We start from the raw sequence: 72,089 nt of genomic DNA on the forward strand, positions 1-72,089 counted from the left end.
CATTTTTACATCATCAAAATAACAATTAAATCGTATTGTTCCGCTGCTAACTGTGAAAATGCTGTGCATATAGAAGTTTTGTTTAGTTTAGATCGAAAAGCAGGGGTAATTAGTTTTTATATAAAGTTCGCAAAAGTCTTTTCTTTCGTTGCCGTCATGGGATATGTTAAAACTAATACTGATAGAGAAACAGCCGACTAATCTGCTAGCCAAACATCCCAGTCAATGAAGACCAAAAACGTCGAATATAAAAAAGTAATTCATATATCTCAGATGTTTGTTCAGTGGTGGTGTGAAGTGCCATGGGTAACACGCTATTAATCTTCACTGGTGTGGGGTGAGTAGAGGAGTAGGGTTATGGTTGAAGTGGACTTTAGATTTTCTTCAATAACTGAAAACATGCGAAGTCTGGTGAAGTAGTATCCAAGTACTAAATGAAACAATGTTAAATATCGTACAAAAATACCATGTTAATTTTTGTGCAGGATGAGAGCGAAAGTTTACAGAAAACACTACAATCTAGCTGAGGTAGTTTTCGCAGGTCAGTTTGTGATAGTTTCCCGACTTAGTAGATCACATGGGTCCAATACATGCTTGTAAATGTGATTTCCCCTACACACTGTACAGATCCTTGTCACAATGGTATCCTATTTCTGCAATGCTTCAGAGTCTAACATTGACTTTCCTGGATACAAACCATACCAATCTCCATTCCTTTTCCATTGCGGCGATTTCCACTCTAGTGTGTACCCTGATCAGTTAGTTCATTTTCTTGTCTGTAATGCTGATACGCAACACACATTTGCTTTGTATTATTAGCTGAGAAAACCTCAGCTTTGAATTACTTTTATACTGAAGGCCCATTTCTCATGGGCGTCTTCCGATGTTGGGTATATGTACCGATTTTAAACTGTCCCCTTCAGACCACCAGGGGTTTGGTTTTGAAAACAATATTCAGTTGACAAGAAGGACTGTAGGTCATTTTTACATCTCTGTTTATTTCTTTCGCTTTTTACATAATAGCAGTCATAAGCCATGCTAAACACAAAACCTGATCAATTGGCTTTCAGTTGACAAGAAGGACTATAGGTCATTTTTACACCTCTGTTTATTTCTTTCGCTTTTTACCTAATAGCAGTCATAAGCCATGCTAAACACAAAGCCTGATCAATTGGCTGTATGGCTTCACTGTTAGTCTATACAGTTTTCTTTCCTATGAGTTAACTATACATAAGTTCCTTCTTACTGTAATTGATTCACATATCTACTTTCAAACTTGCTCTGTTAATTTCTTTCATTTGTGGCTGAAGTTTACAAGCACTTGATACAAGCAGTTCAATGATATCAACAAATAAGTCTAAACCCCAAAAAAGTCTAAACCTCAAAGAAGTCTAAATTTTTAGTTAAATGTGTATTAGGACCAAATAAGTAGACGTAGGTATTCTTCAGGGTAGCATATTAGGACAAATATTATTTATGATACACATTAATGTCTTTCAGAGTAGTGTTAGTCATCAGAAAAAAATTTTCTTTCCTGAAAACAGTAGTATTACATTCCGTCTTGAAACAAGAGAGCTCCTTGGAGAGAAAGCAAACGACACCCTCAACGCAGTTTATAGTTGGTCAATAAGAAACGGAGCGACCACGAATATGAGGAAAACTAATATCGTAGATTACACTTAGAAGAGTGAAATTTCTAGGTTTGAATGTTGATTCACAGTAAAACTGGTGTGAACACACAAAGATACTTGCAAACAGAATGTAATCAGCATGTTATGCCCCTAGTACTACCTTCAGTGCGTACAAGCCAGACTTTTAGTAAGATACTATTCATGTGTAAACTCTCTTCTTAGCTATTGCATTCTTTTCTGTGAACAAATGCATGGGATATGAACACAAATTTCAATCTGCAGAGAAAGGCCATAAGAAGATCATTCTCTTTAGCGTAAACGGGCGGCGCGTAGCGTTTATTCATGTCCTTTGACATTCGTAAGTGTTCGCTCGTGTTCCACCGGTTTTCGGTCCTGGAACGTATCGTCTAAACGAAGTTCGCTTTCAATCCGTTTCGGCGCTCACTGTGTTGTAAACAGAAGGGATAGCATTAGATTTCTTAGTCACTTGTTCTTCACACGTGGGAAGCTTCTCACTGAAGAAAATTCGTCCCGCAGGTGCTTGTGGGACACGGACGACCCGCAGTTCAAAATGCTAAACAAAAGATATGACGATCGGCAAGAAATTTGTGAAGATTAAGATAACAGCTTTTCGTACTTCATACAGTAGTGTACTACGACTAGCTTACTACAGTATTCTATAAGTGTATGGATGTACACAACTAGCCATTAAAATTGCTACACCACGAAGACGACGTGCACCAGACGCGAAATTTAACCGAGAGGAAGAAGATGCTGTGATATGCAAATGATTAGCTTTTCAGAACATTCACACAAGGTTGGCGCCGGTGGTGACACCCACAGCGTGCTGACATGAGGAAAGTTTCCAACCGATTTCTCATACACAAACAGCAGTTGACCGTTGTTGCCTGGTGAAACGTTGTTGTGATGCCTCGTGTAAGGAGGAGAAATGCGTACCGTCACGTTTCCGTCTTTGATAAAGGTCGGATTGCACCCTATCGCGATTGCGGATTATCGTATCGCACGTTGCTGCTCGCGTTGGTCGAGATCCAATGACTGTTAACTGAATATGGAATCAGTGGGTTCAGGAGGGTAATACGGAACCTAGCAGTCGAGATGACAAGCATATTATCCACAAGGCTGTAACGGATTGTGCAGCACGTCTCGATCCCTGAGTCAACAGATGGGGACGTTTGCAAGACAACAACTATCTGCACGAACGGTTCGACGACGTTTGCAGCAGCATGGACTATCAGCTCGGAGACCATGGCTGCGGTTACCCTTGGCACTGCATCACAGACTGGAGCACCTGCGATGGTGTACTCAACGACGAACCTGGGTGCACGAATGGGAAAATGTCATTTTTTCGGATGAATCCAGGTTCTGTTTACAGCATCATGATGGTCGCATCCGTGTTTGGCGGCATCGCGGTGTACGCACATTGGAAGTGTGAATTCGTCATCGCCGTACTGGCGTATCACCCGGCGTGATGGTATGGAGTGCCATTGGTTACACCTCTCGGTCACCTCTTGTTCGCATTGACGGCACTTCGAACAGTGAACGTTACATTTCATATGAGTTACGACCCGTGGCTCTACCCTTCATTCGATTCCTGCGAAACACTACATTTCAGCAGAATAATGTACGACCGCATGTTGCAAGTCCTGTACCGGACTTTCTGGATACAGAAAATGTTCGACTGCTGCCCTAGCCAGCACATTCTCCAGATCTCTCATCAATTGAAAACGTCTAGTCAATTGTGGCCGAGCAACTGGCTCGTCACAATACGCCAGTCACATCTCGTGTTGAACTGTGGTATCGTGTTGAAGCTGCATAGCCGGCCATGCGGTTCTAGGCGCTACAGTCTGGAACCGCGCGACCGCTACGGTCGCAGGTTCGAATCTTGCCTCGGGCATGGATGAGTGTGATGTCCTTAGGTTGGTCACGTTTAAGTAGTTCTAAGTTCTAGGGGACTGATGACCTAAGAAGTTAAGTCCCGTAGTGCTCAGAGCCATTTGAACCATTTTTGAAGCTGCATGGGCAGCTGTACCTGTACACGCCATCCAAGTTCTCTTTGACTCAATGCCCAGGCGTATCAAGGCCCTTATTAGGGTCAGAGGTGGTTGTTCTGGGTACTGATTTCTCAGGATCTATGCAGGAAAATTGCGTGAAAATGAAATTACATGTCAGTTATAGTATAATATATTTGTCCAATGAATACCCGTTTATCATCGGTATTTCTTCTTGGTGTAGCAATTTTAATGGCCTTTAGTGTACATGTGTAAGTGTAAGCTCTAATCTTCATCACTAAAAATTTCAAAGCAGATTTTGATAAATAATAATAGATATTTTATCGATTGTGAGAAGTCATTAGCGTAATTTCACTTAACTTTAATCGTGTTAATTGAAATTATTTTCCTTACCGTACTCTAATCCTTGAGAGTTTTGTATATAGCACTGCAAACTTCAGAATCTACGAGATATAGCGGTTACTGAAATGCGAAACAGACACGTAAAATTAGCGTAACTGTATCAGTTGTCAACCACGAAAGAATAAGTGGAAGTTATCCCTCAGCTAAGATCTCTCATATGTAGTTAGATGTCCCACTTTGCAGTAATCCCCTAAATCGTAGTAAACAGCCAGCGAAATTCGTACACCGACATACCCGTAATATTTCGGAATAGGTCTAATGAAATCAAGAGTTCTAATTCAGTGACTAGTGCGCTAACACAACGTAAATGACGCTTTTGCAAAAATTCAGATTCCAGTGTCTTTCTATTTGTTCGCCTCTTTGCTTTCGTGTTTTGCATCACCATCAGCGCAGCTACGAAACCCAACAATTCTGCCTGAATATCACTGTTCTTCATCGCGACTATTTCATTAGGTAGTGTTCTATCGGATAATATTTGTGTATATGAATTAAGCAACAAATAAAAAGGCAGCGTTCCCTTGTGATCGAACGCTCACCGATTGTCCGGAGTGTTTTCTTTCACTCATCTAGTGCAAATGCAAGTTACTAAGGGCAAGTGAAGGGGGGTGAACACCAGCGAATCCATCTTGGCAATCCTCGTCTTCGCTCCGGTGTACAGGCAACTTTACGCTGAGATGTCAAAAGTCGTGGAATACCTCCTGATATCGTGTCAGACATCCTTTTTCCTGGTGTTGTGAAGCACCTCGACGTGGCATGGACTCAACAAGTCGTTGGAGGCCATCAGAAATACTACGCCACGCTGCCTCTACAGTCGTCTATAATTGCGAAAGTGTTGGAGGGGGCAGGATTTTGTGCACAAACTCAACTCTCGCTTATGCCCCATAAATCTTCAATGGGTTTAATGTCGAGCGATCTGGGTCGTCAAATCATTCACTCGAATTGTCCACTATGTTCTTCAAACCAATCGAGAACAATTTTCGACCTCTGACATGGCGGATTGGCATGCATAAAATTTCCATCGTTGCTTGGGAACATGCAGTCCTTGAATTGCTACAAATAGTCTCCCAATAGCTGAAAATGACCACTTTCTTGAATAATGAAAATTGAAATCAACAGCTGTACAGTAATCAAGAAGTCGTTTATTCAAAACATGCTAAAAGTTTCGAAGTGAAAAGCGTCCCAATCAGGCCCCAAGCGTAATCTTCCACCAAAGTACGAATCTCAGTGGTATTTGTGATTGTGTCACGAACGTTGATGACAGATTACGTTTGGGGCCTGGCGATGGGTCTTCTTCGCGTGGAAACTGGTGCCATGTTTTGCATAAACAACCATAGAATTACATTACAGCTGTAGACTTTAGTTTTCATTATTAGAGTACTTGACGTCTGGATGCTGTCCCGCAGTCCTCAATGGATTTTCAGAGACTTAACCATTTCGACCCAGAGATTCTGTTAGACCGGGGGACCCAGTCCATTCCATGCAAACACAGCTCACACCATTATGGAGCTATCTCCAGATCGTACAGTACCTTGTTATCACCTTGAGTTCATGGCTGCGTGGAGTTTGCACCACACACAAACCCTACCATCAGCTCTTACCAACTAAATCGGGAGTCATCTGTCCACTCCATGATTTTCCAGCCGTCTACGGTCCATCCGACACGGTCACCAGCCCAGTAAAGGCGCTGGAGGCACAAGCTTCGGTCGTCTACAGCCATAGGCCATTAACTCTTAACTTCGCCGCACTGTCCTAACGGATACTTTCGTCATATGTTCCACAATATCTGCGGCTATTTCATCAGTCTTCCTTGTCTGTTAGCACTCTTCGAAAACGCCGCCGTTGTCGGTTCTTAAATGAAGACCGTCGGCCACTGAGTAATCCACGGTGAGAGTTAATGTATGAAATACGGTATTCACGACACAGTCTTGAAGTTGTGAAGCTCGATATATTGAGATCCCTAAGGATTTCCAAAATGGAATGTCCCACGCGTTTAGCTCCAGCCACCATTCCGCTTTCAGAGTCTGTTAACTCTCATCGTGCTGGCATAATCAGTCGGAAACTTTTTCACATGAATCACCTGAGTACAAATAATAGTTCCACCATAGTACTTCCATCTTATACCTTCTGTACACGATACTACAGCCATCTGTATAAGTTCATAGCGCTAACTCATGACTGTTGTCATCTCATTCCACATGTTGCTGTACCAAAAGTTATACCAATAATACTATCGCATAGCTTTATTCGTCCACTTCGTGTACTACTACTTCAGCCATTTGCTCATCAGTGTCTTTCAGTGCTACAGGTACACCAAGGAAGAGCTCCAAATCTTTATCAGTCACTAGAACCTTAACTCCACATTGCAACGTTTTGACACTCCCATAGTCAACAGACGACAACAATGTACTGCCCAAACACAAGACCAGATGTTTTACTTCTATCGACCATCCGAGTGCGAGAACCGATAGCTGGAGATAACGAAAGTTTTTAAACGTGTAGTCAAGGCTCTCTACAGTGAAGTAATTGGTTATCGAATAGAAAGGTGTTCTCTTTCGCCCTAAATAGACTTGAGTGATGAAGACTTCTTAATCTAGGACTTGAACGTAAAGTTTCACCAGTGGGTGCGAAAACTCGGCCTCTTTGTCACTAGATGCTAATGACGATGGAGATAAGTATTCCAGTATAGTTGTCATCATGACTATCGATAGCTTTGTAATGTTTATTCTGATATGAATCTTTCTATTTTCTTCTTTTGTCGTGCTATATCTTATTTTCGTGGCGAAATCCTGGCCTATTCCAGTTACAGATGAACTCATACGACCTTCTCTTTCTTACCTAAGAAGTTCTTTCTCTTATGTGGTACGGCAGGCATGTCCATTACATTTTACCGCGAGATGTCAAATAACTCGACGAAATCATCTTTCCAAATATGCCGTTTCACATTTGCTTTTTCGTGTCTATTTATCTGTGCCCAGCTTTAGATATCTGTGTACAGCTTTTGTATACAAGAACGGGCATTCTCCGCCGAAATAACAGGAATATTTTCCTTCCTCCACACTTTTAGTACTTAAGTACTGGTACATTTAGCAGCATCCGAAAGCAATTATTTCATTTCGTTGTCATGGTAAATAAAACTAAATGTACGTGTTCCATTGAACGGAGCCGAAACCTTAAAAACTCATGACCAGAAACTGTCTTCAGAAGCCAAATTACTCTTTTGAGTCCTATTTTAAATTTCAGTTATCAGGAAATGATGAAACACACGAGAAGCCAACCAGTGCTAAGCACTTCAGTATTAGAAATTTCACTAGTTTGAGAGAAAGTGATCAATATGTACAACTCCTTAATATTACCCTATCTTCTTGAACTTTAGCATATACGTCTTTTGCATCACCGATGCTCGGGCCGTAAGCAAATTCATATGAGAATAACATCTCCAAATAATGGAACATCGTAATAAGGTCACAACAGACTACCTGTCCCATCCTTGTCATACTAGGCCTGTAAGTATATAAACGTGTGTATGTGAATAACTTTACTTTTGTTGTTCTTCAACTGTAATACCAAGATAGGTCCAATATCCTTGTAAATGAGATCTACAGATGAATAAGAAAATTAGTGCAAAAAAATACGTCAGATATGTCCACTAAAACGATATCGTAATCCCTGCGTTATCAAGTACGATGCAGTGTACCAACTCAGGCTCCAATGAAGTATTTAGGCATTTATACCAGGCAGCGACTTTCAGTTAAAATGTCCTCAACGTGTATGAGTACAGGATGTGACGCATGAACGACGACATATTATGGAAGTCTAGGTATAGCGGTGAGTCATGCAGGGATAGCCAACGATGTCGCCTTGTGCGTCGAGCGAAAATGTCGTAGTTAACTTACGCCTGTGACGCAGCGCCGCTTGTGTCGAAGACACTCAGTCTTGTTGGTGTGTCGGCCGGAGTCACATCGTAGTTGCGTAGCGGAGTTTGTTGTCGTTTTCTCTTGGCGGCGGTGTTTTCTACCCGCGCCATGGTGTCTCTCGAGTCTCCTAAATCTGTTTCTCGTCGAGCTACCGTTCGCTTCAATTTTGACAAGAGTACACGTAGTGTTCAACCTGGCTCCTTTGAAATTCACGATTGGTTGGCTGATGTTATCTGTGTTACAAAAATGGTTCAAATGAGTCTGAGCACCATAGGACTTAACATCTGCGGTCATCAGTCCCCTAGAACTTAGAACTACTTAAAACTAACTAACTTAAGAACATCACACACGTCCATGCCCGAGGCAGGATTCGAACCTGCAACCGTAGCGGTCACGTGGTTCCAGACTGAAGCGCCTAGAACCGCAAGGCCACACCGGCCGGCTATCTGTATTACACCTGATCAAGTAGATACTGCTTACTTTGATTCTGATTTGTATGCATTCTTTGTGAAGTTTTATGATCCCGTTCAATTAGAACGGCTTCTCTCTCGGGTTGGTTCTAAAGTGTTGTTTACACATTGCGATGGTTCCGTCAGTCAACTCCTCCTAGAAAATGCGGCACTCGAGTATACTTTGGTTAGAATTTTTAACCTTCCTCCTGAAGTGGACGATTCATTTCTTAAAACATCGTTGCTTCCGCTTGGAGTAATACGGCATTCCGATGGGAACGCTGGTTAGCACAACATAACTTCCAGTGTTATAATGGTATCCGGACTGTGTACATGTGCGTTAAAAAGAATATTCTTTCCTACTTAACTGTTTGTGGTTACCGAATCCATGTTACGTACGCAGGGCAAGAAGGAACATGTTTTCTCTGTAATGAAAGCGGTCATCTCAGATCTGATTGTCCCCACCGTACTACTGTTCTGACGTAGCCTCATCAAAAACGTCCTCCTTTAACATTAGCAGACATGGTATCTTCGCAGTCAGCTGCCAGTCAGTCTTCAGCTTTAAGCGACGTAGGGGCAACATTACCCCCCTACTCGTCGCGAATTTCCACCGTAACCGGCGTGTCCCAGTGCGGCTTCTATCCATAAGGGGACGACGGCTCCTGCGGCGGACTGAGGACGGTGCAGATTTCGAGAGCGCCCCTCGCTAGTATCGTTCTTCTGATACGACGTTAACAGAGGGTGCACCTTCTGGCGATAATGAGTTGTCTACTGGCTATAATTGTGATTTCCGTATTACCAGAGATTATTTGGCTGCTTCTGTTGATGGTGAAATGTGTCTTGTAGCTGCGTCCCCCACTTTACCTGTAGACGCGACGGTTCCCATGAGATCAGATGTTCCCGCAGAGACGTTGCCTGCTGGACAGTCTTTTTACAGTGTTCCAGTGTAATGCCACCCCTCCTCCACGCTGAGACGGTGGAGCAACAGGATTGTACGGGTTCTCTTCCTGATGATCAGGAGATGCCATCCGACACTGGCACTGCATTACCTGTCTCTTCTGGTTCTTAAACACTGCCACGCCTACACCTCCGATGACATTTCACTCCCTGCCAATGCCGTGGCACAATTAAGAGTTTCTGCTCAAATGACAGGACATTCCAATAATTGTGAAACATAGAAACACTGGGCAGAAACTTAGACTCACATACACTGAACAACTGTAATAATAGAGCGCAGGCTTTAAAAACAGCAACATAAAATCAATTGATTGCAAGAGACACAAAAAACATCTGAGAAAATTTTCAAATAACGGCCACCATTTAACTAGGCCAAGAAAGTTTCCCATAGTAATAATAAAGTTTAAAATCTCTGAGTGCGTCGGTGAACAAACCATTACGACGACTTACTCCATATCAGATACATAATACGAGGGAGCGGGTTCCACAGCTTCACCGCTTCCCTCCAAATTTTGTTCCCTGCGAAGTCACAGAACTTTTATCTCCAAGCAGCCCATGTCGGCAAAATGCCCTACCAATTTCACACCACAACGTGTAACGGTCATCACACTCGTTCGGCAGCCGTTGACATTCGTCTCCCCCGCGAATGACACGAGATCTCGAGGGTTACCCGTCGAAGGCTAACAAACAACTCGCTTCGCTTGCGAAGTCGCAAGATAAGACACGAGAAAACAAAGATAGCTTACCGCAACAACAATCGGTCTCAACGATACATGAACAAAATAAGACTGGCGCCAGCTCGCCACGGCTCAACCTCGCCCTCCTAAGCGAGAGGACACCGCCCAGGGGTGGAACAGACCCTCCCTACTCATCCCAGCATAACCTGGCTGAGATGTACGCTTAACGGCTTGCCCGAAGTGATCTGCCTTACGTACAGGTTACCCGGGATCAAGATTTTACAAATACGGCAAGGGCTCCTATATCTCGGTTTTAATTTTCCCTTAATATCTTCGATAGTCGGAGCGGCCAAGTTACGGATAAAAGCCAGGTCCCCAATCTTGCCCGAAAATGGTCTACGGCCCTTGTTATTTGGAAGCTGCCGTCGTCGGTGGGCTGGCCGGTCATTCTATCTGGCCCTTTGCCAATTCTCACGGCGGCTGTGAGGGGTGATCGACGCTGGTAAGAGGTCGTTTACGCTCCACATGTTTGATCACGGAGAATTAATGATTTAGGTAAACATTAACGCCGCAGGTGTCATCCCGGTTGCCTCTTTTCTGGCCACATTAAACGGCTGATTGAGCTAGGGCAAGGTGATATCCCATCTAGCAGGTGGTGGTTCAAATGGCTCTGAGAACTATAGGACTTAACATCTGAGGTCATCAGTTCCCTAGAACTTAGAACTACTTAAACCTAACTAACCTAAGGACAGCACCTACATCCTTGCCCGAGGCAGGATTCGAACCTGCGACCGTAGCAGTCGCGCGGTTCCAGACTGAAACGCCCAGAACCGCTCGGCCACAACGGCCGGCCATTTAGCAGGTGACCGGGCATGGTAGATGGTTAGACCTGTTTTTAAATTCCGATTAACTCTTTCGGCAAATGACGCCTTAGGATAATAAGGCGTCGTGGTAATATGTCTAATACAGTGATTGAAGCAGAACACCTTTAACACACGAGACAGAAAGGCGGGTGCATTGGCACTTACCAATCATTTCGGCTGTCCGAATCACGATATAACCCTCGACAATTTCTGGGTGGTGATTTCCGCTGTGACCATCCGAGTAGCCATGTAAACCGGGAGAAAGCATCGACGACAACCAAGATGTGGCGGTTGCTTTTCTTTTTCCGGGGCAACGGTCCAATATAGTCGATAAAAACTTTATCGAGGAGATACTGCTCCCGCTGCGAGTGTAGAAACCCACGAGACACCCCAGAATCAGGCTTCCCGCTATTCAGGAGATCACACTGAACAACCAGTCGCCTAATGTCGCGACAAAGAGAGGGCCAAACAAAATGTTCGCCGATCCTGGCCAAGGTCTTATACAGGCCCAAATGGCCGCCAAGAACAGAATCGTGATAGTACCGGAAAACCATAGGTACTAACTCAATTGGCAAACACACCCTCCATTGTCGATCGCCTCTACCCTGCTTACACAGTACCCCTTGTTAGAGGCAATAACTTGGCACCATGACCCTTTCTCGAATCGGACCACAGCACGGGTCCAGTGCCTGCTTCTCCTTAAGCCCACCAAACAGGTTAGGAAGGTCAGACAGAATCGCCACAACACTAAGGTACTGTTCGCCTTTCTCCTGACCTTCCTGGGAGTCGGGTGTAAACACACGACTCAGAGCATCGGCAATTGCATTATCCGAGCCTTTAATCTACATCTACATGGATATTCTGCAATTCACAATTAAGTGCCTGGCGGAGGGTTCATCGAACCATTTTCATACTACTTCTCTACCCTTCCACTTTAGAATGGCGCGTGGGAAAAAGAAACACCTAAATTTTTACTTCTCTACCCTTCCACTTTCGAATGGCGCGTGGGAAAAAGAAACACCTAAATCTTTCCGTTCGTGCTCTGATTCTTCTTATTTTATTATGATGATCATTTCTCCCTCCGTAGGTGGGTATCAACAAAATATTTTCGCATTCGGAAGACAAAATTGGTGATTGAAATTTCGCAAATACAGTCCTGGAAATGGAAAAAAGAACACATTGACACAGGTGCGTCAGACCCACCATACTTGCTCCGGACACTGCAAGAGGGCAGTACAAGCAATGATCACACGCACGGCACAGCGGACACACCAGGAACCGCGGTGTTGGCCGTCGAATGGCGCTAGCTGCGCAGCATTTGTGCACCGCTGCCGTCAGTGTCAGCCAGTTTGCCGTGGCATACGGAGCTCCATCGCAGTCTTTAACACTGGTAGCATGCCGCGACAGCGTGGACGTGAACCGTATGTGCAGTTGACGGACTTTGAGCGAGGGCGTATAGTGGGCATGCGGGAGGCCGGGTGGACGTACCGCCGAATTGCTCAACACGTGGGGCGTGAGGTCTCCACAGTACATCGATGTTGTCGCCAGTGGTCGGCGAAAGGTGCACGTGCCCGTCGACCTGGGACCGGACCGCAGCGACGCACGGATGCACGCCAAGACCGTAGCATCCTACGCAGTGCCGTAGGGGACCGCACCGCCACTTCCCAGCAAATTAGGGACACTGTTGCTCCTGGGGTATCGGCGAGGACCATTCGCAACCGTCTCCATGAAGCTGGGCTACGGTCCCGCACACCGTTAGGCCGTCTTCCGCTCACGCCCCAACATCGTGCAGCCCGCCTCCAGTGGTGTCGCGACAGGCGTGAATGGAGGGACGAATGGAGACGTGTCGTCTTCATCGATGAGAGTCGCTTCTGCCTTGGTGCCAATGATGGTCGTATGCGTGTTTGGCGACGTGCAGGTGAGCGCCACAATCAGGACTGCATACGCCCGAGGCACACAGGGCCAACACCCGGCATCATGGTGTGGGGAGCGATCTCCTACACTGGCCGTACACCACTGGTGATCGTCGAGAGGACACTGAATAGTGCACGGTACATCCAAACCGTCATCGAACCCATCATTCTACCATTCCTAGACCGGCAAGGGAACTTGCTGTTCCAACAGGACAATGCACGTCCGCATGTATCCCGTGCCACCCAACGTGCTCTAGAAGGTGTACGTCAACTACCCTGGCCAGCAAGATCTCCGGATCTGTCCCCCATTGAGCATGTTTGGGACTGGATGAAGCGTCGTCTCACGCGGTCTGCACGTCCAGCACGAACGCTGGTCCAACTGAGGCGCCAGGTGGAAATGGCATGGCAAGCCGTTCCACAGGACTACATCCAGCATCTCTACGATCGTCTCCATGGGAGAATAGCAGCCTGCATTGCTGCGAAAGGTGGATATACACTGTACTAGTGCCGACATTGTGCATGCTCTGTTGCCTGTGTCTATGTGCCTGAGGTTCTGTCAGTGTGATCATGTGATGTATCTGACCCCAGGAATGTGTCACTAAAGTTTCCCCTTCCTGGCACAATGAAATCACGGTGTTCTTATTTCAATTTCCAGGAGTGTAGATCTCGCCACAAAGAAAACCGCATCTGTTTCGGTGACTGCCACCTCAACTCGCGTATCATATCAGTGACACTCACAGCCCTATTGCACGATAACACGAAACGGGCTGCCCTTCTTTGCACTTTTTCGATGTGCTCCGTCAATCGCACCTGGTAAGGATCCACACCGCTCTGCAATATTCAAGCAGAGGACGGACAAGTGTAACGTAGGCTTCTGACCTGAAAACGAAAGGCAGATATACCGTCTGCCCAACGTGCAATTCGGCCAGTCTTCCTCGGCCTAGCCAAGACCCAACTTAATGCTTGGTTGTCCGTCTAAAATACAAATTCTTTGTGCCCCAAATAGAAAAACTTTTCTGAGGCAAAAACAACGTCAAGAGCCTCTAATTCATTTACAGAGTAGTTGGATTCAGCAGCAGTCGGTCGCCATGAGGCATAAGCTAGAGGTCGCCTCTCCCCTTCATGGCGCTACCCCTGTATGACGGGCGTCGGTCTGTACCACAAACGTACTATTTAAGTCCGGCACAGCCAAGAAGGTGGGATTAGTAATTGCAGTCTTAATCTGTGCGAAGGCTCGCTGCTGATTTTCTCCCCATACGAAATCGCTATTCTTCTTCCGAAGATCATTAAGGGGGGCGGCAAGATGGGCGAAATTGGCAATGAATTTACGGAAGAAATTCGCCATGCCAATGAAGCGAGCAACATCTTTTTTATTCTGAGGAGGGGGAAAATCCCGTAAGGACGTGGTTCTCTCCTGGTCGATGCTTACGCCTTTTGCTGATACCACATGGCCTCAGAAATAAATCTGTTGTTTAGACAAGGTGATGTTAGATCATTTGACGGTGAGGTCAGCCGAACGCAACCTTAGGAAAACCTGCTCCAGGTGAACAAGGTATTCCTTAAAGGTGCGAAGGCAGATAACTACGTCATCTAAATAGTTGTAGACACAGACGAGCTTCATGTCCCCTATGCGCACATCCAACAAACGGGACAACACAGCCGCACCAGTGGCCAACCCCAAAACATAACCTGTTGAACTCAAATAAATACCAATCTGTGCAAAACAATGTCACATTCTTGGATGTCTCGGAAAGGGGCATCTGGTAATATGCCTAATTGAGATGTACGATGGTGAACTCATTAGCACCAGCAAACCAGATAAAGCAATTGTGCAAATCGGGCAAGGAAACCGACTCCACTTTTTGTTGAAGCCTCCGGGAATCAACTACCATACGAAAAATGCTACCCCTGTGTTTTGGCAATAGAAATGCAGGAGAAGCATAGGGCGAAGTTGATTGTCTAATCACCCCCTCTTGTAGCATCTTATCTACTTTAGCTCTCAAAATCTTCATCTTCGGTGAAGACAGTCTATAAGGGGCCTGAAGGACGGGCACACTATCAGTTAATTGGATGTCATGCTTAAGAATCTCTGTCTCTCCCAACTTATCCGATAAGGCCTGAGGATAGCGCTCCAAGACCTGTTTGAGAGCCTGCACTTGATGCGCCGCAAGACAACCCGTGTCGACCTGCACGTTGCACACGTAGCTCACATTCCCTGCACAACATCGCTGGCAGCAACTCAAAGGGAGACGCAAACTTAAAATAAAAGACACTCCCTGCATAATCGAATACCAACCTGGCATGCTGGATGAAATCACACCATAGCAACAAAGGACCATCAAATTCTTCACTATGAAAAATCGATGAGGCCCTGAGAATTTATCGACGTGCAACCACCCCCCGCACCTCCCCTACTAGATGTATCTCTCTCCCATCGGCGACCCGACATCTCTGAAGCGGAGATTGCGGAAACGAAAACCTGCCCAAATATCTGTATTCTATGTACCAGTCACTATCAACTAAAGATACCGAACTACCCCAATCCAACAATGCACACACTGGTTCCTGTTCTACCCTATCACAGACAAAAGGGGTCGATCAATGTGGCCCAGGGGTTCTAGGCATTTAACTCGGGAACCAAACCACACGGATGCTCCGGTCGCAGGTTCGTATACTGCCTCGGGCATGGATGTGTGTGATGTCCTTAGGTTAGTTAGATTTACGTAGTTCTAAGTCTAGAGGACTGATGACCGCAGACGTTAAGTCCCATAGTGCTTAGAGCCATTTCGACCCTTTGAACACACAAAAGGGAGCGCCGGAACATGCGTCACCTGAATGGCTTTATAATCCACAGGCCAGTTAGTAAACTCACCCCGTTTTCCGATTCTCTCACCTCAGCTATTTGAATGAGGGATCCTAAGTATCAGAAAATCCCGTACTGAATGGTGGACCGCATGGCAACGGCAGCAACGCGGAACTACTGAATTAGAATTGGTCTTAATATAGTTACTACACGTTGGTGCCTCAGATATTACTTTCCATTATGCGGCGGAACGCTGTTCGTCCGTCCAAGAAATAGCGTCAATAGAATCAACCAAATGTTGAAGCTGTTCCATGGAGCAAGGGCGCTGTACAGGGTTCAATCTGGCGCGATCCTGTACCCACATGCCTTCCAACATATGTTCCATACAATGAAGATCGGACACTCGCATATCCAACGCCACTACGGCCATGTGACCCCTCTCAAAATACGCCTCAAAGGTTCCGTTACGCTCTTGGGCCTTCCAATGGCATTTCCGCTCTAATTCGATACGCTTGCGCTCCAAGAGCCTTCTACTAATAATATGCTGACGGAGCTGAACTAACGTAGCGTGTTGTTCCAGTTTCTCGGCTATCATGCTACTAAGCACACCCTTAGCCATCGGATATAATAATGCTAATACGACAGACTGTGGAACATGCAACGCATCAGTGTGAATCTGGAGACGGCCTAACAACCACAGGAAAGATTCAATCTGGCTCAAATTCATAATTGGACTAGTTAACTTAGAAAATAAACTAAACGCGTGTGATCTCACTCACATTGTCAGGCTCAGGCTCAGTACTTAAACCTCACACACTTAAAGCAAGTGCCACGGCGCGTGACTGCAAGCCTCCGACAACACCAAACAATTAAGCCTCGTGATGACTTGGTGTTATGTGATGCCCTTAGGTTAGTTAGGTTTAAGTAGTTCTAAGTTCTAGGGGACTGATGACCATTGATGTTAAGTCCCATAGTGCTCAGAGCCATTAGAGCCTCCAAGCAATTAATGATGGAGAGCAACCATTTCATCATTGAGATCGATTGAAGCTATATCCGATAAACAATTACAGTAATTAACTAAATGCGCCTGCACGCGACATATTTGTTTATACGTCGATTGAGTAGACGCCAGAAGTGCCAACGTCCGACTTGCATCAGTTAAAGCTGTTTCGATATTCGACAACAAGTCGCCTACCTCGCTAACGATGTCTCTCGGTAGGGCGACAAGAATGTCAACCGCTGCACGAAGCCTGGCCACAAAATCAGACACATTTCCGTCTTCGGGCAGCCCGCGCACACGGAGTTCATACCTCAACTGCTCTTTCCGTAAATAAGTTATGCCGAGGCAAGCCCGGAGACTCACGTTACGTAACTTCCTGAAACAGGCAGACAAGTCTCAAAACATAATACCGATAATTTTACAACTTACTAAGACACGACTACCAACCAGAGGAGAGAATAGGAAAAGCAAATCCCCCTCCCTTCTGGCTCTGCTACCAGGTGGTACGTGATTCCTTAGATACACCACACTTGCAGAGCATTTCGTAAATACCATAAAAGAGGAAGCGGTATTGAATCATGGTTGCTAGTCACACTTGATAAATAAGATACTATATTGGCATTAGGACTTTAAAAAATAATTTGAGAATTACAAATTGTGGACGAGCCACTAGATAATACTTCGCAAATACAATTAGAAACTCAACGTACTCAGTACTCCAACAAACAATTACAAGTTAAGAAAAGGGGGTTACTCGCAGTCTTGAGAACTTCAAACTCCCATACATGATTTCCCTCAAAATAGATACAATGAAACAATTACAGGTAAAGGGTGACTTAATAACACTTGAGCACTAGTGCAAAACTAAAATGCCATTACAAAACATGATATAATCAGTTAATTAAAAAGACTACAACAGAGACACTGATCTTAAAAAAATAAATGTTTACGTGCTCTGACGTGTTAAGAAAAAATTACTACAAAAAGCTGCATAAGGAACTCAGCAGATGCCATGCAGTTTAAGATTTAGTCAGTTGCCAGCCCGTAATCTTTAAGGAAAGAAATTCATATACAGACATGTTAAATACAAAATATATATCTACCAGCTTAAGCCGCCTTGACGGAAGGAAGATAAATACTAAACTTTGGAAGGGGATATGTGACCAACTCCGACTGTGGCCAGGTTCTTAAACACTGGCAGGTCTAGACCTCGGATGACATTTCACTCCCCGCCAAGGTGCTGGCACAATTAAAAGTTCCTTCCCGAATCACAAGGGCAAAAAAATGGTTCATATGGCTCTAAGCACTATGGGACTTAATATTTTAGGTCATCAGTCCCCTAGACTTAGAACTTCTTAAACCTAACGAACCTAAAGACATCACATACATCCATGTCCGAGGCAGAATTCGAACCTGGACCGTAGCAGCAGCGCGGTTCCGGACTGAAGCGTTTAGAACCGCTCGGCCACAGCAGCCAGGTCACAAGGACAGTCCAATAATTCTAGAAACTAGAAACACTGGGCAGAGCCTTTGACTCACTTACACATGGACAACTGTATTAATAGTGTGCAGGCCTTAAAAACAGCAGCTTCTAATCATTTGATTGCAAGAAACACAAAACAAAATTCTAAAATAATTTTCAAATAACGGCCACCATTTAACTAGACCAAAAAAGTCTCCCATAGTAATAATAAAGTTTAAAATCCCTGAGTGTGTCGGTGAACAAATAATTACGATGTCTTACTCAATATCAGGTACACAATACGAGGGAGCGGGATCCACAGCTTCACCGCTTCCCTCCAAATTTTGTCCCTTGCGATGTCGTAGAACTTTTATATCCAAGCTGCCCATGTCGGCAAAACGCCCAACCAATTTCACACCAACACGTGTAACGGTCAACACACTCGTTCGGCAGCTGTTGACACTTGTCTTCTCCGCGAATGACACGAGATCTCGAGGGTTACCCGTCGAAGGTTAACAAACAACTCGCTTCGCCTACGAAGCCGCAAGATATGACACGCGAAAGCAAAGATCGCTTACCGCAACAACAGTCGATCTCAACAATACATTAACAAAATAAAACTGGAGCTAGCTCGATACGGTTCTGTCGTTCTGAGTTGTGCTCACCGATTTCCGATACGTGCGGTGACGATGGCTCCTCTATCAAATCGGAGCTTGACGTGCCCCCAACACCTCCACATCAAGAGTGTATGTTCTCATGGAGTAGTGTGAAACAGCGTTTTCAACCTGCACGTGCAGCGGCATGTCGTAAAAAGAAAAACGAGGATTCCTCGGGATCCTGTGGGGAGGATTAGAATTATACCTTCTTTCCCCCGCCTCCGGGTGTTGAGGAGAGGCTAACGTGATGAGTGCTTTGTCCTTAGTGTTGTCTTATGGACCTTACAGGTGTTAACGGATGCAGGCGTATACATTTCTAACCCTCACTGTTAATAGGATACGTTCCCAATTACGGCTTGCTGCGTTACGCCAGTGTATTTACGATTCCCAAGCTGATATCGTGTGTTTACAAGTGGTATTATTTGATGGGTTTTGTCTTCTTTGATACTCCATGTTTTTCAATGTCGCGCCTGAAAATTCTACAGGTATGGCTTTGTTTTACCGAGATGGACTCCCGCTGACAGACTTCGAGGTGCTAGATGATGGTCGCGGTATAGGCTACATTGTTTTTGACGTTATCTTAATTTTTCTTTGCCGGCCGGTGTGGCCGTGCGGTTCTAGGCGCGTCAGTCTGGAATGGCGTGACCGCTACGGTCGCAGGTTCGAATCCTGATCGGGCATGGATGTGTGTTATGTCCTTAGGTTAGTTAGGTTTAAGTAGTTCTAAGTTCTAGGGGAGTGATGATCACAGATATTGGGTCCCATAGTGCTCAGAGCCATTTGAACCATTTTTTGTTTAATTTTTCTTTACGCTCCGTCTGGATCCGGTCGTTCATCCGATCGCGTGCGGTTTCATAACGAAGAAGTTGTTTACTTACTCCGACGGAAACCGTGCAAGCTTTTGTTCGGGGGCGATTTTAACTGCTTCTTACGCCATGTAGATCAGACCCCCAATTATACATTTTGTCGTGAACTTAATGATATCGTGACGTCCTTGCATCTCCCGGATGCTTGGGTTTGCAGGTATCCTACATTAGTGCGATTTACGTTTTTCACAACTACTTCAAGTAGCCCAGTGGACCGCTTTTATTTTTCTGCCCCCAATATGTAGTCAGCTTCTATCGATTGATGTAATTACTGCAAGTTTCACTGATCACTGTGCAGTTTCAATGACTGTTAACTAAGTCCCGCAGCGGGTCCATCTTTGGCGCCCTTTACGGAAGCTAAACACTACATCTCAAGGACCCCTCTCTGGAAGGTATGTATCATCGCAGACGTATGGCGGCGGACAACCCAGTACCAGGCGCGTTATTCCTCACTTCAAGAATGGTGGGTTACCCTTGCTAAACCCCGGATTCGAAATACACTCAAGCATTTTAGCGCTGAAAAAGCGGCTGAAATAAGGTTCACTAGGGAATTTTATTATGCAGTCCTTCGCGATCTTTACGATAATGCTCGTGATGCCCCCTTGAGAGTCGTCGACGTCCACCGCATGAAGGCGAAACTTCTACTACTCAAACGTAGGGAAATGGGCGGTGTACGATTGCGTTCCCAGCCTTGTTCAACCCTACAGGATGAGTTGACCTCTCTCTATCATCTTCTCCGACTTCACAAGAAATCTCATAGGACGTGTCTTTCTACCATTCGTTATCTAGATGAGCGTGAGTGATCCTCCCAACCTGATATCATGCGTGAACTTTACCAGTACTATTCCGAACTTTATACTGAACTGGATTCAAACGGTCCACCTCGCTCCTTGATAGTGTTGTTACGCCAGCTCTCCAGGAAGTGTTTTCACTCTATTCCATCGCGATTATATATTTGATATTGGGGCTCGTTCTCCCTCCCACAAATCGCCTGGCTCCGATGGCCTTCTCAAAGAATTTTACATTCGACTTTGGTCTCTAATAGGAGATACGATAACTTCCATGGTGAATGAAGTATTCCACGGAGGCCTTCTCCCGCCCAGTTTTAAGGCTCCTAAAATTGCTCTGATCCCCAACCAGCCGGGATGTTTGCTTGTGGATCAGGTCCGTTCGGTAACCCTCTTCAACTATGATTATTAAATAGTGGCGCGAGCGGTCAATAGCCGACTATCGATATTGTTGGCTACCTTCATCGCGAGCCATCAAAGTTGTCTTCCGGGTCGTACTCTCCTGACTCCCGTGCTGAATGTCGTGATTTTATAGCGATTGATTCCACCATTCCCGTGGCAAGCGCTTTGCTTTTCATTGATTTTCACCAAGCGTTCGACCGCGTTAATCATGGATTCCTTATGCGAGTGCTGACGACTGTTGGTTTTCACGATGCTGCACGATGGCTGTTTAGCTCTCTAATCACTGGTATTCGGGCGTCCGTTGACGTAAGTGGCCGTCTTACTTCCCCCATCGCGGTGTGTCAGGGCGTCCTTCCAGGAAGTCTATTATCTATGTCACTCTACGTGCTGTTTCTGGAACCCTAATTGCGAACTATAGCTACTAGTTCGGTGGCTGGTCGCTGTTGAGAGAAAGGTTTACCGTTCGTGCATATGTTGATGACGTTATGGTTCTTCTCCGTACCCATGATGATATACCACTGCTGAAGGAAGTTTTGGATGCCTTTTGTCGTCTTACTAGAGCTTGGGTTAATGACTAGAAATGTGGCTTACGCAGTTTGCGAGGATTTGACGCTATTGAAATTCCATGCTCTTTGAAGGTCATCCAGTATCGATCGTTGGCTGTTATTATTGACAGTTGTCAGCTAAAGATGGCTACGATAAACTGGAAGTCTGTCACGGATAAGATTCGTGGAGCAATCACTGAACACGTGCGTAGCCTCCTCTCACTTCTTCATAAGGCCCGGGCCATGGAAACGTATGTGTTAAGTAAGGCTTATTTTATTGCACTAATCTTTCCACTTCCTGCCATGATGTACCGCAAGTTGCAAAGTTTAACTGCCAGGTTTGTCTGGCGCAACTCTATTTCGCGTTCGTTATGGGGTCATGGCGCGCCCCCGTCTGCTGGGAGGTTTGGGCCTCCCTGACATTCAGGTTAATCCGTTATTCATATGTCGCAACGTTTTAACACGGCAACGCCCCCCCCCCCCCCCCCACCCCTCTCAGACACTTACAGCTCGTCTTTATGGCTGTATCCGACCGGCGAGTTTAGCACCTCCAGTGGATATTGGTAGGATTAGTTACAAACTACGGCACGTTAAGGAATTTCCTCTTGAGCTCAATTATTTAGGAGTAATTACCCTTTCTCAAGTGAAGCTCGCCCTGAAATTGCTATTAAGCCACTTGCCAGTTCCTCATAATATTCCCTCTGTGGAAGCCCTGTCGCCAGAAATGAAATGGAAGACTGTTTGGTCTAACATTAGCCTCCCGATTTCCATGATGGAGGTGGCGTCGTCGTGGTTCCAAGTTGTTCAAGATATTGTATCTACCAGCGTGCGATTTTTTCGTAGTGGTCTCAATGTGATGGATCGCTACCATCGTTGAAATGAAACTGACACCTTATATCATGGGTTGATCTCCTGCGGTCATGGCCATTGGTGATGGCTTCGCTGACAACTGGCTTTTCTCCTCAGGACGTCGGAGGCGGCTATCTCGGGGGAGATTCTCGTGCGTCACCATTCATCCTTCTTTCCCCGATCGAAGAACAATGCCGTCATGTGGCTTGTTGGACACTATGTCCACTACGTGATGGTGAGTGGATATGACGCAGATTATTGTACCTTTTCCCAATATTTGGCCACAGCTAATTAGACATGGCTCATCCTGCCCCGTTATCGTGAGATTTTTTCTAATATGCTGTATCTCGTTTTTCATCGACAAGGCGTTGGATGAGTTGACATTCCACCTTTTCTTTGTGGACTCTCTAGATTGGATTTATATGTTCCACGATGTAAAGTGACGGAGGAAAGAAAGTGTGGGCACGTTAAAATTAACGCCCCATTCCTTCACAAACGTTTATCTGATTTAACACTTTTGTTTTTGTCGAAATGACTTCTTTTATTTTATTTTAATTGATTGACTTCATTACGGGTTGCGGAAAAAACTAGGTGAAGATTTTAGTATTTTGTAGGAATACACTATCTTTTGAGTGTATATTTCTGTGTGTTTCCTGTATGCACAAAAAAAGTGACTAGCGTTGCTGCCTCTAGACCACGGGGTCCTGGTTCGATTCCCGGCCGGCTTGAGGAAAAAAAAAAAAAAGCGGTTAAGATGATTGGTCGCGTAAAGCGATAAATCCGTATTCAATTTCCGGTCTGGAATAAATTTTCATTGTTTACATTTCATTACACAGCTGATGGTTGTCCGTATTCGCAACATTTTATTTACTTCACTAGAACATATGGCTCCTTCTGACTCCGAAATTCTCAGTGTCCTCATAAAGACGAATGGAAAATCTCTGTCTGATGAACAGAATCTTCAGTACATTTTCGAAGCAGAGTCAAAAGCTTTCTCAAAATAAGTGAGCCAGAAACAAAATGGAAATCACTGCGTTGTTCGGTAATTGCGCTCATGTGTTACAAATGGTTTGTTCTGGTGTATCCACTTCTAAATCTACTTTACTTCATTCTCGCGAATATGATTTTGTTTATATGCGTATGGCGAAATCTTCAGACACACTATCATGAATTATTTCGTTATTTTTCAGCACAGAACTTCTCTTCCAACTATCAGGCTCACATAAAATCCATGCTGCTGGTACAAGCACAGTTAAATTAATTTATATTGTGACATTTTGTTTTGTATGTTGGTGCTGAGTTCCCAGGAGCTCGGGTTCTGTTTGGGGAACACTGCACTTTCTTAATAGCCACGACGTGACTGCACGCTAATCTCCTACCACCATTTCTCCGAAGTATGTGACGTCGCAAACTTAAAATATTTCCCAAAATATAATGTAATGAGAGTGATCAGGAAATCGTGTAAGAATCTCATATTACCTACCGTCATGGTGTCCAGCAAAACTACATATTCATGAATATTTCGCCGTTGAAAAAATAGATGTTTATTAAAAGCTATACTCATATTGAATAATCGGGTGATTTTCGACGAAACAACTGCCAGCCACAATTTGTGATCCCGTAACTTTGTTTACTATTATCTAGCTTTGAAACGCAAGCAGCCTCATCGTTAGACAATGATACATATACTCGTTTAAATCTAGTCTACATCATCAACCGTGCGCATAAATTACAGTACTTGTAACAAATACACTATGTGATCAAAACTATCCGCATACCGCGGAAAACATTGGTTTTTCATATTAGGTCCATTGTGCTGCCACCTACTGACAGGTACTCCACATCAGCGACCTCAGTAGTCACTAGACATCGTGAGGGAGCAGAATGGGCCGCCCCGCATAACTCACTGACTTCGCATTAGGTTACGTGATTTGGTGCCATTTGTGTCATATGTCTGTACGCGAGATTTCCACACACTTAAACATTCCTAGGGCCACTGTTTCCGATGAGACAGTAAATTGGAAATCTGAAGGGACACGTACAGCACAAAAGCGTACAGGCCGACCTCGTCTGCTCACTGACAGAGACCGCCGACAGTTAAAGAGGGTCGTAATGTGTAATAGGCAGACATTTATCTAGATCATCACACAGGACTTCCAGACTAGATCAGGATCCACTGCAAGTTCTACGACATTTAGGCGGGAGGTGAAAAAAAAAAACTAGGATTTCATGGTTGAGCGGCTGCTCATAAGACACACGTCATGCAGGAAATTGCTAAACGACGCCTCGATTGGTGTAGGGAGCGTAAACACTGACCGATTGAACAGTGGAAAAACGTTGTGTGGAGTGACGATGCGGTGGCAGGGTGCTAGTATGGCGAATGCCCGGTGAACGCCATTTGGCAGAATGTGTAGTGCCAACAGCAAAGTTCGGAAGTGGTGGTGTTATGGTGTGGTCGTGCTTTTCATGGAGGATGTTTGCACCCCTTGTTGATTTGCGTGACACTATCACAGCACAGGCCTACATTGATGTTTTAAACACATTCTCGCTTCCCACCGTTGAAGAGCAATTCAGGGATGGCGATTGCTTCTTTCAACAAGATCAAGCACCTGTTCGTAATGTACGCCTTTTGGCCGAGTGGTTACACGTCAATAACACCCCTGTAATGGACTGGCCTGCACAGAGTCCTGACCTGCATCCTATAGGACACCTTCGGGACGTTTTGGTACGCCGACTTCGTGGCATGCCTGACCGATCGATATCGATGCCTCTCCTCAGTGCAGCACTCCTTGAGGAATGGTTTGCCATTCGCGAAGAAACCTTCTGCCGTCAGATAGAAGGTATACCTGCGAGAATGGAAACTGTCATCAAAGCTAAGGGTGGGCAGCACCATATCGAATTTCAGCATTACCGATGGAGGGCGCCACGAACTTGTAAGTCATTTTCAGACAGGTGTCCGGATACTTTTGGTCACATGGCTTAAATTTATGTAAGTCGAAGCTGCAACTCATTAACCTATAATTCTTTTATATAAGAATTACGTTTTACGTATTGTGGATTTATGAGCGCAAGAGAAATGTTAGGCTGACTGCGTATATTATAGGTTACGTTCTACATATCGTTGGTTCGACGACAGCGAGAGAAATAATAACATTGTCGCATACGAGACGGTAAACCCCAACTTTCCTTCCTTTCTTTTGATTGGAGGTTGATTGTTTAATGCATGGTAACTTGCTGTTCAGGTCTGGCTGAAATAGCTGGCAGGTTAGAGTATAAATTACAGCTCATTTCTGTAGTCATCTGTAGGAAACTTCATGGGTATAGCGGATTTTACATTTCAGTAACTAAATGTTCTGTTGGATACGTACGATCGTCTACTATAGACATCCCAGTACCATGGACTTTGAGATTCATGGATCGCTCAATGTAAGAACAAGAAATTCTATCGGGTGTCTTGATATCCAGTTGAACACGGCACGTTGCCCAGAAACACACACACACACACACACACACACACACACACAGATTACGTGGTTTACATTCCCACGTTTGCTACGCTCCATAAAAAGATGAGAGGCATAACTGCTTTCGGAGCGGGAAGGAATTTAGCTTGGTTCCCGGCGTTCCATTCACTGGCCTGGTTTGTCTTGACACCAGATATGCTGGCAGACTACGATTCCGCGGTGAGGTGCCATCTTGTTAGTAATAAACGCTATTGGCAGGTATTGTTATGTAGTTCCAGTATCTTCAAAACGAAAAGTCCCAATGAGTCCCCTAGGAGACAAATCGTACCAGGTATTCACGTCAGAAAAATTCACAGCCTACTCAACGAGAGCACTGACACCATCTTCGGCGTAGTACACAAAATTCCTCTGATCAGCGTTTCGAGTTGTGTTACGACTACGCTACATCCGAAACAACAATTCAACTGTTAAATCCTCTTTCAGCTGTTACCATCCCCTGAACTTGTTCACAAAATTGTGCTCTCTGCGCTTGCAACGGAAAAGATGCCACCTGAGTCTTTTACTATAAGTCACATACTACTAGAATTTACAGTATTCTCACGTCCTTGAAGAATTTTTTTTTGTGAATGCTGAAACAGTTCAATCACCACGTCTGACGGTTCACCACTCGAAGCCTTACCATTCTGCAAAACATAGTTCCACTGGCACCGAAAGTGTCATGAAGTTGTTGGTGACTGTTAACCTTGGAGGTGTCTGACCCCACACCTGATTAGTCAGCGTGGTCTGTGTGCCATTCCCGGTCGGGCTGGAGATTTTATCTGCTCTGAGACTGAGTCTTTTGTTGTCCCTACCACCATTTCATCCTCATCAACACCCAAGTCGGCGAAGTGGTGACAGTTAAAAAGAATTACACCAAGCGACTTGTCTATCCGACAGGAGGCTCTAGATTTGCTCATATTTCATATCCCTGCGTTAAGGACTCTGCTGTATCTGAACCGCAGCAATACAAACAAACTTCCAGGACCATTTAATAACTTCTTTCCTCCCTTCAAAGCTCAAACGCATGTCTGCTATCATGACGTTAATTTTGAGCCAGCGCCTGACTGTCGAAAGTTCTTCTGCCATGTACTGAAGAAATACAGAGATACATAATGTAACCTTGTAGGTAGCAACCTTACATCGAGAATTCAAAGCCTGTACTTGTATATTTTGTGACATTATCTGTATACACTCCTCGTTTACCTTTCCCCTCATGTCGGTGGGATGACAACGGTTGGTCGACCACTTCTCCGCTTTGATAAAAATGCAGAAATGGGAAATATAGTTCTGTAATACATAAATGCGTGGGGTCTGCTCTTCCGGACATGTCCGAAAGGATAGACATCACGCTGGGTGATCAGCTGTGATACATATTATGTAAATTGAAGGGGAAGGGGAAAGAAAGATGGGGAAGGGGAGGAACTAATAATATCAGCTTCATCAGGACTTCGTGCACAATGCACAGCCACTAGTGAAAATGTAGATCAATTGCCTATCGATGCGAATCAGTTATATATGAATATGTAGACTCTGTTCTTTCGGACACGTTGCAATCACATGTAATTGATTTGCAGATGTACATTCACATTCTACCTACAGCGGGCGTTAGATAGCATGGAGGACATGGATGGCGACGGTGGACAGGTGCCGCTAGGTGGTTGGTTGGTTGGTTGATTGGTTGATTCGGGGAAGGGGACCAAACGTCGAGGTCATCGGTGCCATCGGGTTAGGGAAGGATGGGGATGGAAGTCAGCCGTGCCCTTTTACAAGAACCATCCCGTCATTTACCAGAAGCGATTTAGAGATATCACGGAAAACCTAAATCAGGATGACCGGAGGCGGGTTTGAACCGACGTCCTCCAGAATGCGAGTCCAGGTGCTAACCACTGCGCCACCACGCTCGGTGGCGCTAGGTGGGAATGTGAGTCAGTTGTGGAGCGTGCCGAGGTAGTCCGCACATTTGTAATAAACTCTGTGTCCAGGTGTCGCAGTGCTTGACACAGCTGCATAGTAAGCAGGTACGTGCCTAGTAAAACTATTAGGGACAGGAAAAACCCAACGTGGTTCAACAACAAAGTTAGGAACATACTGCGAAAACAAAGAGAGCTTCACTGCAAATTTAAACGCAGCCAAAACGTCTCAGACAAACAGAAGCTAAGCGATGTCAAAGTTAGCGTAAGGAGGGCTGTGCGTGAAGCGTTCAGTGAATGCGATAGTAAAATTCTATGTACCGACTTGACTGAAAATCCTATGAAGTTCTGGTCTTACGTTAAATCAGTAAGTGGATCGAAACAGCGTATCCAGAAACTCTGGGATGATAATGGCATTGAAACAGACGATGACACGCGTAACACTGAAACAATAAACACCTTTTTCCAAAGCTGTTTCACAGAGGAAGACCGCACTGCAGTTCCTTCTCTAAATCCTCGCACGAACGGAAAAATGGCTGACATCGAAATAAGTGTGCAAGGAATAGAAAAGCAACTGAAATCACGCAACAGAGGAATGTCTACTGGACCTGACGGGATAACAATTCGATTCTACAGAGAGTACGCGAAAGATCTTGCCCCTTCTAACAGCCGTGTACCGCAAGTTTCTAGAGGAACGGAAGGTTCCAAATGATTGGAAAAGAGCACAGGTAGCTCCAGTTTTCAAGAAGGCTCGTCATGCGGATACGCAAAACTATAGGCCTATATCTCTGACATCGATCTGTTGTAGAATTTTAAAACATGTTTTTTGCTCGCGAATAATGTCATTTCGGGAAACCCAGAATCTACTCCGAAGGAATCAAATGGATTCAGGATACAGCGATCGTGTGAGACCCAACTCGCTTTATTTTTTCATGAGACCCAGAAAATATTAGATACAGGCTCCCAGGTATATGACATTTTCCTTGACTTCCGGAAGGCGTTCGATACAGTTCCAGACTGTCGCCTGATAAACAAAGTAAGAGCCTACGGAATATCAGACCAGCTGTGTAGATGGATTGAAGAGTTTTTAGCAAACAGAACACAGCATGTTGTTCTCGACGGAGAGAGGTCTACAGACGTAAAGTAACCTCTGGCGTGCCACAGCGGAATGATATGGGACCATTGCTTTCCACGATATATATAAATGACCTAGTAGATGGTGTCGGAAGTTCCATGCGGCTTTTCGCGGATGATGCTGTAGTACACAGAGAAGTTGCAGCATTAGAAAATTGCAGCGGAATGCAGGAAGATCTGCAGCAGATAGGCACTTGGTGCAGGGAGTTGCAACATACCCTAAACATAGACAAACGTAATGTATTGCGAATATATATAAAGAAGGATCCTTTATTGTATGATTATATGATAGCGGGAACAAACACTGATAGCAGTTACCTCTGTACAATATCTGGGAGTATGCGTACGGAACGATCTAAAGTGAAATGATCATATAAAATTAATTGTTCGAAAGGCGGGGGATAGGTTGAGATTCATTGGGGAGTCCTTAGAAAATGTAGTCCATCAACAAAGGAGGTGGCTGACATAACACTCGTTCGACCTATACTTGAGTATTGCTCATCAGTGTGGGATCCGTACCAGGTCGGGTTGACAGAGGAGGTAGAGAAGATCCAAAGAAGAGCGGCGCGTTTCGTCACAGGATTATTTGGTAAACGTGATAGCGTTAAGGATATGTTTGGCAAACTCAAGTGGCAGACTCTGCAAGATAGGCCGTCTGCATAGCGGTGTAGCTTGCTGTCCAGGTTTCGAGAAGGTGCGTTTCTGGATGAGGTATCGAATATATTGCTTCCCCCTACTTATACCTCCCCAGGAGATCACGAATGTAAAATTAGAAAGACTCGAACGCGCACAGAGGCTTTCCGGTAGCCGTTCTTCCCGCAAACTCTACGCGACTGGAACAGGGATGGGAGGTAATGACAGTGGCACATAAAGTGCCCTCCGCCACACAACGTTGGGTGGCTTGCGGAGTATAAATGTAGATGTAGATCCTGGGTTCGAGTCTCAGTCCAGCACACAGTTTCACTGCTCGCCGCTGATTGTGAACAAAGTCCTTACACAGCTGATCATAGAACCTGCCACTCTGGAATATTTGTTGATTTTACACTTCTTAACAGACTGAAACTGAGAGTCGAGTGGGGACTACACCATCAGCAGCTGCCTTTCTCGTGCGGTCCTGTCACAAAGTGGGATGATTCATGATCCACCCTCAAAGCGTCACTTCTGCCAATGTCTTCCTCCTGGTTTCTATATCTCACTGCATAGGTTGTGTTAAGGGACCGTTCTTACGGAAATAGTCCCATAATGAATGTAAATTCACAAAGGGAATCCCATGTGATTTGAATAAGTAACTGACTACAGCTAAACTTCGTCAGAACACGTCTTGGAAGATCCTAAAGGTATCGAACTACCGCCGTGTCATCCACAACCCCGCCTGCCGTTGTGACCGAGCGGTTCTAGGCGCTACAGTCCGGAACCACGCTGCTGCTACGGTCGCAGGTTCGAATCCTGCCAAGGGCATGGGTGTGTGTGATGTCCTTAGGTTAGTTAGGTTTAAGTAGTTCTAAGTCTAGGGGACTGATGACCTCAGATGTTAAGTCCCATAGTGCTCAGAGCCTTTTGAACCAACCATCCTCAGCCTATAGGATCCACTGGATGCGGATACGGAGGAGCGTGTGGTCACTCTCCTGGCCGTTGTCAGTTTTTGTGACCTGAGACACTGCTTCTCGATCACTTAGTTTCTCAACTTGCCTCACAAGGGCTGAGTGCACCCTGTTTCCCAGCAGCACTCGGCAAACCCGACAGTCACCCATCCAAGCACGACAGAGTTTAACTTGGGTGATATGACGGGAACCGTTATTACCACGGCGCCCAGGCCGTGGACATACTTAACTAACACTAAAGAGAACAAGTCATAGTGATAGTCGGTAAATAACTAATGCAGCTTTACTATTCCGTTACTTTTAATTAGCATTTGTATCTCCTGTAGAATTGGGGAACTATTGAAAGCAACTAAGCCTTTAAAAGGCATGCACATAGCCAGAATCAGCGAAGTCAGCCACTTTTCATTGCCAATACTTGGAAGGCTGCAGGGGGAGGGCTGAGGGCTAATGGCAGACCGGCCAATTGCTGTTGCCTCGGAGCACAGCTGTAGGCTGTCAGGCTTTGTTGAGAAACATAGAAAGCATCTCCTGTGGAGTCAACCTCTAGCAAAGACCTTTACGATCTTGAAATGGATTGAGGAGGATCTCCGTTTTCAGCAGTGTCTGCAATTCTACTAGAAATGTAGAAAACTCCCTGTTTCCCCAGAAAGCCCTGAAAGCTGGAGATAAACATCTCTAAGACGGAGAGCAGATCCTCAGACCTGTGCCTATTAAATGTGAGACAACGCCGAACGTTTTGAGTCTGCAAGAAACAAATGTTCACACAATAGGACTCGCCAGCAATGATTCACATAAATAAATTAGAATTTAGGAAGAGGCACAATGTAGAGCACCTCACTTTTCGAAGAAACAGATAGAGAGTAGGCTGCAAGCTGCAAGCTAGCTATAGAAAGGAGGAATAGTGTTCTGTAAGAAGCAGATTGATCAGTCGGCACTCACAAGAACTGGGGCTGACCAATCAAAAGCCAATAAGATACTAAGACTTGGAAATGCAATATTTGCTTTTAATTAACACTCAACCAGAAATCAGACTTCAACTTCAGCTCTAACCTTGTACTGCATCTTCAGAAGCCTCTGCCAGCAGACCTCTATGCTGAGAGCCCCTCCTGGCCACGGAGTCTACTGAGATGATGCACCGGGATCGTAGGAAATTTTTGAGCTAGTCTAAACATAGCTGTTGACGAGCGTTGTCTGGCACTTGCTGAAGTAGCACCACTGCAAGAAAGGATATTGCAGAAGATATTGCTTAGTCACAGGCTAGGATCTGTCGACCTAGAAAGAGAAGGCAGCATGTCAGAAATTCAGGAAAATAGTGCTAAGCTAACGGGGAAGACAGATAATATACAGGGTGAAAAGTATTTAAACCGACAAATTCTTAATGGTTGTAGGGGACATCAAAACAAATGTTTTTCCCTAATGTCATTTTTGCTTTGAGGAGTATTTAAACCGGTAGAGGAAGATTTATCTGGCGGAAAATTAATTAAACCAACAAATATTGTTCCATTTTTATGACCAAGGCTCGAGTAGGCCATGGTACTGGACCACCTCTACCAATCCACGTTTCTGGGAACCGCCGGTCCAGGAATCGATGCACACGAAGACTGAAATGTTCCTTCGCCCCATCATGTTGGAACCACATGCGTTGTCTTGTAGGGAGCGGGGCGTCTTCCAGGAATTCTGGCAATTCTCTGGCGAGAAAATTGTAATAGTGCCTGCCAATTAATGGCGTAGGTAGCAGATACGGCCCAATGAAACAGTCCCCAACAACACTGATCCACACATTAACGAAGAACCGCACTTGATGAGCGCTAGGAACTATGGCATGTGTGTTATCCACATTCCAAACATGCGAATTGTGCATGATGAACACTCCATCACGCCCGAACATTGCTTGAATGGTAAACAACACAGAGGATGGAAATGTAGGATGCGTTTCACACTGTTCCAGGTACCACTGCGAAAACTGTGCTCTGGGTGGATAATTAACAGGTTCCAGGTTGTGGACACGCTATAAGTAACATTAACGTAACAACTGCTCTCGAAGGGCTGTTCTTACATTCGTCTGATTCGTCCCCACGTTACGTCCAATAGTACGAGTGCTGATTGAAGGATCCCGCTCCACATGCTGCAAGACAGCTTCCTCAAATTGCAGCGTCCTTATCGTGCGACGGCGTCCCTGTCCAGGTAATCTGCTAAATAACGCGGTCTCACGCAGACGTTGGCACTCAGCAGCAAAGGTCGTATGATGCGGGATACGGAGATTAGGATATTGTTGTTGATAAACCCGCTGTGCAGCACGTCCGTTGTGGTGCGCTACTTAGTACGCACCAACCATATCAGTGTACTCACTCCAGGTGTACCGCTCCATTAGTAAACAGAGACAATGCGCTACTACACAGGTGGACAGCAGTTGCCTACAACTGAAGAGCGTAATGCGCCCTCTAACAACTGAAGATCGTAATACGGCCTCTAACAACTGAGGAGCGTAAAACGGCCTCCAACGGTTTAAATAATCCTCATATGAAAAAATAACATTAGGGAAAAATATTTGTTTTGATGTCCCCTACAACTTTCGTCGGTTTAAATACTTTTCTCCCTGTATAATGTGTACAAGAATGAGGAGGCAAAGTAACAACGGAAAACCTGGAACGATGTGCTTGGATTAAAAAAGAGTGTAAAACAGAGATCTGATATATCGACCGTACTGAATTTTCGCATACAAGAGGCTCAAGTAGGGGATTCAGATTCACCATGACAAAATTGGCTGATGACGTTGTTCTCCTCAGAGAAAGTGAAGAAAATGCAGGATATGTTTAACGGAATAAACAGTCCATTAGGTACAGAACGTACACTGAGAGTAAACCAAGGAAGGACGAGAGTAATGAAAAATAGCAGAAATTGAATTAGTGATAAAATTAACATCAAAACTGGTAACTACTAAATACAGCTTTTGCATTGGAAACAAAATACACACATCAAAAAAGTTTTGCATCATCTCAGTTCCTAGACTTCCAGAACCTGTACAGTAAATTGGAATAGAGATCAACATAAACATCAATTCCGCCCTTTTTATTGCTCATTAAAACCACACATGCCATGTTGTACTACCATATAGTGAGACCTTCAGAGGTGGTGGTCCAGACTGCTGTACACAGGTGCCTCTAATACCCAGTAGCACGTCCTCTTACATTGATATATGCCTGTATTCGTCGTGGCATACTATCCACAAGTTATTCAAGAAACTGTTGGTCCAGACTGTTCCACTCCTCAACGGTGATTCGGCGAACAGCTCTCAGAGTGGTTGGTGGATCACGTCGTCCATAAACAGCACTTTACGATCTATCCCAGGCATGTACGATAGGGTTCACGTCTGGAAACATGTTAGCGACTCTAGTCGAGCGATGTCGTTATCCTGAAGGAAGTGATTCACAAGATGTGCACCATGGGGGTGCGAAATGTCGTCCATGAAGACGAATGCCTCGCCAATATGCTGGCGATATGGTTGCACTATCGGTCGGAGGATGGCATTCACGTATCGTACAGCCGTTACGGCGCCTTCCATGACCACCAGCGACGTACGTCGTCCCTACATAATGCCACCCCAAAACAGCAGGGGACCTCCACCTTGCTGCACTCGCCGGACAGTGTTCTAAGGCATTCAGCCAGACCGGGATGGCTTCAAATACGTCTCCGACGATTGTCTGGTTGAAGGCATATGTGACACTCATCGATGAATAGAACGTGATGCCAGTACTGAGTAGTCCTTTCGGCATGTTGTTGGGCCCATCCGTACCGGGCTGCATGGTGTCGTGGTAGCAAAGATGGACCTCGCCCTGGACGTCGGGAGGGAAGTTGCGCATCATGCAGCCTATTGCGCACAGCTTGATTCGTAACACGACGTTCTGTGGCTGCACGAAAAGCGTTATTTAATATGGTGGTGTTGCCGTCAGTGTTCCTCCCAGCCGTAATCCATAGGTAGCGGTCATCCACTGCAGTAGATGCCTGAGCGAGGCATGTCATCGACTGTTCCTGTCTCTCAGTGTCTCCTCCATGGCGGAACGACATCGCTTTGGTTTGCTCCGAGACGCTTGGACACTTCCCTACTTGAGAACCCTTCCTGCCTTAAAGTAACAATGCGGACGCGATTGAACCGCGGTATTCACCGTCTAGGCATGGTTGAACTACAGACAACACGAGCCGTGTACCTCCTTCCTGGTGGAATGACTGGAGCTGATCGGCTGTTGGGCCCCCTCCGTCTAATAGGTGCTACTCATGCACGGTTGTTTACGTCTTTGGGCGGGTTTATTGACATCTCTGAACAGTCAGAGGGACTGTTTCTGTGATACAGAATCCACAGTCAACTTGTATCTTCCGGAGTTCTGGGAACGGGGGTGATGCAAAACATAGTTTGACGTGTGTTAATTAGGGCAGTCGAAGTAACAACATAAAATGCAGATCAGCGCATTCAAAGAGGACATTTTGGACTAAGAGAAGTCTGTTGCTATCAGAGATCAACCTTAATTTGACGAATAAGTAAGGGTTTGGAGCACATACTTCATGGTAATGTGTCGCAGAGTTGGGAGAACTAGAAAAGAAGAGGATACAAACCTTTGAGGTGTACTATAGAACGATACTGAAAACTAGATTCACTGATAAGGAATGAGGAGGATCTCCTTAGGAAGGGCGAAAAAAAAAAAAAAAACGAAATACATGGAGAGCACTGACCAAAGTAAGGCAAAAGATGATTGGACATGTTTCATGGCGTCAGGGAACAATTTCAGTGGTACTAGAAGGAGATGCTGAGGGTATGCCACGCACTGCCAGGTAGAGATTGGAATGTATCGAACGAATAATTTAGGAATTAGGTTGCAGGATGAAGAGATGAAGGTGTTGGCACAGGAGGAGAACCGGTGATAGGTTGTGTGGAACCAGTGAGAAGACTGATGACTCCAAAAGAAATTTTATTGGGATATGCAGTGAACTTATTAACAGCTAATATAGGGGTAGTATAGTAATTTATTGATTTATTTAATCTGACCATTTCTTACAATGGGCAAGGGTTTCACAGGTACAGTATTTATTACTTCATACTTTAGCTGCCTAAGGAATAATTTTTATATGGTATTTAGTATTAAAATGATTTGAGTATCTGAAGCGGCAGTGTGAGTAAATTATACTATGAGCTAACAAAATTAAAACTGGCACGAAGTGTACTACTGCAGCTTCAGTCACTAATAGTAGTAGGAATAATAATAATAAAAACAGTAATAATGAAAGTTATTGTGACATTAATAAAAAATTATGATAGAGGGAGATATAAGAAGAATATCTGCAAAGTAGATGTTTTCCATTACTGCAAGTTCTGGGAAAAGGAAATTTAAGGAGACTACATTAGCTAAGAACAATGGAAAATGAGAGAGATCAGTTTGGATAGAGGGATGTACAAAGGTAAGAAGTGTGTACCGTTACAATTGAAATCTTATTCTTGCTTTAGTAGACATGCAATTACATCTCTCCTGAAGCTGGAGATGTTATTTAGTTTTGTAATATAATGCTGGACGTTGTTACAGAGTCGGGTTCCTGCTACTGGAAGAACTTCGAGAAGATGGCTGAAAGAAACAGTGGGGCAGAAATGAGTTTTGTGCGATCTGAACGAGTGTTGCTGTCGCGTGTTCAGAGAAGAGCTTTAAGGCTAAGTGGAGATATGAGGGACACTGTTGATTGATAAGACAGCAGAGAAGACAACGGAAATCTCTCCGCTTATCTGAACACCGCCAGGTTAGTTGTGCTTATGATTCAAATGTTCAAATGTGTGTGAAATCTTATGGGACTTAAATGCTAAGGTCACAGTCCCTAAGCTTACACATTACTTAACCTAAATTAACCAAAGGACAAAAACACACACCCATGCCCGAGGGAGGACTCGTACATCCGCCGGGACCAGCCGCACGGTCCATGACTGCAGCGCCTTATACCGCTCGGCTAATCGCGCGGCCTGTACATATGATTTTGAAATGTGACCAGAGTCGAACATCACAGATACAACGAACACAGGCTCTGTGAGCTTTCCTAAGAAATGCCGTGCAGGATAACATTGCAATAATCATTAACTGGAAGTGTAAGTGTCTGTTCACTTTCCTTTTTCAGGTCATGAGGGAAGAGCTTTTTATATTTTTGTATAGCATGGAGAGATGCTGATGCCTCCTTGCGCATTATATAATAGCGAAAACACAAAAGTAAGCATACGACAACACACTGAAATGCGTCATCGTATATTTTGACCCTCGTCAGTTTTCGCAATTAATAATGATGCATGCTGTATATAAGACGTGATTTTGATCGCTCCAGTTCCGTCGGTTTCTGCTAACATGGACGAGAGGAAAGAAGTTCTCGCCTGTAGCTAAATAAGGTTTCCTGCTCAGCGAGCGGCAGCGCTCTAACCTTGAGTTACGGGCGCCATTGCTTTCGCTGGAGGGCCGCTGTTTCATTTCCCTTCCCTGCTGAGCAGCTGCGACGCTTTCATTCTGCACTGGCAGCAACAGGCAGCAGCAAGCAGCAACGCCTCTGCGATTCCTTTTTGCTTTCTTTCGCTGAGGTGCGCCAGGTGCAGCGTATATAATCGAAGACTTTCATTAGAAGGACGGATGCGACGTCGGATTTTGCAGGCAATAACGAGAGCCGGCAGTCCAGCCGGGAGCGGATGGGGCGGGATTAGCGGGGCTGCTTGACGGGGAGGGGGTGGGGGGCGGAGGGAGGCGCTCCGGGACGTCTAATTTATAGCGCAGAGGGCGCGGAAAACACGGCGGGCGCGCTGTTTGCCCTCATCTAGGAGCGCCCAATCATTTATTTGGTGCTGTAACTGCGCTACGTGAGCGGATTCCATTTTCCGTCGCCCCCGTCCGTGATACGGCAGTATTTGCGGCGCAACAGCTGCTCTTTCCTGCCGGCACGCTACGCGGCGTTTCCGCCGAAGTGGTGCCTCGTCAGTGAGGGTTGCGTGTCGCGTGTGCCGACGGCATAAGAGCTGCGGAGCAAAAGAAGTAGCCTTAATTTCAGCCTCCCCCCACCTTTGTATTCCTTCTCTATGGGCTTATGTTTTACTTCAAATGTATTTATTTCACTTCTAACCTCCCATCTTCTCAGTCAGCCACATTGCGACTCTTGCAGCACTTAAAAATTAATGTCCGTTTCCTCGTCTTCTGTGAAGTCCAACACTATTCATCCGATTACAGTGACACCCCGATGAGTTATGGTATACGCCTTCATGAATGTTGCTGCTGGTCTAAGAAACACAGTCACCCATAGTGCTGAGGGAGAGAAGCGGGTGACATACAACCTTAATAGCTCACTAATTTTAGAGGAATTTTAATAACAATATACATATAAAAGTAAAAACAAAATTTTTAAAAACACAGCCCTCAGTCGCGAACACAATTAATTTGTGACCTAGGTTTCGGTGTCACAAGGGACATCTTCTTCGGACAAAATTAAAACTAAATGATACAGCATAACGCACCAAAAAATACAGAAGCTGTGGTCAAACCTGACACCGTCAGATAGTCTGAATTAAAATAAACTGCAACAGAGGTGCAAGCCACTAGGGGCTGCCATGTGTCCTCTGCTACAGTCAACACAAAACTGAAACATCATGTGACTTGTGCGCCACGGTAACTTCAAGACAACACCCCCATCTGGTGGCTAATTGGTAAAACAAGATATTTTGTAAACATCTCTCGTAACTGCAGAGAGGGAACTAAACAAACACCTGAAACGTGTACATGAAGTAAATACAATAGCGGGATACTGCATGATATAAAATACAACTAATGAATGACTGGCTGTAGTACAAAAATTCCAGGATAATTGCATAAAGAAGACATATACCAAATAATCCATTAAATGACATTACTGCTTACTATAATAGATACGTTATTAAAACCAAAAAAGTTTTTTAATTTGCGTATATGAGCCGTAAAACGTAGAAAGAAGAGGTGTCTCTGAATCTGCAAGAAGTAGTTGGTACATCAAAGTGTTAGATCTCGTCAAACAGCGGCTTTATACCATTGAAATAACTTCTTCGGCCCAACTGCACTGCTCGTTGAGAAAAAGTCCGTCATTCGAAAGTAAGTGATCGACAATTTCCAGCTCCTCCAAAATATCAAGTTTACGCCCTTTTATTTTTCAATATGCAAAATTTCCAACTTATCAACCCCTTTAGGAGAGTGCCCTGTGATTAACAGGTGATCTGCAAAAGAATAATTAGGGGCACACAAACCGTTTTCCCTCAGAAAATGTTCTTTACAGTGAATTGAAAAAGCACGTCTTGTTTGACCAATATAACAGCCACCGCAAGTGTCACATGAAATCTTGTAGACACCAGAATTCTGCAGAGGCCTAGTAGTTGAGTTTATGTTATGGATGACATTTTTTCTCAAGTTGTTATTTGTAGAAAAGGCAATATTACATTTGTACTTAATCTGAAGCAACTTTTGAAAAACATTAACATATAAAAGTCATTGCGAATGTGAAATTCTGGTACATTAATAACCTGTGTAACTGCCAGAACGTTAAATGCAAGCATCCAGACATGCATACATTGTGTTCAACAGGTGCCGGATGTCTGTTTGTGCGACAGAGTTCCATGCCCGATACATTTTGTCGGTTCGTCCAGGGACAGTTAATACTGTTTGTGGATGACGCTGGAGTTGTCGTCCGATGGCGTCCTAGACGTGAAACTTCCTGGCAAATTAAAACTGTCTGCCCGACCGAGACTCGAACTCGGGACCGGGCGTGAGTCGTGCTTTGGTAGCTCAGATGTTAGAGCACTTGCCCGCGAAAGGCAAAGGTCCCGAGTTCGAGACTCGGTCGGGCACACAGTTTTAATCTGCCAGGAAGTTTCATATCAGCGTACACTCCGCTGCAGAGTGAAAAATCTCATTCTGGAAACATTCCCCAGGCTGTGGCTAAGCCATGTCTCCGCAGTATCCTTACTTTCAGGAGTGCTAGTTCTGCAAGGTTCGCAGAAGAGCTTCTGTAATGTTTGCAAGGTAGGAGACGAGATGCTGACAGAAGTAAAGCTGTGAGGACCGGACCGGGCGTGAGTCGTGCTTCGGTAGCTCAGATGATAGAGCACTTGCCCGCGAAAGGCAAAGGTCCCGAGTTCGAGTCTCGGTCGGCACACAGTTTTAACCTGCCAGGAAGTTTCATATCAGCGCACACTCCACTGCAGAGTGAAAAATCTCATTCTGGCGTCCTAGACGTGCTCGTCTGGAGTCACATGTGGTGATCGAGCAAGCCAAGACACGTCGACACCCTGTAGAGCATGCTGGGTTACAACAGTAGTAAGTGTGCGGGCGTCATCCTGTTGAAAAATACCCTTGGAATGCTGTTCATGAATGGCACCACAACAGGAGGAATCACTAGGCTGACGTACAAATTTGCACTCAATGTGTCTAGGATAGTCTAGCGAGTGCTTCAGCGGTCACACGGAATCATAACCTAGACTGTAACTCCACGTGTATGTACAGTGTGTCAAGTACACAGAAAGGTTAGTTGCAGCCCCTCAACTCACCTGCCTCTAACCGGCTCGTCGTCATCACTGGTACAGAGGTGGAACCACCTTTCATCAGAAAACGCAACAAGCCTCCATTCTGTCCTGCAATGGGCCCTCGCTTGAGACCATGTGACCGCCGCTGCCAGGAATCATGTACAGTGACTACGTTCCTGCTAGGACTTTCTGTAATAACGTAGAAGGAGCATACAGATTCTCGTAGACCTCACTGGAACTCAGTGATTTGTCGATAATGGCATCTCTGTCACCTTAAAAGAGTTCTTGACTAACATCAACTCAAATGAAACTAACGTCTCATGACCGTTACAGCTCGCATTTAAAGGAAACCTGACTTGCATTCTCATAGCGGTGCTACTAGCACCCATCTTATGTGACAGGCGCGAACTATGGACAGATATCATTTTTCACATGTACAAACATGCCTACCAGCTTTCGATTATGTTACACAACTCCTTCTTGCTGTTCTATTTTTGTCAGTGTATCTGACTTCTCGCTATTCAGGCAATCATATTTCTATTTTATGTATTTACACATTTATTTGTTATATTTGCAGCGAATTTTGATACATCTCACGAGTACCTAATTCATGTCACCAGTCCATATAACAGAAAACAATCAACTTTTTCTTTTACTTTGGGGATTTAAGTGACAATCATAAAGGGTGTTGGGATGGGTTGTTTGGAGGAAGAGACCAAACAGCGAGGTCATCGGTCTCATCGGATTAGGGAAGGACGGGAAAGGAAGTCGGCCGTGCTCTTTCAAAGGAACCATCCCTGCATTTGCCTGGAGTGATTTAGGGAAATCGCGGAAAACCTAAATTAGGATTGCCGGACGCGGGATTGAACCATCGTCCTCCCGAATGCGAGTCCAGTGTGCTAACCACTGCCCCACCTCGCTGGGTCATAAAAAGTGTACTCACATTAATGTGACCACCACGTGTTAGATGTCAACGTGTAATAACCACTCACAGAGAGCAGATGGCGGCACTAGCATTGGAGGGTATATAAGCTGGAAGCATTTCCGGAGCGGGTAAGTTCGTAAACTGTTCGCTTGCCGTCGTGGTTAAAGTATACTGTGCATTGCAAAACGATGCTCTCCAACTGCGGTGCACCACAGGCCATAAATGTCAGCGGTGAACGACTGCTGTGGAGATATGTATGGTCGAATAGACGTGCAGCTGTTGAGCAGCTGACACCCGAGATGAACCACTAGGCTACCAATAGTGTCTCCCCAACGACCTTCCAGCGAAAGTTGCTGCGTAAGGGGCTCCCCGGCAAGCGGTTCGTTCGTGCACCCATGCTGACTCTAGTTCATTGGCCACGAAGGCTGGAATTATCACGCCAGGACGTCCACTGAGTGGCTGCAGGTGGTCGTTTCAGATAAATCACACTTTACACTCCATCGGACACATGAACAATAGTGTGTGCGTCGTGATTATACGCGAACACGCTGCAACCTTTGCCAGAGCGTTTTGGTTTGGAGAATATTTTCATTGAGTTTCCAGGGTGAACTCGTCATTCTGGAAAGCACTGTTAATCGACTCAAGTATGCATCTATCCTTGGGGGCCATGTGCACCCCTACATACAGTTTAATTTTCCGTGGTGGCCAAGTGGTTAAAGGCGCTACTGTCTGGAACCGCGTGACTGCTACGGTCGCAGGTTCGAATCCTGCCTCGGGCATGGATGTGTGTGATGTCCTTAAGTTAGTTGGGTTTACGTAGTTCTAAGTTCTAGGGGACTGATGACCTTAGAAGTTAAGTCCCATAGTGCTCAGAGCCATTTGAACCACTTTCCTCGATTCGATAGCATCTACTAACTGGACAATGCAACGTATCACACAGCTCTGAGTCGACATATATGGTTCGAAGAGCACCAGGATGAACTCCAGTGGCCAACAAAATCCCACGAATTAAACCCAACTGAGAACCTGTGGTACCACCTGGATCAGGCTGTTCGCGCCGTGGCTCCTCAAACGAGAAACGTAGCAGAGCTGCCTATGGCACCGGAGTCAGAACGGTTCCGCATCCCTGTCGATGTGTTCCAGAACCTCACTGACTCTTTTCCTACATTTCTCACAGACGTCTGCGCTGCAAAAGGTGGTTACCTAATTTTTTGACATGTGGACACATTAAGGAGGCTGAGCGGAATATCACAAAGAGTATGTTTTTCCCAGCTGACCATCAGGAATAAAACTGTTTGGACAAGAGATTAACACTGTACACAAGTAACCAAATACACGTGACTGGTGTGAGTGGATTGGTCTGCACCTGTGAAGTCAATCAAATTTTACGTCTTTTGTTGTTTGGTGTCTTCACGTCTTGGGATTTGTTAGTGTCTTGCATTGGGGATATAGATTTTATGACGTCGTCCAAGGATTGTGGGTAGAGAAATACCCAGTTTGCCTAGTACCTTATAGACTTCGGCTGTTCCTGCTTCGATAGTCTACAAGCCAAAATGTTTTAACTTGCTCTGAGGGACAATCGTCGCAAAATGGAGAGATTAAATTTGAGTTTGTACAAATATGCCGGATTATGCCCATGTCCTTAAACACAATCTTATGACTGATGCCTTAGGTCGTTGCGTAAGTTTACTTGAAAACACCACGTTTGAAAGTTACATAATGATATTCACAAAGTTTAGCTGATTTTTATGAATGAATATCTGTACTAAGCACAATATACAGGGCCTTTTTCTAAATGGGGACAAACCGAAGGTAAAGATACTCCAATTTATAAGGAGCAGAAAAGGTCATATGGACATATGCATAGAAATGTATAGAGCCTATGGTATAGGGTTTTTATTAATTCATGTGTTGGCAAAACAATGTAGCGCGGCGTGACATGCCGTGATGAGAACAACGATAGCAAAGGTGTCTGCAGTGGCTACCATGGGCCTCTAAGTGTGAGCGAACATTACGCAGGATGACTGACGAACATGATCATATCGAATGAAATCGCATGCAGTATGGTGCGTTTTCCAGCCATCTCACATTTGAGATCGGCTCTGTGTACACACATTCTCTCAAGCTAGCCCACAGCATGAAATCTGACGGATTGAGTTCCAGGTCATAAAGTTAGACCATCAGCTGGGAAAAACGGTGTCGAGATCTCTTCACACAGAACTGAGGAAGTGATCTCGAGCACCGTCATGTAGTAGCCACGTTCGCCCTCGTGCCATCAAAGGCACGGCCTCCACCAGGGGAAGCAGTATTATTGGCAGGAAGTGCAGATGTGCTTCACCTGTTATGGGTTGTGGAAGGATGACTTCCTACGAGACGGTCGGCAATAATACCCACCAAATACTGAAGCTCAACTGGTGCTGATGGTTCGCTACCACTCTACTGTCGGTGTTCGTCGTAGTCCAATGGTGCGAGTTATGAAGGTAGACTACATCGCCTCTCATAAAGATAGCTCAGTCTGTGAATAGGATGGATCTGTGTTTTCTGAATAGTTTAAATCTTAAATTCCTTAAGTGTTTTTCTGTTTAAGAGGTGTAATCTCGCGGTTTTAAACTTTAAATGTAAATTAAGGCTGTAGAGTGGTTGTTATTCATTTCTTTGTTTTGAGGACCAAGAAACCCTTTTGTTTCAGACTATTCAGATTCAAAATGTTGCCTGCTACACACCTGAAAGGCAAAAAGTTATGTATTTATCGCTTTCTGTGTTTTTTAGTAGTGCTGCAATAGATAGGGTATTACATGTTGTGTGCGATGAATGGTCGGAGGAGGAGCTGGCACCAGCTCGAGAAAAGGTGAAGGCGCTTTTGGCTACAGTAAGCCAACTTCAGGATGCTAGCTAGCAAAGGATGTAGTTGTGGCGGAGCATCTGGCGCATCGCATGGGACACCTCAGGTGTCACTTGTTTCAGCCAAGGGCTCCGCTGTCGAGGTACGTTACAGTGGATCCACCCTCGCTGCAAGGTAAGTGGCGGATGGTAAATCATTCACGTCTCTCGAGGCTGAGAGCCAATGTGGAGACTGGCCGTCTGGCCTCGCCCATTTACCCTGTGAGAGGACAGGTGGCCATTCACAAGGTGCGAACAGGCACATTCGGGCAGGGATAGCTAGTCATCGGAATTCCCACTATTAGGCATATTATGGTGTGTCTTAGGCAGCGTCAGCGTTTAGGAGCAAACAGAAAGCCTATGTGCACTTGGTGTGAGACCTTGACTTGTATGACGATTGAGAGAAAAATAATGCCTCTAACTCCTCAACAGTTGGCAGCACTGGTATGCGGCAGGTACTGGCTTCTTGCGTAGCCTCTTCACTACAGCTCCAGTAGGCGGAAGCCTTAGCATTGAACGGCTGTGTTGTTACACTGTAAAGTATGGAACCGTGGGCAGACAGTCTTTCAATGCTATTTAAGCACCACGTAGTCAATGAATTCTTGACAGCAGAAGGTGTCACCCCAATGGAGATTCATCAGAGAATTAAAGCAGTTTATAGTGATTGTGTTGATGTGAGTACGGCACGTCGTTGGGCGAGTAAGTTCACAGATGCTGAGGCAGGAACATCTGACCAGCGTGACAAACAAAGATTTGGACATCCTGTGACAGCAAACACCGAGCTTCACAAGCAAAATGCTGACAGGTTGATGAAGGCTGATCGTCGTATCACTCAGAGAGAAATAGTAAGCACAATCGGCATTTCACAAGACCGTTATTGCTTTGCTTGCCAAACCACACACTTCGCGTGCCACCACAGCAGAACTTCAGAGACTGAACTTCACCACCGTACAGCATCTTCCATACAGTCCAGATTTAGCACCGTCTGACTTCCATCTGTTTCCGATAATGAAAGACGATCTGCGGGGACATCATTATGCTTCCAATGCAGACTGTGAGGGAACTGTTAGACTGTGGTCGCGGAATCAGTGTGTCGACTTCTTCCGTGACGGCTTCAGAAAACTTGTTCATCATTGGTAGAAATGTATCCAATTGGCTGGTAATTATGTGAAAAAGTGAATATTAGTAATTAAAGATCAGATTCCAAGGATTATTTCTGCGTTTGATTTATTAAAATATTCCCATCCAAACCCAATTAAAGAAGGGATACTTCATACTTTGAATCACAGGGCCCATGTCGTCTCGGACCCTGAGAGTTTGGAAGCTGTGTTAGCTCATCTTGAGATTACCTTCCGTTGGATTAGATATGGCGAAAGACAGAACACACGTGCATTACACAATCGAATGACTGTGCATCATTTGAGTGTTGATAATACCGAGGTGGCACTGTAGTCTACGGCATTTTGGCAGTATGCAGGGAGCATTTCGAAAAGGTTTAGTCGTGGTTTGCAGATACATGATTTGAAACATATTTTTCGACCAACACAGAGGATAATGGTTCTACTAGGTGCCATAAAGAATGAGTTTGGTTTGATTAAGGCGTACTGCTTGCAGCTGTGACATGTCATATATTCGTCTGACCAACAGGACTGTGGAGCACCGGTGTACTGAGCGTAAGCAACATTACAGCAGCTGAGAAGATCTCTCTTTGCAGAACATTGTCTTTGCACCACTCATCCCATGGAATACAATAACACGGATATTCTAGCATACACTTCCTGTTACTGGGATAGTTTTATTAAGGAAGCTGTTGACATTAAATTAGCAAGTGATCTTATAAATAGAGATGGTGGTTTTTGTTTAAATTCTGCTCGGAATCCTGCTCTCTCCCATGTCAAAAAATAGAGGGGCAGTGTTTATGCTACCTCTGCCATTGATTGTTAATCTCTGAGAACTGAGATTTTAAATTCACTTGCACAGCACTTACTAGCTGAAGTTTTTCCTTGAAAATGGTAGGGTGCGCTCCTGTCAATATATCGACGGTTATCAATGATTTCGCCCGGCTGCATAAGTTATTGGCACTTGGTATGTCTGCTGTGAGGTGGGGAGAATGGCTCCTCTGAGGGGGGCAGGAGATCTTGTCTGCACCTACTGAGCGTGCAGGGAGCAGTCTCATATAAGTTGTGACTGACGAAGGTATCAACGACCTCTGTCGCTTGAGTTCTGAGACCATCCTCAGCTGATAATTGTGAGTGGGGAAGTGGTGGAGGGTGCGAATTTGTGAGCAGGTTGCAAACAGAGCTTGCAGTTTGTCCTCAGAGCCGATTGGTGTCCTTTGGTTTGGGGCCAAGTGTAGGGTCTCAAACAAAGGCTTCGTAGACTCTGTGACATTCTAGTAAGCAGCCTTTTGGACTTGCGTTATGGGGTGGCGAGTTGTAGGACTTTTCTCGACAGATCATGAGTCAACTACACAAAGGAAGCAGCTACTCGGATAGCAGAGTACTTGTGTGGTTTTTTAGGCTAGGTGGTAGTTTGAGATACTCTGGCAAACACTCACCATGTGACATCAAGAAGCGACACCAGACCAGTTTCAAAGAACAGACATTTATTGTCAGAATTTTATCGGTAAACTGTTGAAGCATTCTTAATAAAGTATCCAAATTTATTATCCTGCACGAAGTTTCTTGCACTAAAATAATTTTTGGGACAGAGAGCTGGCTGATACCCCTAATTAAAAATTACTGAGATATTCAGTGAGTCATGAAATGTATATCGGAAAAACGGATTAGCGAAGTCATCTGTATGCACGTAACAGTTTCAGATAAATCCAAATCAATTGTTGGATATTCTTACTGGCCACTCGTTTTCGCTGTGACAGTTTTACAGTTGGTGCGGAAATATACAGGCCATGCTACTTTAGTTGGAGGTGACTTCAACCTACCGATAGCAGGCTGGGACGCCTATGGACTAATTCCATGCATTCGGGCAGTTTCAAAAGCTTTCGAATATTATCTTCAGGAGGTATCTGACGGCCGGCATGCATTGGAAACTTTTTATACTGTATGGCTGGTCAGAGAGGGCGGAGGAGGAGGAGGTGGAAGAGATTATTGTTTAACGTCCCGTCGACAACGAGGTCATTAGAGACGGAGCACCAGCTCGTATTAGGGAAGGATGGGGAAGGAAATCGGCCGTGCCCTTTCAAAGGAACCATCACGGCATTTGCCTGAAGAGATTTACAGAAGTTACGGGAAACCTATGTCAGGATACCCGGACAACGGTTTGAACCATCGTCCTCACGAGGGCGGAGGAACAGGTAGAGAGTCAGGGCAAGCTCTTTCCCTTAGAATGAGAAACTATCCATGAAGGCAGAAGAATCAGCAATGATGAAGGACGTAAAATGAAATGTCGTTTGGCGAGGGCCTCCCGGCTGGTAGTCCTGATCGCCTGCTGCAAGTCTTTTGAGGTGACGCCACTTTTTTGACGACTTGCACGTTCATTTTCATTTCATCCGTAGGACATGCCATCTGAAACAGAAAAAGTGTCATTATGATCTCTCCATGGCAAAAGATTCAGTGCTAGTCCCCCATAAGGATATCAGGAAGCGGACTGCCAAGTGGAAGGTGACCATGAGAAAAAGACTGAATAAAAAACGAAAGGATAACGTTCTATGAGTCGATGTGTGAAAGTTTCAATGTGATATAGAAGACAGAAGACCATAAAAAAAGGAAACTATATGTAAGTGGGTATCAGTGAAGCGAAATGGAATGAGGACTGGGATTTCTGGTCAGACTACTGTAATGTAATATCATCAGCAGCAGAAAATGGTACAATGGGAGTAGAATTCCTTATCAGTAGTAGTAGGACAGAGAAAGAGTTACAGTCATCGGTTCAGTGATAGGTTTGTCATCAGAATCAATAGGAAACCAGTTCTGACAACGACAGTTCAGGTGTACATGCCGACATCGCAAGCCGAAGATGAATATATAGAGAAAGAATGTGAAGATACTGGACGGGTAGTTCAGTAAATAAAGGGAGACTAAAATCTAATAATTAGGGTGGACTGTAATGCTGTTGCAGGGATGGAGTAGAAGACAAGGTTACAGGAGAGCAGGGTGTGGGTACTTGGACTGAGAGAAGAGAAAGACTAATCGAGTTGTGCAATAAATTTCTGCTATAATAGTGAATACACTCTACAAGAACGAGGCAAAGGCCAGAAGATACGGAAAGAGGTCAGTTAGACTATAGCAAAGACAGGCAGAGATTCCGAAATCAGATATTGGATTACAAGGCGTACCCAGGAGCAGATATAGGGTCAGATCACGATTTAGTAATATGACAAGCAGGCTGAGGTTTAAGAGCTTACTTAGGAAGAATCAATATCAAAAAAGTGGGATGCGGAACTACTAAGGAATGAAGAGCTCTGCTGGACGTTCTCTGAGGCTACAGGTGCTGCAGTAATGAATAACTCAATTGGAAGTTCAGTTGAAGAGGAATGAACATCTCTAAAAAGGGCAAAGAAGGTAACTGCGAAGAAGCAATAGGTAGCCCAACATTTACTTCAGTAGATGGATGAAAGGCGTAAGTACAAAAATGTTCAAAGAAATTCAGGGACATAGAAACAGAAGCCACTTAGGGTTGAAACAAACGGAAAGTGCAGGGTGGGTAAGGAGAAATGCCTGCTGTAATAATATGAAGAAATTGAAAACTAAATGTTTGTCGGGAAGACTTACACAGCATTAATAAAATTCAAAACAAACTTCGGTGAAATTAAAAAAAGGGTGATGTCAGTTAGCGAGAATTTCGCTCTCATTTAAGTATATGGCCGAAAGAGTCAGCCTACAGGAATTGTGAAACGAACCCTGTCGTCTAGGACCGCGTGCCACAAAGCGCGCAGATTCACCACGAAATGGGGAAACTCACAGGCGTCTGTGGTCTATTGAGGCCCAAGCGCTGTAGTGTGCGAGTGGAACTGACTGGAACCTATGTCATAGGGAAACCCAATAGAGGGCTTTTATGGCCAAGGAAACCTAGCAGTGTTAAATATGGCGGACCAAAGATCGGCCATAAAGGGAAACATTTTTGAAAACTATTTAACCATGCACTAATACAGGGAATCAAGCCACAGTAATTTTAATCTGCCATCCTCGATGAAACTCATGGTGATCGCTATAAAACTTAGAATATTGATCATATCTATAATAGTTTAGGATTTACTGTTAAAGTGAGATTAACAAGTTTTTAACAAAAACCTGATTGCTAAAATCTGTACTTAATTATCGACATTTCATATAAACGCGCATCATTAAAATTTTAACTTTTGTAAATTTCAACACTGTAGCTTCATTTGTTTAAAAAGATATAGTAAATTTAAATTACCAGCATTTCTAAGTTAAGCGTCAGATCATCATTTCCTCCACACAAAACACATTGAACGATGACACCTTATTGAATTATTAGGTAACAGAATATTTGTTGTAAAGTTTAGTGCAAATATTTATCAGAAAGCACATTGGTGCAAGGCTGTTGGCAGTAACATTGAAAGTTAAGAAGTAAATTTTATTGGTTTTATGTAAAAGAATTTTCACTTTTGTTATGTAATGGGTATTACTGTTACTTTATTTAGAACGTGAAAGAGGTCAAAGTTTGATTATTTAAATATGTTATAATGTAAAATAATGTAATTTAACTCTAGCCAAAGAGATGGACGGCTTCAGGAAACGGAACTGTGCTGGTCAGTTGAGCGATATTCGGCGTGCGGGAAACGCGGCCGGGGTCGGGCAGAGGAATAGTGTTGGAGCAGGCGCGAAGTCAGACAGTTCTGGCCTAGACACCAAAGAGTACAGTGCTGGGGCAGACGCGAAAGTGGACATTGCGGTTCAAAATGGTTCAGATGGTTCTGAACACTATGGGGCTTGACATCTGAGGTCATCAGTCCGCTAGAACTTAGAAATACTTAAACCTAACTATCCTAAGGACATCACACACATCCATGCCCGAGGCAGGATCCGAACCTGCGACCGTAGCGGTCGCGCGGTTCCTGACTGAAGTGCCTAGAACCGCTCGGCCACTACGAGCGGCCCGGACAGTTCGGGTGGAGACACCAAAGGGGCAGACAGTTCGGATGCTGACGCAAAAGTAGACGGTCGGCCTTTAGGCAGCTAGGAAGTGAAACGACTTAGAAAATTTCGCTATGTGTGCTATCGTGGGGCTTGGTCTCCGAGCGGTGAGCAGCCGCGCGCCTGGTGTGAACTCTAACTTTTCGCATAGATAACTTGTATTTCACGAAGATATTGTGAATGATCGAACTGTGTCAAATGGCTATGCGCTCGAGTGTAACAGTAACTTTAAATACGACCACTTTCGGTGTTTGTTTGCTTTCTGAATAAACATTATTCTAACCAAATCACAAGTGAGTGGCCTGCATCATTTATATTTCGTTAATTTAGCTCCCGATATTATTATTACTGTTATTATATGTTATGTTAACTTTGTATTTCGCAAACTTGAAATCAGCCAGACAATTTAACCAAAGGGTCACAAGTGTCCAATTTATGGCGTGTAATTCTACACGTCCCGTTCAACCCCTACACGAGTTTGAGCCAAGACATTAGACGAAGAGGAACCGCATGTGAGCTCGAACATCTTTGGAATGTTTGCTCGCAAAGATAACATTAAGATTTCAATGGAAATTCCACTGATAAATGCAGAGGACAGAGCGGATAGGTAGAAACAGCACATTGAAGGCCTCTATGAGAGGGAACACTTGTCTGGTAATGCTAGGAGAGGAAGAAACAAGATTCTACGTAGAACAGAGACGACCCAGTATTGGATTAAAAGTTTAAAGTATCTTTAGAAGACTTTAGAATGAATAAGACTTTAGGGATAGGTACCATTCCATCAGAATTTCTAAAAGCATTGGGGGAGTGGAACAAAACGATAATTCACGTTGGGGTATAGAATGTATGAGACAGGCCATATACGAGGGTAATCCCAAATGTAAAGTCTCCTATTTTTTTATAAGCCCGTAAACATGTTTATTTATACAATGGTTTACATCAGTCTACAGCTTGATCATTTAGCTATTTTTCGACATAATCACCATTTCTCTCCATGCATTTTTGTGGAAGACGTGGCAGTTTTTGTATGCTCATGTGATACCAACTCGCTGCCATGCTGTTCAGAAAGTTATGAAGCTCTTCTTTCACCTCGTCGTCGGAGCTGAATCGCTATCCGGCCAAAAGTTCTTTTAACGTAGGGAACAGGTGATAGTCACTGGGCGCCTAGTCAGGACTATAGGGTGGATGGGTGATTATGTTCCATTGAAATTGTTGCAGGAGAGCAACGGTTTGCCGAGCGATGTGTGGGCGAGCTTTGTCATGGAGAATGTGTACGCCCTTGCTCAACATTCCTCTTCTCCGGTTCTGAATCGCCATTTTAGTTTTTTCAGAGTCTCACAGTACCTGACAGCGCTAATTGTGCTCGCAGTGGACATAAAGTCGACCAACAATACCCCTTTCCGATCCCAATAAACGGGTCATGACTTTACCGGCAGGCTGTGTTTGTTTGAATTTCCGCGGCTTTGGCGAAGAAGGACGCCGCCACTGGCGTGATTGTTTCTTGGCCTCAGATGTAAAGTGGTATGCTCAGGTTTCGTCACCCATGACAATTGAGTCCAGAAAGTTGTCCTGTTCGGCTGCAAGGTGGTGAAGAAAGGCATAGGAAGCATCAACTCGTTGCAGCATGTGGTCCTCAGTCAGCATGCGTGGCACCCATCTTGAGCACGCCTTCCAGTAGTTCAATGTTTCCGTTAAAATTTTGTGAGCGGTGCTTCGGGATACCTCAGGATCCAACATGCAGAGGTCATCCAGGGTGATCCGCCAATGTTCACGCATGCTTTGCTCAACCTTCAACACTGTCTCCTCAGAAATTGACGATCTCCCGCCCCTTTGTTCGCCGTGAATTTCGGTCCGACCACCTGCAAATTCTCCACACCACTTACGAATATTTTTTACTTACATGCACGACTCGCAATACACTTCCGTCAATTGGGGATGGATTTCAATCGGCACAGTGCCCTTTTCGCTCAAAAACTGAACAACTGCGTGCAATTCGCACTTGGCGGTAATATCCAACGGGAGCTCCATTCTCAACGGCTGCCAAGCCAAGACTGAGCGCCTCAGCGCGGCGTGCGCATTCTTACACACAGCGCGTGAAGCACTCTTCAAACAGTGTGACCAACTTCCACACAAACAGAGTTCTGTACTTGGAAAAAAATAGGAGACCTTACTTTTGGGATTACCCTCGTATCATCATATCTTTGGGAACACATTGTCCTCACAATTTCCAGGATTGCAAGAAACGATAAATATGAGAATTTCCGAGCCATCACCTTAACAACTCATGCACCGAAGTTGCTAACAGTAACAATACACAGAAAATTGAAATTAAAATTGAAGCTGTGTCAGATGATGACAGTTTCGCGTTAGGAAATATAAAAGCACCAGAGAGGCAATTCTAATATTGCTGTTAGTAATGGAAGCAAGTGTGAGGAAAAATCAAGACACGATTATAGGATTTGTCGACCTGGAGAAAGCGTTCGACAGTGTCAGATGGTGCAATATGTTCGAAATTCTTAGACACATAGAGGTAAGCAATAGAGAACGACGAGTAATATACAATATGTACAGGGGCCAATAGGGGCAATAAGATTGGATGACTAAGTACGAGGAAGCAATGACGGAAATGAAGGGTTATGTGTGGAATTAAAAATCAAAGTGAATGAATATCAATGATACGATTCGCTAATGACATTGTTAAACTGAATGGAAGTGAAGAAGAATTACAGAATTTCTGAATGGAATGAACAGTCGAATGATTAAAAAATATGGGTTGAGAGTAAGTCGAAGAAAGACGAAAGTAACGAGAAGTAGTAGAAACGAGAACAGCAAGAAACTTACCATCAGGATTGGTGATCACGTAGAAGATGAAGTTAAATAATGCTGCTACCTAGCCATATCGGATGGAGCAGAGAGCATATCAAAAGCACTGGCAAAAAGGACATTCATGGCAAAGAGTAGTCTACTAGTATGAAATACAGGCCTTAATTTAAGGAAGAAATTTTTGAGAATATACGTTCGGAATACATCATTGTATGGTGCTGAAAACGGATTTTGGGAAAACCAGAAGAGAAGAGAATGGAGCATTTGAGGTGTGGTGCTACGGAGTAATTTTGAAAATTATATAAGGAACGAGGAATGTCTCCATAGAATTGGTGATGAAAGGAATATATGTAAAACACTGGCAAGTAGAAGGGAAAGGATGGTAGGGCATCAGTTAAGACATTAGGAAATAACTTCCATGGTAGTAGAGGGAGCTGTAGAGTGTAGGAAACTGTATCATAAGGATGTAGGTTGCAAAGCTACTCTGAGGTGAATAGGTTTCCATAGACGAGAATCTGGTGGTGGGCAGCATCAAAGTAGTAAGATGACCTCACCGATAGTGTCAATATAGAGACAGGGATTACTGATAATGATGTCATAGCGATTATGGTTACTATTGTTAACAAATTAATCAAGATGTCTTGGAGACAATTTTTGCGTAATATCTGTTTCTATGTCTGCTTTTAATAAGTTATCTATGGGTTAAACCCGGTACGCGTCATGACAGTAATTAAACAATTTCAGTGAAAACCAGCGAGAGTCTTTAGGGAAACTCACGTCCGTCGGCCGTCGTATTTTAAAACATTATATAACATAAAAATTTATTGGTGATGGTGATTGTTGCCGACTTACGTGGTGGGCCTTAATAAAAATGAGTTTTCATTTTAATTTTGATTTACAATTAAATGCTTTTGTGAAGTTATCCCTTTTTTAACAATATTAAATTTGAGTGGAAATTATTTGTTACGTTAATGAACGTTAGACTCACTGAATCTTAAAGCATGAAAATATATGTTGAGCAATGGAATAAACTTTTCATATTAATTTCCTCGGCTAGTCAGTTCACTTTAAAGTAAACATCCTTTAGTTATTAATTACAATTGCGCCCCACACACGTGCGAGAGTATTTTTTCTTTCCATCGCTAACAATTGCATTGTAGTCGGAGTCCTGGCTCTGGCTCTCGGCTGTGGTACTGAAAATAAGAATCTTAAAGCTACGTATTTTCTGCAGCGTCGGGAGGCTGTGGAGAAAAATTTATATTATGTTAATAGCGGGCGAGTTTTCCGGTTCCGCAAATTTTTTATAAGTTAATATCGCCACGTAATGGCGTCGTTGACTGCATCGGCCGCTACGATTGTTGCACTGTAAATTACTCGAATGCAGGTTAATTCAAGGAAGGCGGACATGAAATCGGGATCACCTCTTACAAATTAAAAGTGAACAATAATATTAAAACAATATATTATCTGCTCAATTAGTACAAATATGTTTACATTTGCCAGCACTCGCAAGATGTCCATCTACACGCAACCAAGACAAAAAATTAACGAAAGAGCGTATCTTGTCGTCTCTTTAGATCATTTTGTTGTATTTCTTTGCCCTCGAAACTTACACAGAGAAATTATTATTTTACGGGTACAGGAGAAAAATGAGTGTCATTCAATTTTAACTGTCTCTTCTTAATAAATACTGTTTTTTAAGTCTTTTAGTATTGTTTCACTGGGGACGCTATAGGAACTACGCAGATTTTCAAAATTTGTTCCAATAATACAGCTACCATGGTTACTCTATAGCACAGTCTCTAGCCGAGAATGCGAGAAAATTCTGGTCCAATGTATAATCGCCAAGGGAGTCGAAATCTTCTGTAGAGTAGCTCGTTGACCAGTCTTGTGTGATAAGGGAAGACAGAAAAAAAAATATGAAGTTTTAAAATTCGGATTTGAAAAATCGTGCGCGCGGAAATGACACTACAAATATAAGGTCGTTTGAACATCGTACAGACTCGTGTATGCAGCAAATTGGAACAGGCATTCCTGACGAAGAGAAGAAACTGAAAGAGTTGAAAACAAATAAGTAGCCAATTCCGGATGGAATCCCAATTCAGTTTTACAGAATTGGCTCCTAACTTGGATGACATTTGTTGCAAATCTGTCACCCAGCGCGAAGTCCCAACAGTCTGAAAAAAATTGCAGGTGAATCTTGTAGACAAGAAGGGTAAAAGAACGGACCCGCGAAATTGCAGATCAATATCCTTTACATTGGTTTGCGTCAGAATTTCATGACGTATACTCAATTCGATTATAGAAAAGTTCCTTTAGATGGAAATGCTCCTGTCCATTACGGACTTAGAAAGCATCGCTCATACGAAACTCAGCTTGCCTTTTCTCAAATGACACACTGCTAACTGTGGATGAAGGCAACTCGCATATTCAATATTCCTAAATTTCCGAAAAACGTATGACACGATTCCACACTGCAGACTGGTTAACGAAGGTACGAGCGTTGGACGTTGGTTCCCGGATATGACTGGTTCGGAGACTTTATAAAGATCAGAACCCAGTACGTTGTCCCCGATAGCAAGTGTACATTAGAGACAAGGTTATCGACAGGACTGCCGCAGCGAAGTATGATAGGACAACTGTATTTGTACACATAAATAAGTGATCTGACAGACAGGTTGAGCAGCAGTCTGCGGCAGTTTGCGGCAGTTTTCTGTGGGTGTACAAGAAAGTGTTGTCGTTGAGTGACTGTAGGAGGATACAAAATGACTTCGGGTAAATTTCTAATTTCTGAGATATACGGCAGCTCGCTCTAAGAGTAGAAAAATGTAAATTAATACAGATCATTAGGAAAAATTGTCTCTTAATGTTCGTATTAAGCATTAGTTCCTTCCCACCTGACACAGTCAAGTCAATTGAAAATCTAGGTGTAACGTTGAAAATCAATATGAAATTGAACGAACGTGTAAGGATTGTTGTGGGGAAGGCCAATGACTGACTTCGTTTTATTGGGAGCGTTTTAGGAATGCGTGGTTCATCTGTAAAGGAGATCACATACAGAAGACTAGTGCGCTCCTTTATTGAGTACTGCTGCTGTGTTTGGGATCGCCAGAAGTACGGAAGTGGGCAGCCAGATAGGTTCCATCATGACGCTAATACTACAGAGGTGCTTGGAGAACTCAAATGGGAACCCCTGGACGGAAGGCGACGTATATTTCAAGGAACGCTCCATTGCTCAGGCAGTTTTGTTTGTTATATTTCACTGACATCAACATCAGCATTCTCAGATACCTCACACACATCCCTCTGCCCACACCTACGATGGCCTCATACACTGTGCTCTCTCCCTCTGTGCACCACGGGAGAGCTTGTCTGTTCCACTGTGCTTTCTGAAATGGAGTGCTAGCTTGAACTCTCCTCGCCTTGAGAAATTTTAAATTTTATACTTCTATTCCATGTACACTATGACACGTCGTTTGTATTTCGTGGTTAAAGAAGATCATGCTGCTTTTGGCTAATATACTCTACACTCTAGCTCAGTGCTTGGGATAACAAATTAATTTCTTTTGCCTCAAAAGTATCCGAATGATGTGATGGCGCTGTAGCAGTGTATTCACTGTGTAACCACAGTGTACGCACAGCGCTGTGATGATGCAATATAGGCATAACATCAGCATTACCCCAGCATCATGTCAAGGTCATGTTAAGACATCACCTTGAGCTGCTGAGACCTATAGTTAATTCAGTGTTCCAAAGAACCTGTGTATTTATCAATAATGTGTTGTTGCTCTTGTTTCAAGGTCTTTGCTCTGTAATGAAGGGACCATGTGCCGTAGCAAGAAGAAGACTTGAGAAAAAGGAATGATCATATAACGGTGATCGTCGGTAAAGCAGATGCCAGACTGAGATTCATTGGAAGAACGCTAAGGAAATGCAATCCGAAAACAAAGGAAGTAGGTTACAGCACACTTGTCCGCCCGCTGCTAGAATACTGCTCACCAGTGTGGGATCCGTACCAGATAGGATTGATAGAAGAGATACAGAAGATACAACGGAGAGCAGCGCGCTTCGTTACAGGATCATTTAGCAATCGCGAAAGCGTTACGAAGATGATAGATAAACTCCAGTGAAAGACTCCGCAGGAGAGATGCTCAGTAGCTCGGTACGGACTTTTGCTTTAGTTTCGAGAACATACCTTCACCGAGGAGTCAAGCAGTATATTGCTCCCTCCTACGTATATCTACGTATATCTCGCGAAGAGACCATGAGGATAAAATCAGAGAGATTAGAGCCCACACAGAGGCAAATCGACAATCCTTCTTCCCACGAACAATACGAGACTGGAATAGAAGAGAGAACCGATAGAGGTACTCAAAGTACCCTCCGCCGCACACCGTCAGGTGGCTTGCGGAGTATGGATGTAGATGTAGACGTAGATATTGCGGGGTGTGATACTTTGACAGTATAAAATATATAGGTCATACCATGGTCTTCTAAACGTCAGTCGACTAACACCAATTCTCAAATTTGTCTTATTGACTGTACAATAGGCCAATTGATGAGGCTACAAATCTGAAAACTAATAAAACTAGATGGGAAATTTTTAAATTGTAGGCAATCAAACGTGGAAATTGGTAAAACTGATACGATATGGGACGAAGAAGCTGCACCAACCTAAAAAGTTGGACACCTTATGTGGATGTATATTGGCTACTGCGTTAACCAACCAATTCTTGCAGGAAAAGATGTCTGCGGTGTAATCAATTAGCTACCTCAATGAAGTGTAGATCTTCGCCCAACAGCACTAAGCCAATTGCTAATCACAGTGTCACAATGTAGCCTGTCCTCAAAAGTATCTGAACAATATGAATTATTCATAAATCATGTGCTGTTGCTCTCAGGCAACAGACCTAGGGCTCCACTGCTTGCAGACGACTTGCACTCCATTCCAGGTCTGTGTTCCGTAGGGAGATTACTAGATTGAGGACATTTATTATCAGAAATTAATTTTTTCTTATTGGGTCTATTACAAGAGTTTTCGTCATTTTCTGAAGTGAGAAGACCATTAGCAGCAGATTCAAAAAGTGGAGTAGTAAAACACTTTGACAGTACAAATTAGTGATGACTTCAGTCTGCAGGCTGGTTGTAAATATTAATGAAAGATATTTCAGCGTTACATTGTGTGATGTCATGGTGAACTCTGAAAGAATGGAGGATATGGGCGAATTATGTGTGTGTGTGTGTGCGTGTGCGTGCGTGTGTGTGTGTGTGTGTGTGTGTGTGTGTGTGTGTGTGTATGTGTATGTGTGTGTGTGTGTATGTGTGTCAGGGTGCTATATCACTTAATAAATCCAGCCGATATTACCATAATTAAACAAATATTACACTGCGTTTTGTATACATCTACATTAAATACGAGACACAAATCGCATTGTTGCAAGTGTCAGCCAGTCCCTACACATATGCACTTCTGCTGAGTCAGTGACAGCTGAAAGTATTGACTAGTTACTTTAGCAAGTCCCAGTTTGTGAGGAGGAAAATTCTGTCAGCTGCCATGTGTAAACCACCATGTATGCCACTACACAAGATCTATTTTAAAGCAACAAGAGAAATACTTTTTGCCACAGTGAAGTAGAGCAATGCTGTTTTGTAAATCTTAGGAAGAAGATCTTAGGAAGAAGCAGTGTATCAAAAGTAACCTATTATCCACGTGTCAGTTGCTTTCCATTATTGAACGAAGAAATTGCGACGTTGTGTGATGTCATGGTGAACTCTGAAAGAATGGAGGATATGGGCGAATTATGTGTGTGTGTGTGTGTGCGTGTGTGTGTGTGTGTGTGTGTGTGTGTGTGTGTGTGTGTGTGTGTGTGTGTATGTGTATGTGTGTGTGTGTGTATGTGTGTCAGGGTGCTATATCACTTAATAAATCCAGCCGATATTACCATAATTAAACAAATATTACACTGCGTTTTGTATACATCTACATTAAATACGAGACACAAATCGCATTGTTGCAAGTGTCAGCCAGTCCCTACACATATGCACTTCTGCTGAGTCAGTGACAGCTGAAAGTATTGACTAGTTACTTTAGCAAGTCCCAGTTTGTGAGGAGGAAAATTCTGTCAGCTGCCATGTGTAAACCACCATGTATGCCACTACACAAGATCTATTTTAAAGCAACAAGAGAAATACTTTTTGCCACAGTGAAGTAGAGCAATGCTGTTTTGTAAATCTTAGGAAGAAGATCTTAGGAAGAAGCAGTGTATCAAAAGTAACCTATTATCCACGTGTCAGTTGCTTTCCATTATTGAACGAAGAAATTGCGACGTTGCTGTATAACATCTTGCAACATATGGTTGATCCATTTCATGTGTGTTAAGCTTCGATTTATAACTATAGCATTTACTCTACACATACAAGGAAGAATATATTGTACTATTGCACTGTGGATGCACCCGAAAATGTTAGCATTGTTCACGTAACAAAATTGTTAAGTTCGGCCAACCATAAAAAGTGGCTGATCAGACCAAAACGCAAGTGTAACAAAAATTGGTAGAAATAGCTGTCTGAGAGTAATTACACAACTACTACTAATACGAATAGGAGCATTGTCTCCACTGTAATGTGCTGTAGAAAGGAAGATAAACAGTCGACGCAATGTCTGTTGATGTTGCGGTCTTCAGACCGAAGATTGGTCTAATGCAGCTCTCCATGCTACTCTACCTTGTACAAGTCTCTTCATCTCTGAACAACCACTGTACCCTGCATCCTTGTGAATCTTCTTATTGCATTCATCTCTTGTTCTCCCTCTACGGTTTTTACCCTCCATGCTTCTATCCAGTACTAAATTTCTGATTTCTGGATGCCTGAGAATGTGTCCTACCACCGAACCCTTCTTCTAGTCAGGTTATGCCACAAATTTTCTTCCTCCACTATTCTGTTCAGTAACTCCTCATTAGTTACCTGATCTAGCCATCTAATCTGCTGCTTTCTGTGTAGCACTACATTTCAAAAGCTTCTATTCTCTGCTTGTGTGAACTGTTTACCGTCAATTTTTCATTTTCATACATAGCTACACTTCATATAAATAGTTTCAGAAAAGACTTCCTGATGCTTAAACCAATACACGATGTATAACGCCTTTCTTGCCATTGCCAGTCTACATATTGTCTCCTCTGTACTTCCACTATCATCAGTTATCGTGCTGCCCAAATAGCAAAACGCATCTACTACTTTAATTGTATCATTTCCTAATCTAGTTCCCTCAGCATCACCTGATTTATTTCGGCTACATTTCATTACTCTTGTTTAGCTTTTATTAATGTTATCTTATATGCCGTTTTCAAGACACAGTCGAATTCTTTTTTCTATCATGTCATCAGCAACTTCAAAGTCTTTATTCATTCTCCCTGGACTTTAATCCCTACTCCAAATTTTTCTTTTCTTTCCTTTACTGCATTCTCAATATGCAGATTGAATAACATCAGAAATAGGATACAACACTGTTTCACTCACTTTTCAACGACTGCATCCCTTTCATGCCCCTTTACTCACGTAACTCCCATCTGGTTTCTGTAGAAATTGTAAATAGCTTTTGGCTCCCTACATTTTATGCTGTCACGTTTAGAATTAGGAACAGGGTATTCCAGTCAACATGTCCAAGCTTTCTCTAAGCCGCAAAAGCTTTGAATATAGATTTGCCTTTCCTGAACCTACCTTCTATGAGAAGTCGTATGGTCAGCGTTGCCTTGCCTGTTCCTGCTTTTCTGTAGAATCCAAACTGTTCTTCCCCAAGGTCGGCTTCAACCGGTTTTTCCATCTTCTCTAAGGAATTCGTATATTTACTTTGCCACCATGACCTATTAAACCGATAGTTTGGTAATTTTCATATTTCTCAGGACCTACTTCCTTTGTAATTGGAATTACTATATACTTCTTGAAGTCTGAGGGGTTTCGCCCGTCTCATTCATCTTGCTCGCCAGATGGAAAAGATTTGTCGTAGCTGGCTGACCAAGATGGAAGAGTTTTGTCATAGCTGGCTCACCCAAGGCTATCAGTAGTTCTAAAGAGATGTTGTAGACTCCTGGAGCCTAGTTTCGACTTCAGGGTTCTGTCATATTCTTCATGCAGTATCATATTTCCCATATCTCTTTATCTGCCTCCTCTTCCATATCCATAATATTGCCCTCAAGCACATCTTCATTATATAGGGTCTCTGTACTCTACTTCCACATTTCAGCTTTCCCTTCATTGATTAGGACAGATTTTCTATCTGAGCTGTTGGTATTCATGCACGAAGTTCACTTTTCTCCAAAAGTCTCTTTAATTTTCCTGTTGGTGACGTCTATCTTTCGCATAATGTTATATGCTTCTAAATTATACATTTCTCCTCTAGCTATTTCTAGTTAGCCATTTTGCACTTCCTGTCGATCTTATTTACTAGACATTTGTATTCATTTTCACCTTCTTCATTTACTGCATTTTTATATTTTCTCCTTTCATCAATTAAATTCAACCTTCTTGAGTTACCCAAAGATTTTAACTAGCCCTCTTCTTTCTACCTATTTGATCCTCCACTGATTAGACTATTTGACCGCTAAAAGCAATCTCTTCTTCTTCTTCTATGTTACTTTCATCATTTCTTTTCCGTCGTTCCCTAATTTTCCCTCTGAAACTCTCTTCAACCTCACGTTCTACCAGTTTATCCATGGCATATCTCCTTAAAGTCCTATCTTTTTGCATTTTATTCTTTTTTTATATACAGTTCATAAGCAGTAAATAGTGGTCAGAGTCCGTATCTGCCCTTGGAAACGTCTTACAGTTTAAAATCTGGTTCCTAAATCTCTGTTTTACCATTATATAATCAATCTGAAACACTTTATTATGTTTAGATGTTTTCCACGTATACAACCTTCTTTCATGATTCTTAATGGTACATTGTATGTCTTCTGCTTCCAATGTTATATTCTCGAATTTTGTGACCCATTATCTTGGAAAATTTTTAAGACACCAACTTACAATTTTCCATAATTATTGAATGCACCTTCCTAGATACACTGAATTATTTCGAAAATTGTACTGTGGGGCATGTTACCTTTTTTTTCGAACACTCCATTTTTTGACAGAATTTTGTAAATAAATGAACATAAAAACAAAAAAATCTCAAGATATTTTAATTATTCTAGTTCCATGTGCGTTGACTCTCACACTTGGAATTCTGTGAAAATTTCATGTCTCTACCATCAAAACATTTTTAGAAAACGGGTTATTTATTACAAAAAATGTAGTTTAGTGATATTGCGGTTTAAAACATTTTTTATTACAAATTCTTATACAGACTTACATTTCTGCGTCTTTTATGCACTAGAATCGCCCTGGACCATAGTATCACAACAGCCCAGTGGTTGGCGCCTCCTTTTCTTTCTTGCTTCTTTTGTCATTTGCTGAGCAGCTAACTCTGCTTCACGTACTCGAAGCTCATCCAGTTCCCGCAGTCCTTTAGCTGTGTTGTGTCCAAAACTTCTCCAGAACCTTACGTTTTTCATATTTCCCACCATTAAAAGCTATTACAGCATCAGACACTGTTAACTTTAGAGTCATAAGGCCAACAAATACATTTTTAGGCACTCAGCACCACACAGCATTATTGAAGGACTCATTCACATTCTGGGTCTTCCCACGTAAACACTTCTTTAGTAGCTCACGATTTTCCAAATCTTTGTAAATACTTTTCATTGCCTCCATTACTTCCAGAGGGAGAGAACGTTTATGTGTAAAGTCATACAGAGTGCCAGAAGATAAAGCTTGACTACATTTACACCAAGTGTTCAGTGGAGGGGGACATAATGCTGACATGGCTTTTCATTGGTTGATGTTCAATGAAAGAATGTGCTCCACAAAGCTCTTTTCATCTTCTCTAAATTGTCACAGTTATCTCTAATGACCTTCCCACAATGTTCCTGTAATTCATCCATTACTTTTTTCGTTAGTGTTCTATCACATTTATTTGTGATACCTAGTTTGGTTTTTAGGTTACACAGACGTTTTCCCATCCTTTTCCTGACTTGTCCTACACACTCAAGATTTTGAAAGGTATATCATATGGCTTACTGTTTTGCACTGCAATTAAAGCCTTGCTCTCTCCATCACCTAAGTAATTCACCAATCTGACACCTTTCTCCTCCTGCAAACGCTGGAAAATGTTAACTGCTTCTTTTACCTCCATTCCTCCACTTGAGCCATCCCAGTTTTTTATACACTGCTGGTTATGAAGTGATCTGTTCTTCTGGTTCACTATACAACCTTGGCAGTACTTACTGAGAACTTCAATATCCAAAACTTTTCCAGTGTCAATACTTATTGCAGATGTAAAACCATTTTTAGAACTATGGTAAACCCACACTTTTGCAAGGATCTACCAACAGCAGTGCTGAATTCTGTGTCACCGTCATTTTATTCAACAGCTTCTGATGTGACAGCAACCATTGAATCTTCAGCCACGGCAGTTATAGAGTCCCCTATTGCTGTTACATATTTCTTATACCTAGTAGGTGGTTTTGGTAAATTCAACACAGTGTAGAGAACATTACCAGTCCTTGCATCTTTACCAATGCATATAAAGCTATAAAACAGCCTCACATTAGTTTCATGCAACTCATTTCCTGAACAGTTTGATGAAGTAAGAAATGCTTTTTCGTTTTTTGCACTTCTGACATTTAACACTTACTTTAGACACAACACCTATTCCAGCTCCAATATCCTCATATAGTTTAACTTCACCACCACAAGGACAGCATTCAAGGATTAGCAGATCAATAGTCACGTTGTCCATAATATCATTACTTTTACCATCGTCACCTGTTTCTAAAGCTACTTTCCTTTCCGATCCACTAGGGGGCATGGTCACTTCAGAAACAAGATCGTGGTTTCCTTCACTGCTAGCACACATGTTTACAAGTACTTCAGAAGAAAATGCAGGTTTCACATATTTGTTACCCGCAAATTTGCGTTTCTTGAAGTTACTTTTACGTTTAGTCATTTTATTTGCGTATAAAAAGCAATAGAAGTTAGCTCACCACAAAAATAGGCGGTAATCACACTACTTTCAACGAAAAACAGTATCAGAATCAAAGATCTGATTTGTTTATTGGTAATGCCAACTTCCGAGACGTAACAGTAGGCACAAAACAAAGCAATTCACTGCCTTCTGGACTTTGTAGTTCCCAAGATATGACTGCTCAACTGTGGCAGTATATGCGTAGCCACTAAATTTGAAAGTCACACATCAACATTCGAAATATTATTTGAAGGTCTCACAATTGTCTGATTGTAATGTATTACACACCAAAGTGCTCATGAAAGTCCCAAGTATATTATGGAGTAGAAAACAGAAAACGTCAAATTTCAACGAATTTCACATACAATGTCCCCTTAAACCAAGTGTTAACTATGATTACATTCTGCTGTGTGGCTTCCTTTTTCATTCTTTCCCCAAGTTCATCTTCATCTACAGTTTTTCCTTCTCTTTCTCTTCCTACTAAGATATTATTGTCCCACATGTCTATTAAATTTTCGTCTCCGTTAACTATCGGAACAATTTATTGTGTTATATATCTTTTCAATCTCTTCATCGTCTGTGGAGCTAGTTGGCAAATAAACTAGCACTACTGTGGTGGGTGTAGGCTTCATGTCTGTCTTGGCTACAATAATGCCTTCACTATGCTGTTCACTGTAGCTTACCTGTGTAAATTTTTTTATTCATTATTAAACGTATTCCTGCATTACCTTTGTTTGATTTTGTATTTATAACCCTGCAGTTACTGGACCAGAAGTCCTGTTCCTCCTGTGACCTAACTTAACCAATTCCCATTATGTCTACCTCTAACCTAACCATTCCCCTTTCTAAATTTTCTAACCTATCTTCCCAATTAAGAGGCCGTTGCATTTCAAGCATCGATCCATAAAACGTCAGTTTTGTTTCTCCTGTTAACGACATCTTCCTGAGTTGTTCCCATTCGGATCTCCGAATGGGTGATGAGTTTACCTCCAGAATATGTTACCCAAGATGATAAAATCATCATACAACCATACAGTAGAGCTGCATGCCCTCAGGAAAAATTATGGCAGTAATTCCCCCTTGTTTTCAGCCATTTGCAGAACCAGCACAGCATGAGTGTGTTGTTAGATGTTACAAGGACAGATCAGTCAATTGTCCATACAATTGCTCTTGCTACTACTCTACATTACCGAGGTAAACAAGCCATTCCAGCAGCAGCAAGGTCCATAGTTCATGGGTGGCGTTGTCTGTAAGCACTGCAATGACTTACCACCACCTGTCTCTTACATCGTCACACAGGAAAGCAATACCTACAGCAGAAAGTTTCCAATTACCTACAATGTGATTCACCTCGCCATGAGATGCGCTCTCAAAACACATAGGAGACGTGTCGTTGACATCATGATCACCTTGCCAGCCAAAACTGCCTTCTGAATTACCAATTGTAGTTTATCCTCCAGATGGATAAGAAAAGCAACAGATTATATTTCTTTCTGTATTTTCCATGGAATACAGAAACAATGACCATCCTGCCTCTGTTTATGTGTGAGAAATACATCTTAACACATACCTGTTAAGTGACATAGAGACTGTACAGCATTAGGATGTCACTCAACTGCTCAGCTTTACACAATGTGGATTTGGTACTAGACTGCATCTCGCCCCCTCATGTCTGATGTCACTAGCCCCTTCATTGTCAATCTGCAGACAGTAAATGATAGTGCACATGCAATCAAATTATAAAAATTAAAATGCTTGAAGGATGGCGGTGGGGGCACAGTCATGCACGTCAGTGGCAGACAGTATGATTACACCAATAATCGCTCCCATCACATGCTGCGGCGTGGGCACAGACTCAGACTAATAACTTCATCAGATATAAGTAATTCGCTGGAGTGTATAGTTTAGGTTCTTGAATAGGATGAAGTACATTTTTCGTGATTGTATATTATGTTAATGTGGTTGACTCACACTATCTATGTGATTACTCAATACTATGTAGCTGTATTAACACTTTCGTGAAAACGTCTTCATGGTATCGTAATATTTCTTCATGATCGAAACTGTGGAGCAGTGGGGAATGAGGGAATGTTTCATAATCTGTCTATTTTGAGACAAATTCTACTTTAAAACAAATTACAGTTAATATTAATACATCTTCTCGTGTCCGTGTAGGACTACGAGCAATCAAAAGAATTTAAGAAATGGTCGTGTCCCTAGTTACGTAATTTCGAAGACAAATTAACCACGGTCAGTATGTTCTGCAATGGACCTGTATTGGATACCCTGCATTCATTATGGAGATTTTGGTAGTTAAAGCAGTGCCTCTCACGACATGTCGACTGCATTTCTTTTTTTATTATTATGCACTGCATTAATGTTTAGTAAAACATGAAGAAATCTTATGAATCGGTGTAGAGTATATGCGAAATAGTTGAACGTAAATGTTAACGAGAAACCGTAATTATCATGGTGCGTTAATTACGGCTCGTACACATATATGGAAATTATTTGGTTGATATGAATTTATTTACGAATATTTTGAGCCTTTCAGACAACACTTACAAAGGAACTATCTCAGTTTATTGCTGCGGTGCTTTATACTTTATCAGAAACTACACACTCGAATGCGTAAAATCGGAGTGAACAAAAAACACATATTTACATAAACGTAATTTCCTGTGTTTTTCAGTTTTTCTTTTTAGCTTATAATTATTTCATATTTCTCATTTATCAATTAACTGATTCCATTTTTCAAAATTCAAAATGAATTAGTTGATAGTACATCATTTCCGGGTATATCCAGAGGTTTGTTGAAACTGGGAACTGAAATTTACGAGAACCTCTCTGTCTAATGGCAACGTGACATTAATTGCCTGCTGCGACCAAAACGGGAATTTGAAACGGTTTTCACTGCGGACCTGGTAGCTTAATGTCGTGATCGGACGGTCCCGCGGCGAAAGGTCGTTAGCAGTGAAGGCTGTCCCACTCGGTTGTCGCAGTGACCATCGGCAAATGTCGCCGTATTTCGCTGCCGCTGACATTTTTGGTCAGTACGCCCATGGGGCGATTTGCTTTCGTCCACCGCGTAGTGTCCGCATTTGCCTGTCAACTGCAACGAGTCTAAATTGCGTAATTTTATACGGACACATTTCCCAAAGCACAACATAACGATTGATAAATTACAGTGCTATGGAAATGGTGGGCATTCATGGGCCTTGAAAGAAGTCAGTCTTCTTTAGTTTGTCTTTTTGTTTGTGTGGCAAACATTTCATTTCGTTGGAGTTTAAAAGTTTCTCTTCTTTAGGTGCTTTCAAGCAACATCTTAGTTGATAAAATGCAAAAGGATAGATAACAGCCATTAAATGAGAAATTTGTGTGAACTGAAAATATATTCCTTCGTTCAAAAAGGACGATTCATAACAAAATTTAATTCAGTAGTTCTACTTTGTGTAAGGGTACATTCATTGAACTCAACACGTGAGACGTGAATACAGTCTTACGCAAAGTAAAACTACACTAGTTGCACGTTTATCAATACATAGCCATAAAGTAATTGTTATTGACAAAGCACGGTGATTTTTCACGGATCAAAAAGAGGTCGTTATATGATGTGGGTGGAGAGCTGTATATTTAGATCTCCAAAAAACATCAAGAAACTTAGTGGACAGTATGAATTTTTCCGTAAACGGTTATTTTAATGTTTCAGTGACTCTCTCCAGTTAATGTACAATACCTGGTGTGCTGCCTTATCCAGCTAACCTGAATATGTTCAACGAGTTGGCTGTAGACGCACGGTGCTTGGCGCAGACTGCAATCTGCGATAGCGCTACACACAGTATTGCTTCGCTCAACACCCTGCTGTAATGTGGAAAACGTAGGATCAAGGTTCGATGGTAGTCACTGTGTGATTACATAAGACTGGCATGATAGATTTAACCATATGTGCTGCGAGTGTTGCTCGGTTTGAGGTATCAAAAAAGTATACAATAACTTCATAAGCAATAATCCTAAGCTGTAGTAAAAAGGGGTTTTTCCTCTGGTGAGTAAATAATGCGTAACATCAGTGCTCCATACGCAGTTTGTCTCCTTAGAAAAAGATGAACTGTTCGTGGTCGGATTACTCTTAAGAACTGTGCTGTTGTTACGTTTTCTATCGTTTGCAGTGCTCCGTCTAGTGTGACGAAGGGGAGCTTTACTACAGGATACGAGTATTTATCTGATATCTACGGCATGCAGGAATCTATGTAATTGACGACTGACTTTCAGTTTTGCTAGCACCTACATCAGTGTTACTGGTGGGCTGTCAGGAACATCCACCTAACAGTGGCATACTGCAGGGTAAGCTGTAATGCCTAGGCACATAAACGACATTGACATCTAGCAAAAACCCGGCATGAAGCATTGGTAAACGATGATTGATATCATTAACTGAAATTAACCTGAGCCAGTCGTCCTGTATTAGATACCTAATCTGGTTTGGACTGTCAACTGATAGAGGTCATGTTAATCCTTAAACTATTCGCATTGGTACCGAAACCTGTATATAAGTTGCTCTCTTGATACAATAGTCATGCCTTAAACATTGTATTGGTTGGCTGATGAATCGTGTGTCACTCGATGATTTCTTATCACCCACACTGGCACAGTACACTCTTGTTTCTCTGCCCCACTATCATGGCACTCATTTCTTAATATGGTATGTAAAAATAGTCTTTAGGGCATGTTATTTCATGCAACTAAATGAAAGGCAGTTTGTTCTTTGCCCTGTGCAGTTCGCCTCTTTTATTAATGAGTCATTTTCAGAGGCATGTAACACATGATCCTTTTTCTACATGTAATATATTTGTTATGTAGTAGAAGTTACAACATATTACTATACTACCGTTCGTGATGTTATCTCTTGTGTTTAAAATAAGAAAAAACCTTTGTAACAAAAATTTCGAGTGGTTAAATTATCGTTGCCGTTATTTACAATTTCCAGAGCCGTTGTCCATACATGTAGGCCTGAAGATATGTTCATTCGGTCCCCATGCACTAGCTGGCAGATTTCCGGAGTTTTTCCACTCACATTTATTGCAACATATCGCTAGCAATTTTCACTTTGTAGTCCACATATGTGTGTTTACAGTGTGCAGTGGTATAAAATGTCACTATGTATTTATCATTCGTCTTTTGTTTGTGTTATGCGTTTGGTTCGACATTTTTCATTTGTTTGTGTGAGTGTGCATGTGCGTGTGTTTGTATTTTGATATGTGTGTATGTGTCGTTCATTGTAAGAGCGTTTTGTCTTCTTGAGTGGAAATTCCCTTGTTTGTTTGTGTGTGTGTGTGTGTGTGTGTGTGTGTGAGAGAGAGAGAGAGAGAGAGAGAGAGAGAGAGAGAGTGCGTATGAGTGTGTTTGCATGAGACTCTGAGGCTGTGGAGTGAGAGAGAGAGAGAGAGAGAGAGAGAGAAATTCTTTACTTGTACAGATATCCTGATGACTTAATTCGTATGGTAAATGAACCAAAGATAAACCTCGTACAGACACAATCAATATAAATAAAAATGTTCAATTAATCGTTGAAAGAAACACAAAATCAAATACATTTCTTCCATATAACAGTAATCAGAGACAGCAATCAGCACGCAATTGACATCTGCAGAAAGCCAACAGTTACAGGCATAATTACGCGTAATTTTTGAGAACATATCTCTCTGGTATACAGTTGTTTATTTATTATTTCAAATAGAATATAAACAGCCACTACCCCAATAAACGTTTTTATATGAGGTTAACGGTTTCGGTCTGTTTTAGACTATCTTCAGACCCACACTGAAATATTTACATGCAATAGAGTTAGAGGGATATAATAATATACAAAATACGGCGTACATATCAAATAATGGAAGAAGAAATTATACGCATGTTGATACATTGGCCAGACAGGTAGGAGCTTCACTACTCGTTATGAGGAACACACTCACATACATCTCATCATAAATCAGTATTTGACCAACATGTAACACATCACGCTCAGAAGGAATAACTTAAAAATCCTTCTCAATTTACTTAAAGAATTGTTTCTTAACATATAAGAGAGATAGAAATTTATGTTCACTACAAAAATAAAACCTCATCAATACTCAACGGGTAACTAGATTCAGAGAAAAATATTTCTGTGATTTTTTTTTTTTTTTGATGACTTACTATAGAATGTTCCTGCTCTTCCGTTCCCTTTTTATTCTTTTACTTTTTATGGATTGTCTTAATGATTGTAATAAACTTTGTTCACTTCATTCTAAACTCTTGGGTGCTTAGGTTTCTGTAATGTTTACTGAGGACTATCTTAATAGACCCATGTGTGGGCAGTGCCTCACTTCATGATGATTGTGCCCTAGGCTAAGTAAAGAACGCTGCCCTTCTCCAGATCGTATTTATTCTTCTTTTATTTCTCCAAATAAAAATTCAGTTTTTTTTTTACATTTTCATGGCTGTAAACAACTACAGTCACAGAATCGTTTAAAGTTTGATCACTTATGCAATTGTTTTACGTTCATGACTATTCAGATGGGTCAATGATGCATAACATTGTAGTGTAGTAACCCATATTTCCGCACATCGGAAAATTTGCGCTCCTATTTTATGGAAAGACATAAAACAATGAGCATAAGAGAAATGACGTTTAAAAAACTGTCAACAACTATGTTCACATTAAACAATGAGCATAAGAGAAATGAGATACAAAAAGTATGAACAAGTATGATCACAGTTTTTTAAACGTAATTTCTCTTAAGCTCATTGCTTTATGTCTTTGACCACCCCGATGGACAAATGAGACTTTGTGGCATACGTATTTTGAGGTTTTTCCTTTTAATGCTTTAGGTATCATACTTTATTTCTTATCTTGTGAGTTACATAGTTAACATCATCTGGGTGTAAGTAGGCTGTTTAGGTTTTTATGTTGGTAACATTATGTAGCGCTCTGTATGAAAATCGCTGGCTGTGATGTGTGCAGTCTGTGGCTGGTTGGCATTTTTTGAATATTCGCTATTGTAGTGTTGGGCAGTTGGATGTGAACAGCGCGTAGCGTTGCGCAGTTGGAGGTGAGCCGCCAGCTGTGGTGGATGTGGGGAGAGAGATGGCAGAATTTTGAGAGCGGACGATCTGGACGTGTGTTCATCAGAAAAGGTAAATTTGTAAGACTGGATGTCATGAACTGATATATATATATATATATATAATGACTTTTGAACACTATTAAGGTAAATACATTGTTTGGTCTCTATCAAAATCTTTCATTTGCTAACTATGCCTATCAGTAGTCAGTGCCTTCAGTAGTTACAATCTTTTATTTAGCTGGCAGTATTGGCGCTCGCCGTATTGCAGTAGATCGAGTAACGAAGATTTTTGTGAGGTAAGTGGTTCATGAAAGGTTCAAATGCCTCAGGGCACTATGGGAATTAACTGCTGTGGTCATCAGCCCCCTAGAACTTAGAACTACTTAAACCTAACTAACCTAAGGACATCACACACATCCATGCCCGAGGCAGGATTCGAACCTGCGACTGTAGCGGTCGCGTGGTTTCAGACTGTAGCGCCTAGAACCGCTCGGTCACTCCAGCCGGCGATTCATGAAAGGTATAGGTTATTGTTAGTCAGGGCCATTCTCTTGTAGGGCTTATTGACAGTCAAACTGCGTTGCGCTCAATATATTGTGTGTCAGTTTAGTGTTGATCAGACTAAGTAAAGAGAGAAATGTCTGAATACGTTCAGTGCTGCTCAGCTGTTTGAAAATCAAATAACGTAAGAGGTTTATCAGCAGAGTAATTCAAAAATTTATCCAAGGGGATGTTTCATGGGGTATTTGACACTTACTAAGACAGTCGTCATACTTGCGTACCAGTAGTTGCAACAACCAGTCGTAGACACAGCTTTGAAATTGGCCTTATAAAATGTGCACATCATCACCTCCACGCCACTTCGATGATACATAATGGCGTCGATCAAGCAGCTTACAGAACAAGAAACACAGTCTAGCCACATTTACAAACAACGACAGACAAACCAGATAAAGCTCAAAGAGCCAACTTATACCAGTTAGAACGCCAAGAACGTAAATAGCCTGAATATGTGGATATCAGGCGCGAATTTCAAAACTAGATGTAAAGAACACATACGTACCTGGAAGTATAAAATCAGCTATTCTACCTTTACCATACATCTGATAAATATGGACATGAACCATCCAACATGCAACATGACATGAAAGTTATTAGAGTGAACCATTACAACAACTGTCTCCTGAAATTACAAGAAAACTGTCACATATAAAGATCCCTAGCAATGATAACGATAGTAGTTAATGACCAAAGCAATATTATCAATAGCTCACTGATGAAGTT

Source organism: Schistocerca piceifrons, chromosome 7 (genome assembly GCF_021461385.2).
Source record: "Schistocerca piceifrons isolate TAMUIC-IGC-003096 chromosome 7, iqSchPice1.1, whole genome shotgun sequence".
Classification (NCBI taxonomy): domain Eukaryota; kingdom Metazoa; phylum Arthropoda; class Insecta; order Orthoptera; family Acrididae; genus Schistocerca; species Schistocerca piceifrons.